The sequence below is a fragment of the Moschus berezovskii genome, chromosome 1 (assembly GCF_049115385.1).
Source record: "Moschus berezovskii isolate FMDL1 chromosome 1, NW_MosBer_1.0, whole genome shotgun sequence".
Lineage (NCBI taxonomy): Eukaryota > Metazoa > Chordata > Mammalia > Artiodactyla > Moschidae > Moschus > Moschus berezovskii.
This window is the reverse complement of record NC_142460.1, coordinates 140862361-140934449: the sequence shown is the minus strand read 5'-3', so window position 1 is coordinate 140934449 and position 72089 is coordinate 140862361. Positions and strand designations below refer to the sequence as shown.

The window sequence follows — 72089 nt, the reverse complement described above, 5'->3', positions numbered from 1 at the left end:
CATTAAAAGAGTTACTACTCATTGAAGGAATTAAGAAAATATGAATCATAGCAGAAACATTGATAAATAGCAATCAGAAATGACTGACAATAGGATTAGCAAAGATTTTTAAATAGTTTTTATCCATATACTCAGATACTTAAGGAAAAATATGGATATGGTGATGAGAGGATTTGGAGATATAAAAAAAGAACCAAATGGAAATTGTAGCAGTGAAACAATATGATATCTTAGATGAATAGTTCACTGGAGGGGCTTAAAAGATTGGACACTGATTAAAAGATCTATGAACTTAAAAGACATTGCAAAAGAAACTAAAGAAAGAAAAATCCAAAGTGGCTGCACCATTTTGCATTCTCAACATCACTCCAGTTTGTCAACATCTTCACCAACACTTATTATTTGACTTTTTGATTATAGCCATCCTAGTGGCTTGTGAAGTGGTATTTCATGGTGGTTTTACCTGAAATTTTGATCGCTAATGGTATTGAGCATATTGTCGTGTGCTTATTTGCTACTTGTATATCTTCCTTGAAGAAATGTCTGTGAGCTATAAGGGTTCTTCATATATTCTACACATTAAATGTTATCAGATATATGATTTGCAGATTTCTCATTTTGTGGGTTATCTTTTTACATTCTTAATTTTTTTCTTTTTTTTAGGCAACTTAAAATTTTATTGGCATATAGTTGATTTACAATGTTGTGTTAGTTTCAAGTGTACAGCAAAGTAAATTATATATTGCATTTCAGTGTATAGCAAAGTGAATCATTTATCCATTACATATATCACTCTTTTTTAGATTCTTTTCCCATATAGGTCATTTCAGAGTATTGAGAAGAGTTCCCTGTGCTACACTGTAGATCCTTATTAGTTTTCTATTTTGTATATAAAAATGTGTATATGTCAATCTCAATCTCCAAATTTATCCATCCCTGCTTCTCCTTTAGTGAACATAAATTTATTTTCTATGTCTGTGAGTCTGTTCCTGTCTTGTAAATAAGTTTTTTTGTACTAGGTTTTAGATTCCATGTTTAAGTGATATGATATTTATCTTTCTCTAGCTTATGTCAATCAGTATGACAGTCTCTAGGTCCATCCACGTTGCTGCCAATGGCATTATTTCATTCTTTTTATATTTTAATATTCCAGTGTATGTATGTACCACATCTTCTTTACCCATTTCTCCGTCAGTGGACATTTAGGTTGCTTCCATGTCCTGACTGTTATAAATAGCACTACAATGAACATTGGGATGCATATATCATTTCAAATCACAATTTTTCTGGATATATGCCTAGGAATGGAAGTGCTGTATCATATTGTAACTCTATGTTTATTTTTTTAAGGAACCTCCATACTGTTCTTCATAGTGGCTGTACCAGTTTACATTTCCACTAGCAAGTGAGGAGGGTTCCCTTTTATCCACACCCTCTCCAGCACTTGTTGCTTATAGATTTTTTGTTGTTGTTGGCTGCACTAGGCAGCTTGTGGGATCTTAATTCCCTGACCAGGGATCAAACCTGAGCCCTCAGCATTTAAAGCTTAGAGTCCTAACCCCTGACTTCCAGAGAATTCCTTGTTTGTAGATTTTCTTGATGGTGGCCATTCTGACCAGTGTGAGGTGATACCTCATTGCAGTTCTGGTTTGCATTTCTCTAATAATCAGTGATGTTGATAACCTTTTCATGTACTTTTTGATCTATATGTCTTTGGAGAAATGTCTATTCATTTTAAATTGGGTTTTTTTTTCATATTGAGCTAAATGAGATGTTTGTTTATTTTGGAGAATCCCTTGTTGGCCGCTTCATTTGCAAAAATTTTCTCCCATTCTTTGGGGTTGTCTTTTTGTTGTGTTTATGGTTTCCTTTGCTGTGCATAATCTTTTAAGTTTAATTAGGTTCCATTTGTTTATTTTTGTTTTTATTTTCATTACTCTAGGGGGTGGATCAAAACAGACTGTGCTGCAATTTACATCAGAGAGTGTTCTGCCTATGTTTTCCTCCAGGAGTTTTATAGTATTTGGCCTTACATTTAGATCTTTAATCCATCTTGAGTTTATTTTTGTGTGTAGTGTTAGGAAGTATTCTTGTAAGTGTTCACGTAAAAGTGTTCTTTTACATGTAGCTGTCCAGTTTTCCCAGCACCTCTTATTGAAGAGATGGTATTTTCTCCATTTTATATTCTTGCCTCCTTTGACATAGATTAGGTGTCATAAACAGGTGCTTAGATTTATCTCTGGACTTTGTATCCAGTTTCATTGATCTATATTTCTGTTTTTGTGTCAGTACCGTACTGTTTTGATTACTGAACCTTTGTAGTATAGACTGTAGTCAGGGACCCTGATTCCTCCAGCTTTGTTTTTTTCCCTCAAGGTTGCTTTGGCTCTTAATGATGTCCTTCAAAGCAGAAATTTTTTTTTTACTATTGGTGAAATCCAATTTTTCTTTTTTGTTGTTGTTACTTTTCCTATTGGCATCATATCTGAAAAGCCATTGCCTAATTCAAGGTCATCAAGATTTATGCCTATGTTTTCATATAAAATTTTATAGTTCTTACAATTAGGTCTTTGATCCATTTTGCATTAATTTTTGTAAATGGTTTAAGTTCATTTTTTGCATGTGGAGTTCCGTTGTCTCAACATTGTTTGTTAAAAAGACTTTTTTCCTCACTAAATTGTGTTGTCACCTTGTCAAAGGTCTGTTGATGATAAGTGTAAGGGTTTATATCTGTATTCTCATTTTTGTTTTTTTTTTGCCATGTCACACGGCTTGTGGTATCTTAGTTCCCTGACCATGGACCAAACCCATGCTCCAGCAGTGAAAGCGCCGCATGCTAACCGCTGGACAGCTAGGGAATTCCCTGGATTTTCAATTCTATTCTATTCTAGCCTTATGCCAGCTTGTCCTCATCCTCTATTGCTGATGATCTCTTTGCTTATATTTTCCATTTCTTCATATATCAGTTTAGTATTTTGTGTTTGCCTGGTAGTCTGTCCAATTCATTTATCTGTTTTGTTAGCATACAGTTGTTCATAGTATTCCCGTATAATCCTTTTCATTTCTGTAAATTTTGTAAATGTCTCTTTTGTTTCTCTTTTAGATAATTTGAATCTCTTTTCTTTTCCTGGGCCTGTTTGGCTAAAGACTTGCCAATTTTGTTGATTTTCTCAAGGAAACAAATTTCGGTTTATTGATTTTTTTTCCTATTGTTTTTCTATCTGCTGAAAACCAGTAATAAAGAGAAGAATCTTATAAAGCAGCCAGAGGAAAACAAGACTTGCTTGCTTTCAGTGGAAGACTTGTTTGCTTATAGAGGAAGAACACCTACTAATACAGAACCTAAGGATACTACACTTAAAATAGCTGCGTTGAATTTCTTTTAAAAATTTTGTTAAAAAAAAAAAAGCATGTTTCCTTTGAGTCTAAATACTGTCAGTTTGACCTTTGCATGAGACAGTACACTTACCCTGTCCCCAAATTCTCAGATAATACCATGTCCCAGAGTTCATGGTAGAGGTGATGGCTTTTCCTTCCAGCACAAAAGGAAAAAAACGAAGCAAAACATAGTGCGCTGAGGTCCCAGTGCAGAGTCTGCACTGATTATGACGCTTTTATGGAATTATTTTCCTCCTTCCTTTTAGCCTTAATCCAGTCATTATCAACCTCAACTGTGCTTTAGAATCAGCTGGGGAGTTTTTAAAAACCACTGAAGCCCATTTTTATCCTGCTGCTGTTGCTGTTTAGTTGCCAAGTCATATCCAATTCTTTGTGCCCCGTGGACCATAGCCCACCAGGCTCCTCTGTCCATGGGATTCTCCAGGCAAGAATACTGGAGTGGGCTGCCATTTCCTTCTCCAGGGGATCTTCCTCTTCCTGACCCAGGGATCAAACCCATGTCTCCTGCTTGGCAGTGTGTGTGTGTATGTGTGTAAATATATATGTATGTGTGTACTGTATATGTATGTATATATGCATGTTGTGTTTTTTTCACTGTTATGTGAAAATTTAAAAATATATTCTGAAGTGGTGAGAACAGTGATCTTTAAACTGGGTGTATGAAGACCCCTGGGGATGGAAGACTTCTCCAGGGATTCAGCTTTAGCTGAATATCCAGGGTAGAGTTGACATCCCAAGTATACTTTGTCCAGTTTCCCTGTCATACGAGGTGCAAAATTGAGGTGGTTCTTGGTCATGAAACAGATGCTGTTACACACACACAAATACACACACATATAAACACTGTTGGGAGAAAACATTTTCCTGTTACCTTACGTCCTAGTGGCTGGGGCCTGGGTGTTAATTGATAACTGCCAGTTTGAAGATCATGTCAAGGGGTTTGCAGTTCTTTGCTTTCAATAAAATTTTGAAAGGGTAAGTCATAAATGTCTACTAAAATTTTACTTTCAATTATCAAAATTTGTCATTTTAATCAACCATGTGCTACTAGTAATGTTAACTCAGTCAAAATGTTATTTTGAACACTTAGAGCCTTAAGATCATAGGAAGTTAAGTTTAAACATTTTTAAAGTAAATATATACTTTGGTAGTCAAGAAATAGGAGATGATCAGTAATAGATCTTTAAGCATAAAACTGTATCACAGTCCAATAAACATCTTTGAAAGAAGTAGAGCTGAAAATGTAAGTTCAAGGTGGGAGGTGGGAGGGAGGTTCAAGAGGGAGGGGACATATGTATACCTATGGTCGATTCATGTTGATGTATGGCAGAAAACAATATAAAGCAATTACCCTCTAATCAAATTTTTAAAAAACAGTGAAAGTTCAAAAAGGAAAAAAAGAATGTTGTTAATAAGAGTGAGTTCATATATTTTTTAATGGAAAATGACAGGTCATATTGTAGTGGCCTTTAGGTTCTATTGGATTCATTTCAGAAAGTAATGTTTACTTCAAAATGTCACGATTTACAGTATATTGAAAATTAGGTCCTTCACAATTGCTTAAACTTATGTTGAATCATTATAGATGTCAACTGAAAAATGTACAAGGGAGAACATGCATTAAAAACAATTTTTTTAAGGGCTGAAGAAGGGAAAGTGAAGATCACTGGTCTAGATTGCTTTGTTTCCTTCTGGAGGGCCAACTTGATAATCTATTACTAATTCCATGAATTCTCAGAAGAAAGCTGGGTTCATCCTTTGGTTTGGTCAGAGGGACTGTGGGAATGTGGGGCTCTGCACAAGCTTTGCAAGGTCCCTGCAAGAGATGAGGGTTCCCATCACTGAGCACAACTCACCCCAGGCTATGCACTGTACATTTATTCTAATGGCCCCCACAGCCGTGGCAAGTTGATTTTGTCTTTTTCAGTTTACATCTGAGAGAACCGAGGCTGATGGAGGTAAGTAGCCCAAAGGCACACAGCTAGTTGGTGGAGAGCTAGGATGTATCCTTGGGATGGTCTGTCGATGACTTCTACTTCAGCATACTGCCCTGTGGGCTCTAAGAGCAAAGAAGAGCACTCAGGTGAGGAACAGAGGGAAGAACATTGGAAGGAATCTGAAGACCTGGACTCACTTTCCAGACCTGGGCTCAACTTCCTGGCTAGTTGTGACATCATAAGAAGTCACCATCTTCCTATCTTAGTGTCACTGGAACTTTGCAGGATTATGTGAGATTTAAACTACAAGCAATACAGGAGTGTGTAGAAGCATTATTTCATACTGTCTCCTAGCTCTTACTTTGTTATAGAATTGACGGGAAACCATCATATCACCTTTTAGTCACACAGTGTTCATAAAACATCATTCAGTTTTGTGGGGTTGGGGACTGGGTTATGTTTTTCTGCCTCTGTTAAATCCTACAGTGAGTGTATTGTCAAAGCTTGAAAGTGTGTAGAAGTGTGGAGTATTCCTCCCTGATTTTGGCATTGGGAAAAGAACCCAGGTAGTGGATATTAGGAAAATATTTGCACATCTTTTTAGATAAATATTACCTGTGTGCATTCTAGATGTTGATCTAAAATGAACAGACTGCCAGATATTTCTCCAACTAAAATGGGAATATTTGGGATCAGCAAAGAATTATAAATTAGGGTCTGCAACCATTTTGGGCCATGTGCAGGTTTCCATCCAATACAAGGTAAAGAGAACCGTTTTACAGATGGGGAAATGATCCTGGGAGGGTATAGGAAATAAGAGAGTCCATGGCTTTTCAGTGGGTCTTTGCCAGGAAACAAGTCTTCTAGTTGGGCTCTGCTACCTTGTAGGATGTGAGAGCTGCCCTTTCTGGTCTCCCAATTTTATTCCACTGAGGTTTCTGTTTAATGTTTTGTACAGATGATCCATGAATTGAATGAACTTGGATAGAGAACATCTACATTGTTCATGTTGAGCTCTGAATCTGGTCTCTAGAATTATGTAAGAGTAGAGTTACAAAACAAGAATGCAGTGTGTATTAAAGGAATATCACTTGTTCCTTGAGAAAAGAAATTTCTAAGTTCCAACCTGGTTTCCCACTCTACTTTCAAGAATTCAGTTAAAGCTTTTGCTGACTCACAGAATTGTTGTTTCTCCCCAATAACTGCTTCAACTGTTTGCCTGCTTCTGGCTAGTCTTTTTTTTTTTTTTTTAAAGAACAATTTCATATATTAAAAACATAAAGAATAATCAATGAGGGTCCATAAACTTACCATCTTGCTTAAGCAATAGTCAAAGCCCCTGCAGTCCTCTCCCCACACATACACCTCCAGTGGCGAGCACCAGCCTGAAATTTGACATCTGTAATTCCCATGCCTTTCTTTATACTTTACCTGCATGGATATGTCTAACTAAATGATATAAATGGTTGCTTTTGCATGCTTTAAAACTTTATATAAATAGAATAATACTAAACATATCCATCTGCCCTCTTGATCTTTTCATTCAAAGTGAGTTTTAGAGGGTTGTTAATATTGATTTAGGTAGGTCTAGTTCATTCAGTTCACTGCTGTATGGAATTTCATTATATGGAATATGTCAGTTCAGGTTGCTTAACTAAGTGCCACAGACCGGATAGCTTACAAATACAATTTTATTTCTCATAGCTCTGGAAACTGGAAGTGTGAGATCAGGGTTCCTGCATGTTCACATTTTGATAAGAGCCCTTTTCCAGCTTACGGACTGATTTTCTCTTTGGAAGGAAGCCCCTCTACCCTCAGTGCCTGGAGTAAAACCTGTGACCCTCCACCCCTCTGCATGTTTCCGGAAATCACTGTGGCTTCTGTAAGTGCTTGGTCAAGGGTAGGGTTTGCTCGAGTCATCTCTGGCCGTCTCCTGCCAACCTGATGGGGTGGAAAATTCCTCAAAGGCCGCTGAGCACATTTCACTTACTCATCATCTGGACACAGTGACATTATGGGCATCATTTGAATTACCTGTGATTTCTGCAGTCAGCCTACTTAAGGATTACTAGTTGTCTTAGGCGGGGGAAATTCTGGGATTGTTCTGAGACGGGTCAGCTCACTCGCTCACCTTTGTGCCTCCCTCTTCTACCCTACATGGCATTTAGTTCCTGGGCTGGGACAGGTGATCTGCTTTTGGTGCTCCCTATAATTCTACCTCTGCACTTACCTCACTGATTTGTCATGGTCTCTTTTCCCCTGAGGATAGAGAAATGTGATTTTTAGCTTTGTATCGCTAGTGCATGGCACACAGTAGGCATGTAATAAATGCTTACTAAACAGGTGAACAAATGAATGACTGACCTCTAGATCTGGAATGAAAACCTTGTCTGTTAGCACATTCAATCTGAAGAGAGACAGTGTGTGCCAGGTGTTCTGATAGAAATTTGTAATCAGTGGCTTTTCACTCGAGAAAACCAGATTTTCCACACACTGGTAGATTGAACTACACTTAGGGCAGAGTCAATTTTAGTGTATTCTCAAGCTCCACCATTAAGCACAAATAGAGCAGTGAAGAGACACCCAGAATTTTGCTCCCTGGCCATGTCCATCCCAGGTAGAGACTTTATTCATTCAGCATTCATCAGGTGTAAATATGTTTTCACATAAACAAGAAAGAGGTTGAATTTTTCTCCTAGTGTATTGTCACTTTGCTTACTAGTTTCCCCATAAAAAATCTGTGTTATTTGGAAAATGACTCAATGGGGCATCATCTCTGAGGAGTGTGGATGGATGTTACATAGTCAATTTCATTTCCCAAGACAAGTGTGTAAAAAGTGGATGCAGATAGAGTCGTCCCCCTGCCCCCCACAGGACTGACTCCTCTATGCATTGGTCACTACGGGTGTGAAACAGAAATGCACACAGAAATGTGATTCTCTTCCTGGCTGTGGACACAAGTAAGTCTTTTTATCACCTGAGTTTGATTTCCCAGTTTGGCTCAAATCAAGGTTTTCCTAATTCTTGTATTTTACTATGTGTCATGCGGGAAAAACTGACACAGATACTCCCTCCAAGGAAAGGAAACATAATTTGAGGAGTTCCCACTAGCTCATTGGCCATCTTTTCATTATAGGTTGTCTTGGGCCAACTTTAACAAAGTCTTGGGCCAGCCTTTAACTTAGGCTTTGTTAAAGAGATGCATTTAAAATAAATTATTATGTATTTATATATTTGGCTGTCCTGCGTCTTAGTTGCAGCATATGGGATCTAGTTCCTTGATTAGGGATTGAACCTGGGTCCCCTGCTTTGGGAGCACAGAGTCTTAGCCACTGAACCACCAAGGAAGTCCCAAAGGGATGCATTTAGGAAATAATTTTACTCCTCATACTATTTTCTTATTACCTGAATTATATTCACCTATTTAAAAATCTTATTTCTATATTGACTATATTCTGAAAATATTTCTTATTTTGTTTCTGGAATAAGGTAGAGTATAAACAAAATATACCTACAAGATCTTTGTTGTCTCACAGGAAAATGAAACAATAGAGTGATAATGATAAATTACTTGGATTAAGTAAAATCTTAATTACCCTTTGGGTATTTTTAAAATCCCATGGACGGAGGAGCATGATGGGCTGCAGTCCACGGGATCGTTAAGAGTTGGACACGACTGAGCGACTTCACTTTCACTTTTCACTTTCATGCATTGGAGAAGGAAATGGCAACCCACTCCAGTGTTCTTGCCTGGAGAATCCAAGGGACGGGGGAGCCTGGTGGGCTGCCGTCTATGGGGTCGCACAGAGTCGGACACGACTGAAGTGACTTAGCAGCAGCAGCAGCTTTAAAAAAAGACTGTGCAGTTTCTATGTTTAAAAAAAATTATCATTAAAGTGTAATATTTGCTTCTTCAAAATATAACATTGGCATCTAAAATGTTACCAATTTTATTTAGATACATCTGTTGAAACAACTTAGACTCTGAAAGTTTTTGCTTTATTCATTCACTCATTTTTCATAAAGTGGTATTACATTTACCAGTGAAAATGGAAATACTAAAGTTTCATGAGATATTGGTTTCCAGTTCATTAAGAAATAGTGTGCGTTTAATTTTTTGACTTATTTTTTGGCTCTCTGTTTAATAGAGTTTAACTTTCTACAGCTTTTCTTGGGGAGTAGAAATCCAGTTTTCTTCCTCTTTCAGAATTCTTAATGGCAATGACTAAATTCGCTTGTTTGAGAGGGTTCCGTTTCTGTTTTCCAAAAACACACCCATATGCAAATACAGGAAAAGGACTGGAAAGAAAGCACAACATTAGAGATGGATATCTCCATCTAGTGAGACTGCTTTCAAAATCTTTATGCTTTAGTGGTGATCACTTTGTATAGAAACATCCAGTCACTATGCTGTGCACCTGGAACTAACATAGTCTTGCAGGGCAAGTATATGTCAATAAAACACATAAAATCTTTATACAGTTGACCCTTGAACAATAGGTGTTCTTGTCTCAGGTCCTCTTGTGCAGGGAATTTTTTCAGTAGCACCACCGCAAACTCCTCTGTTCCCAAGTGTGTCGAATCCACAGATGCAGAACTGCCAATCTAGAGAAACTGTGACTCCTGAGGCACACTGGATGCAGAGAAACTGAAGGTAGGCAGGGGTGACTAAAAATAATACTCTCCCTCTCTCCTTTTTTTTTTTTAAAGTATGTGGAGGGTTGGGGCCCCTTACTCCAGTTGTTCAGGGGTCAGCTATATTTTTCGGTAATCTTGCATCATTTCTACAGTGAGTTGATATGACTTTTTGTTTTTTTGCCCGCCGCTTGTGGCTTATGGAATCTTAAGTTTTCTGATCATGTATGGAATCCACGCTTTCAACAGTGAAAGTGCAGATTCCTAACCACTGGACTGCTACGAAATTCCCTGGTATGACTTTCATTAGCAGGAAAACCTAGCAGGGAAATGCACTCTGGAATATATTGCTCACTCACTATTAGAGCTGCATGGAGGCCAATACACTGGACGGGTCTCTTATGTTTCAATCCCCTAGGGCTTTGCTGACGCTGCTGCCAGCTTTACCTGAAGCAAAAAGTTTTCATTTCTTCTTTTTTAAAAAAATAATTTTTATTTATCTTATTATTTATTTTTGGCTGTGCTGGGTCTTCGCTGTTGCAGCCTGGCTTTCTCTAGTTGCTGTGAGCAGGAGTTATGGTGCATCCGTTTCTCACTGTGGTGGCATCTCCTGTTGCAGAGCACAGGTTCTAGCTCGCTGGGGCTTTAGTAGTTGTGGCTCTCCGGCTCTAGAGCATAGGCTCAGTAGTTGTGGCACATGGGTTTAGTTACTTCTGGGCATGTGGGATGGAACTCGTGTCTCCTGCACTGGCAGACAGATTCTCATCCACTGCATCACCAGGGAAGTCCAAAAGTTTTCTTTACTCATCTGTTACATCGATGTGCATATATGTATCTTCTCAAAGATGATAATTTTATCTGTTCAAAATTGTACACATAAAATGTAAAATATGCATAAGCAAAATAAAATGATAATCCTGAGATCAGGAATAAAAGAATACAAGGATTTGTAGTACTACTGTAAGCTTTTAAGTATATCCATAATTCCTTTGAAATTTACAAATGGGCAGACCTACACATTTAGAGTGTTTTCTTCTCCCTCAATTTATGCAGCATTACTATAAGACAACTTTATGGCTAAAAGAGTTTAATTTTTTTCTTATGTCAAACTGTAATTGATTTATAATATTTTATTATTTTCAGATGCAAAGTGATTTGGTTATATATAATCTATGCATTTATGTATATTCTTTTTAAAAATTGTTTCCATTATAGGTTATTACAAGATATTGACTATAGTTCTTTGTGAAAGTGGAAGAAAGTGAAGTCACTCAGTCATGTCCAACTCTTTGCAACCCCATGGACTGTAGCCTACCAAGCTCCTCTGTCCATGGGATTTTCCAGGCAAGAGTACTGGAGTGGGTTTGCCATTTCCTTTTCCAGAGGATCTTCCCAACCCAGGGATCGAACCTGGGTCTCCCACATTGTAGGCAGATGCTTTACCATCTGAGCCACCAAGGAAGTCAATAAATCCTTGTTGTTTAGCTATTTTATATATGGCAATGTGTATCTGTTAATCCCATACTCCTTATTTTCCCCTCCTTTCCCTTCTCCTTTGGTGATCATAAATTTATGTCTGTGAGTTTGTTTCTGGTTTGAAAATAAGTTGATTTGTACTATTTTTTCAGATTCCACTTATAAGTGATATCGTATGATATGTGTCTTTCTTTTATTTGCTTCACTTAGTATGATAATCTCTAGGTTCATCTATGTTGCTTGCTGCAATTGGCATTTATTTCATTCCTTTTTATAACTGAGTAATTCTATTATATATATATACCATATCTTCTAGGTTGCTTCCTTGTCTTGGCTATTGGAAATAGTGCTGCTGTGAACATTGAGGTGTGTGAACTTTTTGAATTAGAGTTTTCATCTTTTCCGGATATATGCCCAGGAGTGGGACTGCTTGATCATATGGTACTTCTATTTTTAGTTTTGTGTTTATTATTTTTTTTAAATCTCTATGCTGTTCTCCAGCATGAAGTGACTACACCAATTTACATTCCCACCAACAGTATAAGATGGTTCCCTTTTCTGCACACTCTCTCCAGCATTTATTATTTGTGACTGGAGTGGGGTGACACCTCATTGTAGTCTCAATTTGCATTTCTCTAACAATTAATGATGTTGAGAATCTTTTCATGTGTTTGTTGGCCATCTGTATATCTTCTTTGGCGAAATGTCTATTTAGGTTTTCTGCCCACTTTTTTTTGATTGGGTTGTTTGGTTTTTGATATTGAGTTGTATGAGCTGTTTGTATATTTTGGAAATTAAGCTCTTGTTAGTTGCATTGTTCAGTTCAGTTCAGTCGCTCAGTCGTGTCTGACTCTTTGTGACCCCATGAATCACAGCACGCCAGGCCTCCCTGTCCAGCAAATATTTTCTCCCAGTTAGTAGGTTGTCATTTTGTTTATGGTCTCCTAGAAAAGTTTAATTTTTTTGAAGAGGTTTTTATTCTGAAAAATGAGAAAAAAATACCCTATGAATTAACAGAGTAGATTATTTTAAAAAAACACCATGCTTATTTTAAACAGCCATGTGAAAAAACAGGCATTGATAAATAAAATCTATGGCATATCCCAATATACTTTGGGATGCAGATGTCCAAAGTAAAATTTATCACTGTTGTTTTTAACAACTGAAACCCTTAAATAACAACTGGCTTTAAAAAAGTTTTTATAGAAGTTAATTTACAATGTTGTGTTAGTTAATGGTGTATAGTAAAGTGATTTGGTTATACATATATGTTTTCTTTTTCATATTCTTTTCCATCATGGTTTATTACAGGATATTGAATAGTTCTCTATACTATACAGTGAGACCTTCTTGTTCATCTATTTTATATATAATACTTTGTATCTGCTAATCCCAAACTCCTAATTCATCCCTCCCCCACCCCCTTCACCCTTTGGTAATGTAAGTTTGTTAAAGGCAGCTTTAAAAAAAGAGGTGGTGAATGGATTAATACCAAGGCCAACCCTCAGTCTACCATAGCTCACCCACTTCCTGCGGCCCAGCACTCAGCCCTCCCTGGGACACCTCATCCTTCCACTCCTTCTGTGCCCTTCAGCCCTTCCCCATGCTTCCTCAGCAGCATCTTAGCAGGAAAACAATATGATTTCGTCCTCACACTAACTGATGAATAACTGGTGCCTAGATTTACTTCCTCTTGCTACACACACTTAACACCAAATCTGTTATTCACTATAAGGAATGGCCCCTCCAACGAGATTCCTCCCTCTCCCAAGAACAGAGAACTGAGAAGTCAGGGAAGTTCAGGAGAGGGCAGGCTGGGCATTCCAGTCTTTAGGGTTCTCCACCTAAAGACTCTCACCTCTGCTTTCTGCTCTTAAGTAATTTTATCACTGAGCAGAGGCTGCTGTGCTGTGCTGTGCTATCCCTGCGGATTCAGCAACATCCCTCCTCCCTCCCCTCAGAAGAGGAAAGACACGTGGTCCCATAATCCTTTGCCAGTGGGATCCCATGTAGTTCCCCAGGGAGAGGCACCTGCCTGAGGTGTGGGAGGTGGGAGAGGAGCAGTGGCCGTTGCTCACTTCTGGCAGGAGGGTGGCCTTTGGAGGATGGCAGCTGCTTGCCATTCCTGCATTGGAGTGTGAGTAACTCCTGCCACTCTCTCCCTTGGTGCTATTGGCTTTGTGGCTTCCTGAGATTCCCTCATTTTCCCAAACAGCAGGGCTGTTCCTTGACCTTCACTTTCCCAGCTTTTCAGGAGGTTGTGAAAGCACCTGCTCCCTCCCTGCTTTCTGTTTTCCTGATGGAACTCTGCCTGATAAATAAGGCCTTTGGTTGACTTCCTCATTCTCTGTTGTCCCCAAAGTCAGTGGTTTAGTTTTCCGACCAAGAGTGCAAACCAGAAATGACTCAGGATGTGCTCCAAATTTGTAATAAAACCCATTTCTTGGTATTTCCTAGTCATTGTATACACTTTTCTTGAGATCTCCCAGAACACAACAGAACAAATGAAAGCACCATCGTCATTCATTAAATGTTTTCATTTATCATAGCTGCTATTGTTGTTATTATATCTTGCTTCATACCAGAATTGTGACAAAGGGCAATTAGTTTTAGAGAAAGTGAAGAAAGGTAGGAAGGTTGCTTTAATTTTTCCCAAACCTGGCTGGAGGGAAAATTCACACATCCTTCCAGTTTATGAAACAGGCGTCGGATCTTTATTAAACTGGCCAGCAGAAGAAGGTCATCCTCGTTCAGGTGTCGGAGCGCTGGAATCTCCTCAGCATTTGGCAGCTTTTCAGCAAAGAGAAAGAGAAAGGAAGCTCAGGGGTCCGTGTGGAAATAGTGACTGCAGAAGCAGGAGGTGGGAGGAGGCGAGAGGCAACACTGGTTAGGGACTGGAGTCCCTTGTGAGTCTAATTATCTATAAACAGGGGCAGTGGTATTAATTCTGATCTGAACAGGAATGAGCTGAGATGCTCTGGAGATCTGAGAGACTAGAGCAGACCAGACCAAACAGAATTTGCATACTTTCTTTCAAATGCTTACAATGTATTCAAGTCATTATAACAGCATATACAATTACACCAGCATCTACTGAGGAGGGCACAGAAATGCTATAGTTATCCTGTCCCTGGGACACACCCAGTGTGGAGTGAGTGCTGGTCTGGAGGCTGGGAAGGCTGTGGGGAGCACCTGAGCTGGGCTTTCCAGAAGGCCCTGGGATGACCGACACGCCTCTTCTTCTCCTGGAATGTGCCCCCGCCTCCAGGAGGCTGCTGCACAGGAACATTCCCAGACCCTTCCCTGCCCTCTGTGCTGCCATGTCCTCTCAGCCTTGGGTGCTTCAGGCTGATGCGGTCTCCTCGAGCTGCAGGAAGGTCAAGGGTCCCAAGCCTTGCCTGGAATGTTTCCAAGGCTGAGCTTTAGGACCAGCCCAGGAGGGGCATGTAGCCTCAGTGGGGTGGGCTAAAGCAAGCCCATCTGCTACCTCCTGCAGGCAGAGTGACCACTTATTTACCTGCCAGAGATGTGAGATCACAGTATTCTTCTGCATTTTCACCCCTCCCCGTGTTGGAAGGAAGGGAGGGAGGAAGGAAGGAAGGAGGGGTGGGGGAAGGAGGTTGAGATAGCTGAGAAGTGAAGGGTGAATCACTATGTTTAGTTTTCCTTCAATCCCAAATCCCATAAAATGGGAAACATTTTCAGAGAGTAAATCAATAGGAAATAGGAAAGATTTTTATCAGCAGGAATAATCTTAAGGAATTCCGAAAATTGAGAAGCAGCTGGGACCATATCCACTGAGAGATAAATGATCAAATAAAAGCACTAGTCCAGAACACACATATTCTGAGCTCAAAGTGAATATTAGGATGGCATTTCAGGCAAAGAGCATTAAGAGGGAAACATATTGATGATGTTAAATTTTTTTTGTCAAAATAGAAACAAAAACCCTCAGTGATACTCTTGAGTCACATAATGGACACAAAGCTGAAGGGCCAATAGGTGAGCTGGCCCAGGGGTGAAAGGTGTAACTCACTATGAAGACAACACCTTGAATTTCCTAACCATAGAACTTCAAGACAGACAAAGCAAAACCTGATAGGAATTATAAAAAAAATGGACAAATTCACAGTTGTACTGGGATATCTCTCAGAAATAAACCAACAATATAAGAAGAAAAGGATATATAGAGAAGCATGATTAGAACAATTAAACGTACGGCGGCTCAGAGGTTAAAGCGTCTGCCTCCAATGCGGAAGACCCGGGTTCGATCCCTGGGTCGGGAAGATCCCCTGGAGAAGGAAACGGTAACCCACTCCAGTATTCTTGCCTGGAGCATCCCATGGACGGGGAAGCCTGGTAGGCTACAGTCCACGGGGTCGCAAAGAGTCGGACACGACTGAGCGACGGAACGGATACAATTTGTGCCAATAAACATTAAACTATTTGGGGGGTCAAATATACATGGAAAAGTCATAAATTATGTCATCAACTACAAAGAAAATATCCCTGCATTCTAAATAGGAAGAAAAAAATGCAAGCCATATTCCTTGACCATTTTAGAAGTTAATGAGGAAAGGTAGCAAAACCTTATGTGAAAGTTCAGTAACTACTGAGTTGAAGAAATCAAAATAGAAATCATAAACTATATAGAAGTGAAAGAAAACAAGAGCACTATATGAGTGCCACGGTAGGGGTAGGGTGGGGTGCTGGGAGTTTACACAGGGTGGTCAGGAAAGGACTCTGAGAGCAGAACCTGAGGGAAGTGCTAAGTGGGGTATAGGGCATTTTAGGTCGAGGGAACAGCAAGTGCAAAAGCCCTGTGGCAGTGATGTGCATGGTATTGTCCACAACAGCAAAAAGGTCATGGTGACTAGAGCAAAGTGTGTAGGAAAAGAGGACTACAGAGAAATATTTAATAAAGGAAGTCCAGATCATGTATAGTATTTTAGGTGTTTTATAGGATCTTGGCTTTTACTCTGAGTAACATTCTGTTCAGTTCAGTCGCTCAGTCGTGTCCGACTCTTTGCGACCCCATGAATTGCAGCACGCCAGGCCTCCCTGTCCATCACCAACTCCCGGAGTTTACCCAAACTCATGTCCATCGAGTCGGTGATTCCATCCAGCCATCTCACCCTCTGTTGGCCCCTTCTCCTCGCCCCAATCCCTCCCAGCATTAGGGTCTTTTCCAATGAGTCAAATCTTCGCATGAGGTGGCCAAAGTATTGCAATTTCAGCTTCAATATCAGTCCTTCCAATGAACACCCAGGACTGATCTCCTTTAGGATGGACTGGTTGGATCTCCTTGCAGTACAAGGGACTCTCAAGAGTCTTCTCCAACACCACAGTTCAAAAGCATCAATTCTTCGGCGATCAGCTTTCTTCACAGTCCAACTCTCACATCCATACATGACCACTGGAAAAACCATAGCCTTGACTAGATGGACCCTTGTTGGCAAAGTAATGTTAGGAGTCACTAGATAGACCATTTTCATTAGTCACTAACTATTTTTTGATTTTCTCTTTGATTTCTTCAGTGATCCAATGGTTGTTTAGTAGCATATTGTTTAGCTTCCATGTGTTTGTGTTTCTTACAGTTTTTTTCTTGTGGTTTATTTCTAATCTCATAGCTTTGTGATTGGAAAAGATGTTTGATATGATTTCAGTTTTCTTAAATTTACTGAGACTGACTTTGTGGCCCAGCATGTGGTCAATCCTAGAGAATGTTCCATGTGTACTTGTGAAGAATGTGTATTCTGCTGCTTTTGGATGGAATGCCCTATAAATATCAATTATGTTTTCAAAATATCACCCTTACTATCATGATAGAATTGACTTTGGGAAGAGTGGAAGCAGGGACACTCGGGAGGAGGCTATTGTAATAATTTAAACAAGATGGATTAAGTAGATACATGAGGCAGATGGGGTGACAGTAATGAAGGATCCAAGGAGTGTTGGAATCTGGTGACATGTTGGTGGTAGCGTTTAGAGGACTTGCAGATGAAAGATGTGGGGTTGCGAAACAGAGAAGAGGGGACCAACCCCAAAGTTTTGGGTCTGAGCAACTGAAAGAAAGGTGTTGCCATTTCCTGAGATGGAGAAGACTGAAGGTAGAACATGCTTTCCAATGTCATTTTGCTCTGTGAAGTCTCTAACCCCTTTAGATGCCAGATGGAGATGCAGGATTGGAATCAGAGATATGCAAGTTTAAAGTTCCTGGGAGATCCACCTGGAGATCAAAGGAGGGGTTATCAGCAAGCAGAAGGTATTTCAGGACAGAAAACTAATGAAATCACCTAGAGAGAAATCACCTAGAGACGAGGTGAGCCCAATGACAGGCCCTGGAGCCTTTCAGTATTTAAAAGAGGGGAGGTGAAGAAAATAGGCAAAGAAAAATGAGAAGGAGTAGCCCCTGAGGTAGGAGTAAAGCCAAGGCAGAGTAGCTCCTGGAAGCAAGAGAGGAAATGCTTCCGGGGGAGGGGGGCAAGAAACTATGTGTGCCCATTGCCACTGAGAGGGCATTAGATTTAACATACAGTAACCACAGTAAACGTGTAATACTATGCAACAACTGAATAGTCAAATTTACTTGGATATCTAGACATGAAAGATATTCCATTTAACTTGTGGAAAACAAAACCAAATAGAACAAGTCTAATAGTACAATCACTGTAGTCAGATGCAATTTTTATTTAAAAAAATGTATATGAATAATTTATAAATAGATAGAAAAGAGAAATACACACCAAAATTTCAATGTGATTACCTTTGGGAAGAGGATTAGAATAGAAGAAAGGATGGAAGGGAGGTATATTGTTTTTAACTCTTTTATGTCTATATTATTTGAATCTTCAAATATAACAGTGTATTCACATGTCACTTTTGCAATTTTAAAAAACTGAAAGGGTAATTATGAAGATGATGAGAAAAGCAAACATTTTTAACATCAAATTCTTTCTTTTGCACCAACTCTTCTTCTGATTAAAACTCATTTCAAAGGAGAGAGGCGAGGAGAAAGAGGCAGAACATTTTTGACATTTTTGGTAAGGATGCATTTACCATGAATGTATTGAGCCAAAAAGAGGCTATATTGTAGATTTCTAACCAAGGAAAAAACTTGGTTTACTGCCAGCTGACTGCAGTAGCTAGATCGACTGGAAGCAGCTTGAATATTGCTTAGCACAGTGTGGACCCTCGCTCTCTGTTGACTGAATCTGAAGTCTCCCTTTTGTTTGGTGTTTATGAAATATCCCTGCCTATGTGGAATCCTGAAGTCATATTTCCACTTACTTAAATGTATAGACATTTTAGAAACTGAAGATGTCTTTGAAGTTTGGAGCCCTCTCTTCTTTGAATAATTGATGAAACAAGGTCCTCAGAGTTTAGGATAATTATTCAAAGTCACATATTATGTATGTTTGTGTCCAACTCTTTGTGACCCCATGGACTGCAGCACACCAGGCTTCCCTGTCCTTCACCAACTCCTGGAGCTTGCTCAAACTCATGTCCATTGAGTCAGTGATGCCATCCAACCATTTCATCCTCTGTCGTCCCCTTCTCCTCCTGCCTTCAATCTTTCCCAGCATCAGGGTCTTTTCAAATGAGTCACTTCTTCCCATCAGGTGGCCAAAGTATTGGAGTTTCAGCTTCAACATCAGTCCTTCCAGTGAATATTAAGGGTTGACTTCCTTTAAGATTGACTGGTTTGATCTCATTGTACTCCAAGGGACTCTCAAGAGTCTTCTCCAGCAACCCAGTTTGAAAGCATTAGTTCTTCAGTGCTCACCCTCCTTTATGGTCCAGTTCTCACATCCATACACGACTACTGGAAAAACCATTGCTTTGACAAGAAGGACCTTTGTCAGCAAAGTAATGTCTCTGCTTTTTAATACGCTAAGTTGGTCACAGCTTTTCTTCCAAGGAACAAGTGTCTTTTAATTTCATGACTGCAGTCACCATTTGCAGTGATTTTGGAGCCCCCCAAAATAAAGTCTCTCACTGTTTCCATTGTTTCTCCATCTATTTGCCATGAAGTGATGGGACTGGATGCCATCTTAGTTTTCTGAATGTTGAGTTTTAAGCCAACTTTTTCACTATTCTCTTTCACTTTCATCAAGAGGTTCTTTAGTTCTTCTTCACTTTCTGCCATAAGGGTGGTGTCATCTGTGTATCTGAGGTTATTGATATTTCTCCTGGCAATCTTGATTCCAGCTTGTACTTCATCCAGTCCAGCATTTCACATGATGTATTCTGCATATAAGTTAAATAATCAGGGTGACAATATACAGCCTTGACATACTTCTTCCCTGATTTGGAACCAGTCTGTTGTTCCATGTCCAGTTCTAACTGTTGCTTCTTGACCTGCATACAGATTTCTCAGGAGGCAGGTAAGGTGGTCTGGTATGCCCATCTCACTAAGAATTTTCCACAGTTTATTGTGATCCACACAGTCAAAGACTTTGGCCACAGTCAATAAAGCAGAAGTAAATGTTTTTCTGGAACTCTCTTACTTTTTCGATGATCCAACGGATGTTGGCAATTTGATCTCTGGTTCCTCTGCCTTGTCTAAAATCCAGCTTGACTATCTGGAAGTCACTGTTCACATACTATTGAAGACTGGCTTGGACAGTTTTGAGCATTACTTTGCTAGCATGTGTTGAGTCATACAGCTCAGAAGGTAAAGCGTCTGCCAGCAATGCGGGAGACCTGGGTTCAATCCCTGGGTCAGGAAGACCCCCTGGAGAAGGAAATGGCAACCACTCCAGTATTCTTGCCTGGAAAATCCCATGGACGGAGGAGCCTGGTAGGCTACAGTCCATGGTGTCTCAGAGTCGGACACAACTGAGCAACTTCACACTTTGCTACCATGTGAGATGAGTGCAATTGTGCAGTAGTTTGAACATTCTTTGGCATTGCCCTTCTTTGGAATTGGAATGAAAACTGACCATTTTCCAGTTCTGTGGCCACTGCTGAATTTTCCAAATTTGCTGGCATACTGAGTGCAGCACTTTCACAGCATCATCTTTTAAGATTTGAAATAGCTCAACTGGAATTCCAAGACACCTCCACTAGCTTTGTTCGTAGTGATGCTTCAAGGCCCACTTGACTTTGCATTCCAGGATGTCTGGCTCGAGGTGCGTGATCACACCATCGTGGTTATCTGGGTCATGAAGATCTTTTTTGTATAGTTCTTCTGTGTATTCTTGCCACCTCTTCTTAATATCTTCTGCTTCTATTAGGTCCATACCATCTCTGTCCTGTATTGTGCCCATCTTTGCATGAAATGTTTCCTTTGTATCTCTAATTTTCTTGAAGAGATCTCTAGTCTTTCCCATTCTATTACTTTCCTCTATTTCTTTGCACTGATCGCTGAGGAAGGCTTTCTTTTCTCTCCTTGCTATTCTTTGGAACTCAGCATTCAAATGGGTATATCTTTCCTTTTCTCCTTTGCCTTTCATTTCTCTTCTTTTCTCAGCTATTTCTAAGGCCTCCTGAGACAACCATTTTGCCTTTTGGCATTTCTTTTTCTTGGGGATGGTCTTCATCACTGCCTCCTGTCCAATGTCATGAACCTCCGTCCATAATTCTTCAGGCACTCTGTCTATCAGATCTAATCCCTTGAATCTGTGTATATACATGTAATCCCTTTTATATACATGTAATATATTTATATACATGTAATTTTTATACATCTAATTCCTTGAATCTATACATACCATGCATATATACATATTTCAGCTTTACTGAGATATAATCGACAAATTCTATATCTTTACTGGGGCTTGCTTGGGAAGTTCCATGGACAGAGGCTTGGTGGGCTACATCCATAGGATTGCCAAAGAGTTGGACAGGACTTAGCGACTAAACAACAAACATCTCTATCGAGCTATCATTTATTAAGTAGTTGGTGCCAAGAAACATGCTAAGCACTTTATATTCTCATTGAATCGTCACAGCAATCAATAATATAATGGAGGAATCATCCCCATTTTATAGAGGAGGGCACTGAAGTTCAAGTTCACCAACTTAGCTAAGTGGTAGAGTTGAGGTTTGAAACTATGTCCTATAACCTGAAGTCTGTGTTCTTAACCATCGTGCAGCATTGCTGGTCACTGAGAGTGTTCTTTGGGCCATGTCCTGGGTGGTGTAGAGAAATCAGTAAGAAAGAGATTTTATCCTGCAGGAGCTCATCATCCAGTAGGAAAGGCAGCCACGAAGGCAAGTAAGGTGCATAGTTTAGTAGTTCAGCAAGCACACACACCGACAGAGATGAGTACATGGACAGCCTAAAGAAGGACATGGCTGACCTTGTTTGGACAGAGGGCAAGGAGGTCTGGGAAGTGTCTCTAAGGAAGCAGGGCTTGTGTTGGGTCCTGAACATGGTCAGAACCCAGGTCTCCTGACTCAGCCAAAGGCTTTCAGCTAGAACACAGAGAAAAACAACACAAAATACTAAAACCAAAACCTCAGAGCTGCACTACTCATAGAGTAGACACTCAGTCAATGTTATTTGGAATCAAGTTTGAACTAAAAAGGAATTTGAGGAAGAAGAAACAATAAGGCTGTCTCAATTCCATATGAATTCAATTCAATTCCATATAAAACTTTCACTGTTTTTTCCTTGAATTTCAGAATTCACAGTGGTGCACAGTAGATTACACATGAGTATAATCTGTCAATAATAACACTAACTAACGTTATTTTACTCTTATTATTCTAAATGCTTTAAAATGTTTATAAAAATGGACCTACCTTCACTTTGGTTCCGACACTGATTCTTGCCTGTTGGCCCATTGCTAGAAAAGTGATTGAAATCTTGTCTTGTTCTAAGATGCGAATTCCAACATAATGGTTCAAAGCCAGAAACACAGGTTTAAATGAAACAAAGGGTAAGGAAGTGACGGAACTTGACCAATTCCAAGCCCTTACTCTGTTGCCAGCTTGATCTGAATATTGACCACCCAAGATATTGATGTATATCCTGAGGAGAAAGGAAGTTAAAAATCATAAACAGGAACATTATAATTCAACCTTGAAATTAGCTCTGCCACTTGCTAACCAAAGAGAGTAGCAGTTTATATTAGCCAATAGCCTACAGCTTCCTTGATGGCTCAGCGGTAAAGAATCCACCTGCAATGCAGGGGACACAGGAGACATGAGTTCAATTCCTGGGTCAGGAAGATTCCCTGGAGTAGGAAATGGCAACCTACTCCCTATTCTTGCCTGGAAAATCCCATGGACAGAGGAGCCTGCTGGGTTATAGTCCATGGGGTCACAAAGAGTTGGACACAACTGCACACACACATAACGTGCACAATAGCATATGAATAGTGGAAAACCTCATATAATCATAGAAGCCATAATACTGTGACAGAATTCTATACTAATTTGAAGTACTGGGTGTAGTTTAAGACCTAGTGATAAACCAAAATGCATCCAGAGGTGGAACCAGGATGATAAAGGGATCTGGAAAATGATGTGCTGGGGAGGACTAAGAGGGAGCAGGGAAGATTTAGTCTGGACATGAAAAAACACAAGAAGGCAGGCTCTGCCTGGAAGACGGGCGAGGACTGGTGCTTAGACTTTTCCTGTGCCAGTACGGATATGAGTGAGTGTAAGTTCTAGGCAAGGCTGTACTGGCCTCAGTACTGAGACTTGTTTTCTAACAGCAACTAGGGGGCAAGGACTTCTAGGATATCAAGGCTGGTGTGGGTAGAAAGGGCTCAGGGAACATCTTTGAGATCACTGTGGTTGAGAAGAGCCCAGTATTGGAATAGAAGGGAGAACTGACACCAGCCAGGCTCCCCAGTCTCTTAGAGGCACTAATGCCACATTTTACTATATTACCAAAAGAAGCAGCCCTGTACCGTCTGAGATCTGGTGTCACTAGTGACTGCCAGTCTATTCCATGAGCTCCTCTGCACACTCTATCACATTCTTCCATCTCGGCTCACTATGCGTTTCTCAGGAGAGAGGATAGGTAGGGTTCTAGGTACTTAGAAAATTGGCTTAATTTGATAATAAATTATTTTTTTAAATTAGATGAATCAGCCATGAGGACCCCCTAGAGTAGGATAACTCATGTGTTATTTTCCCAATTTTGAGTAGCAGCAGTAATCTAATAACAAAAATACAAATGAGAAATTGAGGCGGTTATCTTATTGTTTCTGGGAAGGAGATTTAGTTTTATCATGCTATGTGGGCGAAGAAAACCTTTGGTTAAAATTATCTAGATAAATTGTTTATTAAATAAACTTTGAGTCCATGCCATTTACGTAGTATGTAGTGGCAAAGATTCAGGGTGTCCCTTCAAGGAACTTAAATCCTGCAGGAGAGGTGGGCTTGCTACACTAGAGGCTATGAGGGTGTTACGGAGCCATGTCAGGGGACCCAGAGTTCATTTGGTGGGTAGGAAGGGTTCATTGGTACAGAAAAGTCCTAGAAGCCAGTGAATATTTGGTGACAATTAATACTGTGCCTTACCAAATAAATGTAATACAGAATTGCTGCTGTTATTGTTCAGTTGTCAACTCGTGTCTGACTCTTTTGCCACTCCACAGACTAAGGCCTGCCAGGCTCCTCTGTCCATGGAGTTTTCCAGGCAAGAATACTGGAGTGGGTTGCCATTTCCTTCTCCAGGAGATCTTCTAGACCTAGGGATCAAACCCAGGTCTCCTGTATTGGCAGGCAGATTCTTTACCACTCAGCCACCAGGGAAGCCCCACAGAATTGCTACTGAACCCTGAAGGATAAGTAGAAATCCTCCAATATAATTGGGGATAATGGTTTGACTATTCATTTGAACTAAAAGTGCAATATTAATAGCTCCCTGTGTCCTAACTTTCTCAAGTACCGGCAGAGTGTTCAAATTTTTGTCAATTTATTGGCAGAGTTTCTCAAGATGAGATTGTTATACTTGTAAATAGTTTAAAGGCAGAGAATATCTCTTTCTGAAAAACTTAAAAAGTTGAAATTGTATTTGAAGTTAGAACCCAAATTTCACTTTCTCAGGCTAAATTAAATAATACAAGATCACAGAGCATATAAATAGTAGATCAAAGGCATCAGGACCTTAATCTCTAGAGATTTTGTTTGTATATTGTTGTTAAGAATTAATTTTTAAAGAATTATATAGTTGCTCATAGGAAAAGTGCTGTTCGTTGTGGCTATGGGGTGCCTTGTTGTTTATAGTCACTAAGTTGTATCTGACTCTTTTTGCGACCCCATGGACTGTAGTCCATCAGGCCCCTCTGTTCATGGGATTTCCCAGACAAGAATATGGGAAGAGTGGGTCGCCGTTTCCTTCTCCAATGGGATGCCTACTTTTAGGACTGTATCTCAAACAACAACAGAGTATGACAGCTGTCCGTTGCGAATTGTTTCCATTGATGAGGCCAGCATATAGGCTAAAGAGAGACTGCTGGGTTTATGTCTCATATCACTAGAGTGGCCATATAATTTATCTAGAGGGTTTTTTCCCTAATAGTAAAATTGTACAGCTATATTTTCTTGCTGTTTATAAAAAAAATATGATGAGCTTTGTTTTATGTAACTGCCTGGGATTTTGCCACTGCATATGGGATGACACAAATAAAAAAACTTCTCTGAATTGGACATTTCTATCCTACGACCACTAATTTAAATAAATCTTTTTAAATTCATTATTGTCTTTCTAGTTATAAGATGAATAAAATCTGGCGCTCTAATGTATAGCACAGTGACTTTCATTAACACTGCAGCTATGTAGTTGAAAGTTGCTAAGAGAGTGGATCTTAAATGTCTTAGAAAGAAATGGTAATTATGTGACATAATACAGTTGTTAGTTAGCTAATGCTACAGAGGTAATAATTTTCCACCATATAAGTGTATCAAATCAATAACCATTGTACACTTGTAACTTACCCAGTATATGTCAATTATATTTCAAAAAAGTTGAAAAAATAAAAGGAAAAATAAAAATTTCATGAAACTTGAGAAACAAAATGACTGCAGGAGGAATCTAGAAGCCTACCAGACATTTCCATTGGGATGATAGCAGGAACTTCTACCAGAAGAATCTAGCAACGCCAGGATTGCAGGTTTAGTGGGCATGTCTTCTTGGACTATACAAGTGAAACCATTTATCTTGTTGGGCACTCGGATGATGGCTAGGTTTCCAGATGGGTAACTGAGATCAGTTAAGGTCATTTGAGTTATTATAATGGTCTTTGACTAGCCTGAGAATAAATTTAATTTATGAGAGAGTCCTTTGAAGCTATAAAGCATTCTGAAAATGAATGGGAAGCACCATTAATTACTAAAAAATGTTATGCTTTCTGTGTGAATCAAAATATATTTATGAGACACAAAAATCCTCACCAAAAATACCAGCAAATGGAATCTAGCAAAATATAAAAAGGATTATACATATAATGACAAACTGGAGTCTATCCCAGGAATGTAAGTTTGGATTACCATCTAAAAATAAATTAATGGAAACATACTACATTGATAGAAAAAAGAGCAAAAATAGAGATGATCATTGCAATAGACACAGAAAAAGAATCTGACAAAATCCAATACTTTATTGTGATAAATGACTCAATGAACTAGGAATAGAAAGGAAACTCCTCAACCTAATAAGGCATGTCTAACAAAACCCCACAGTTAACGCCACACTTAATGATGGCAGACTAGGTGTTTTCCCCCTAAGATCAGGAAGCAAACAAAAATGTCCACTCTCCCCACTTCCATTCAACCTCATGCTGGAGGTTCCAATCAGGAAAATATTATGGAAGAAAAAGAAATGAAGGCATCTATACTGGAAATAGAAGAAGTAAACTATCTCTAATTGTAGATAACATGTCTTGTGTAAAAGGAAATTCTAAGGAATCTATAAAACAATGTCATAGAACTAACAAAAGAGTTCAGTAGGATTGTAAATTAAAAGGTCAATATATATGAAAAAAATTGTATTTCTAAGCAGTGAACATTTTGAAGATGAAATTAAGAAAATAATTCCATTTACAATAGCATCAAAGAATAAAATATACTGAGGATAATTCATGAACTGTTAATATTCAGTCTTATCTAAACTGATTGGAAGTCCAGCAGTGAAGTAAACACAAAATTGATTCTGAATCATTTTGAAAATCAGCCTTAGTCTTCAAAGGAGTGAAAAAGAATTAAAGCCAGGGCAGGAAATGACAAGTAATGATACAAGTTGGAAAGTTATTTAAAAAATTTTTGATATAATGAAAGAAAAACCTCTTTCTCATAGGGCTTGGGGAACTAAAACTTCCTTGCACTTCTTATGCCATTCATTTTTCTGGGTTCTTGATGGGGTTTGACTTAACATTTAGGCAACTATGGCTAATAATGACTTTCTCCTACAAAGGGAGGCCCTTAGTTCACCAAAAACTCCTCCTAATTTCATAGCTTTGTTTTCCTTTCCCAGAGATATTAAATGGCCTTTGTGTTAAAATAGCAAATGGCCTGGCCATCAGGCAGAAGTTCAAGTGATCAATAACTTAGTGTTCCATAAAATGGACATTGAATTTTTGTATTAAAAAACAACGTACTGCTCATGGATGTGTAAACTGGTACACATTTTAAATCTATTGAGCTTTTTTCTTACCCAGAATTTCTATCTCTAGGTATTTAATTCAAGGAAGTAAGTGATAAATATGCAGCAAAGTATGCACAAAGCTGTTCATTTAGCCATTGTATAAAACAGCCTCAAATTGTGAAACCACCTTTGATCATTAATAGCGGATAAAGGAATTATAGTTCCTCCCCATGATGGAATACCGTATGCATATAAAGATGGTATAGTATCTCTGTATTTATTGCACATTATATACTCATAATGTTTATGAGTATTTATTGTCTAATATTATTATGTAAAGGGAGCAAGTTATAAAAATATGAAGAACTTTTTAGAATTAATTTTTAAAGAATTATATAACTGCTCCTAGGAAAAAATAAGGAAAGATGTATAAACAGATGTTAATAGCTTTGCTCTGTGTGATACGATTTGATCATATCTTTCTCCTTCATATTTTTTTAAATCTCTTTTTTCTTTAGCTTTCTTTTTGTGAAGAAATAAGCTAATGAAAATAGTTGTTGAAAGAAAGGATACAATATTTGTGTTGTCCCATCTGGAAATGAAGTCAGAAACTTGCTCCCATGTTTGTAGTGCTTTTCAAAGAGCTCATTCGTCACGATCTACACACCACAGAAAACAAAAGGATGGTTATATGATGACAACAGACATCCTAGATAGTGATACAAACCATTTCTTAAATTTTTAGTCCTGCATCAGCAACAGGGGACAATCCTTATGAATCATTAAAGATTGTCCCTAACCCGTGCAGATAACTTAATAAAATCTTTCTGGCAGGAATCTGACATTACTTATCTGTTTAAATGGTCTGTGTTTTTTGTCTTTTTTAATTTATTTAAAAGTTTAAAAATTTTTATTCAGTAGGACAAGATAGAAGAGAGTACTTAGGCTTTAGTCAGCATTATATTTTAAGTAATTGTTCTCATCAAAACAGCAAACACTTAAAAAGAGCTTATCACATGGTAGGTATTTTTTTTTAATTGAAGTAGAGTTGATGTACAATATTATATAAGTTTCAACAGAGTGAGTCACAATTTTAAAGGTTATATTTCATTTATACTTATTATAAAATATGGGCTGTATTATCTGTGCTGTACAGTATTATCCTTGTAGCTTATTTATTTTATACATAGTTGTTTGTACCTCTTAACCTCCTATCCCTATCTTGCTCGTCCTCACTTCCCTCTCCCCACTGAAAAATACTGGTTTGTTGTCTGTGAGTCTGCTTTTCATTATATTCACTAGTTTATTTTCTTTTAGACTCTACATATTAGAGATACAATGCAGTATTTGTTCTGACTTATTTCACTTAGTGAAATACCCTCCATCCATGTTGCAACAAATGGCAAAACTTGATTCTTTTTTATGGCTGAGTACTATTCATTATCTATGTGTGTTAGTCATTCAGTTGTGTCCAACTGTTTGCAACCCTGTGGACTGTAGCCCACCAGGCTCCTCTGTCCTTGCAATTCTCCAGGCAAGAATAGAGGAGTGGGTTGCCATTCTGTTCCCCAGAGGATCTTCCCAACCCAGGGACTGAACCTGTGTCTCCTGTCTTTCAAGCAGATTCTTTACCATCTGAGCAGCCAGGGAAGGCCATTCATATGTATCTGTGTGTATGTGTTTATATTTTGCATCTTCTTTATCCATTCATCTGTTGATGGACACTTAGGTTGTTTCTATGTCTTGGCTATTGTACAATAAATAATGCTGCTATGAACATTGTGGTGCATGTCTCTTTGGGAATGAGCATTTTCATTTTTTCATGTATATGCTCAAGAGCGGAAGTGCTGAATCATATGGTAATTCTATTTTTAGTTTTTTGAGGAAACACCATATTGTTTTCTGTAGTGATTGCACCAATGTACATTCCCTCTAACAGTGTATAAAGATTCCTATTTCTCCACATCCTTGCCAACATTTGTTATTTGTGTTCTTTTGGATGACGCCATTCTTGACAGCTGTGAGGTGATATTGTGGTTTTAATTTGCATTTCCTTGATGATTAGTGATGTTGAGCATCTTTTAATGTGCCTGTTAGCCACCTTTATGTCTTCTTTAACAAAAAAGTCTGTTCAGGTCTTATGCCAGTTTTTCAATCAAGTTTATTTTTTATTTATCTACTTTTACTTCTGATGCTGGGAAAGGTTGGGGGCGGGAGGAGAAGGGGACGACGGAGAATGAGATGGCTGGATGGCATCACCGACTCTGTGGACATGAGTTTGAGTGTACTCCGGGAGTTGGTGATGGACAGGGAGGCCTGGCGTGCTGTAATTCATGGGGTCGCGGAGAGTCGGACACGACTGAGCGACTGAACTGAACTGAACTGACATTTACTTTATACACATATTGCTGTGAAAACAGAAGATAAAAAAAAAAACCAGCTCTAGCACAATGGAGATATCCTATATCCTGATGGTGGAGGTGATTATATAACTATCAAAATTAATGGAGCTGTATATATTAAAAAGGTGAGTTTCACTACAAATTATACTTCAATAAAATGATTTTACACTCTAGTATAAGCTGTAGCATCTGGTGTCTCTTCAAGGTTGCTCTTGAAATTCATTTGAGCAAAATACTAGTGAAATATGGGAAGATAAGAAAGAAATACTGAGAGATATTCTGTATTATACCTCTAAGCTTAACTATTTTATTATCTAGGTAATACTCAATAGGAAAATGAATTTGTACCCAACAGTGTTTCATAATGAACCAAAAATTCAGTTTAATTCTATTTCTTCCTAATCTTGAATTATAATAAAATGGATATAAGAATTCGTAGGGCTAAACAATGAAATAATCTAAATTTTCATTTAAATGTTGCCATTTATTTTGAAAGATAATATGTTTCTCATTTTCATGAAATATAAAATACATTCAGAGAAGCACTAAAATATGCTATTTTGTTAATGGATAGTTATAACATGAATAACCATGTTATCACCATCTGGGTCAAGAAATAGAACAGTACTAAAACTCTAGAAGTCCCCTGTGTACTAACCCAAAGTCAGTGTTCTATAATCTCTAAACAATATAATTTCTTTCCCATTTTGAATTTTATGTAAATGGAATCATATAATGGGAATTTTTTATATTTTCTTTTAATCAACATTACATTTGTAAGATTCATATGTGTCCCATTGTGTAGCCATAGTCCAATAGCTTCCATTTGTGTACAGTATTCTATTGTATGACTTCATCATTTATTTATCCACTGTATTTTTAATGGATATCTGGGTTGTTCTCAGTTTTTGGATTATAAATAATGATACTCTGAACACTCTTATGCATGTATGCTGGTACCCAGTTCCTCTCAGATCTTATATCCAGAGGAAGAATTGTTGAATTCCACTTTACAAAAGGATGTGTCTTTCACTTTACAAAAAACTGCCAAAGTGATTTTCAACCTGTTGTACCAATTTGCATTCCCACAACAGGCTAAATTGTAGTGACTGTTATTCTGCATCCTTTCTAACATTCAGTAGTATCAGACTTTACAATTTATTTATTTATTTATGTTTGCCAATATGATAGGTATTTACGTGCATGTGTGTGTGTGTGCTTAGTCACTCCGTCCTGTCTTGTCCAACTCTTTATGACCCCATGGACTGTAGCCCACAAGGCTCCTCTGCCAGTGTATACTGATCTCTAATTGTGGTTTCAGTTTTCTTCTCCCAGGTTACTAATGAGGTGGAGCATCTTTTCATATGTTTATTGACCATTTGGATTTTCTCCTTGGAGAAGTGGTCAAGTTTTTTAGTTCATTTTTTCCTATTATGTAGACTTTTTTTCATGTTGATTTATAAAAATTCTTTATACATTTAGGGTAAAAGCCCTTTGTATATCATATGTGCTATAAAATATCTACCTTCTTGGCTTTTCTTTTAAATTTTAATTTATCAATTCCTTTATGGATACTGCTTTTTAGAATTAGTAAATCTTTCCCTAACTTGAAATAATAAAGCTATTCACCTATTTAAAAAAAAAATCAGAGACGCGGGAGACGCCCGGCTCCGGTGCAACCGACCACGTGCAGAATCGTGGCTGAGATGAGCTACCCCGCGCCCAGGGTTAGGGCGGTGGCCGAGAGGAGCTGTACCACGTTCAGGAGGCAGTGGCTGCTTGGGCACCGGAGGGCTGAGAGGAGCTGATCTACTTTCAAAGCAGGAGGCGTGGCCTTGAGGAGATACCCCTCGTCCAAGGTAAGGTACAGCGGCTGCGCCTTGCTGGAGCAGATGGGAAGAGATACTCCACGACCAAGTGGAATATAAGAATCCAGTGTTCTGGGGAGGAAGGAACAAGATGGCGGAGGGATAAGATGGCAAGACCACTTTCTCCCCCACAAATTCATCAAAAGAACATTTGAACGCGGAGTAAAGTCCACAAAACAACTTCTGAATACTGGCAGAGGACATCAGGCTCCCAGAAAAGCAGCCCATTGTCTTCTAAAGGAGAGAGAAGAAATCCAGCTCCTCCCACCAGAACACCGTCACATGCTTCCCTAACCAGGGAACCCGGACAAGTCACCCGTCCAACCCCACACACAGCGAAGAAACTACGTAATAAAGAGAACTCCACAAACTGCAAGAAGAGGGAAAGGCCACCCCAAGCAAAGCAATATAAGCAAGATGAAGAGGCAGAGAAATACCCAGCAAGTAAAGGAACAAGATAATTGCCCACCAACACGAACAAAAGAAGAAGATATAGGGAATTTACCTGATAAAGAATTTAAAATTTTGATGGTGAAAATGATTCAAAATCTTGAAAGCAAAATGGAGTTACAGATAAATAACCTGGAGAAAAGGATTGAGAAGATGGAAGAAAGATTTAATAAGGACTTAGAAGAAATAAAAAAGAGTCAATATACAATGAATAATGCAATAGATGAGATCAGAAACACTCTGGAGGGAACAAACAGTAGAATAACAGAGGCAGAAGACAGGATAAGCGAACTAGAAGATAGAATTGTAGAAATAAATGAAACAGAGAGGAAAAAAGACAAACGAATTAAAAGAAATGAGGACAATATTAGAGTCCTCTGGGACAATGTTAAACGCTCCAACATTCGAATCATAGGAGTCCCAGAAGACGAAGACAAAAAGAAAGACCATGAGAGAATACTTGAGGAGATAATAGTTGAAAACTTCCCTAAAATGGGGAAAGAAATAATCACCCAAGTCCAAGAAACCCAGAGAGTCCCCAACAGGATAAACCCAAGGGGAAATACTCCAAGACACATATTAATCAAATTAACAGAAAGTGAAGAGGAACTCAAAAGCCTCTTGATGAAAGTGAAAGAGGAGAGTGAAAAGGTTGGCTTGAAGCTCAACATTCAGAAAACAAAGATCATGGCATCTGGTCCCATCACTTCATGGGAAATAGATGGAAAAACAGTGGAAACAGTGTCAGACTTTGTTTTTTTGGGCTCCAAAATCACTGCAGATGCTGATTGCAGCCATGAAATTAAAAGACGCTTGCTCCTTGGAAGGAAAGTTATGACCAACCTTGATAGTATATTAAAAAGCAGAGACATTACTTTGCCAACCAAGGTCCGTCTAGTCAAGGCAATGGTTTTTCCCGTGGTCATGTATGGATGTGAGAGCTGGACTGTGAAGAAAGCTGATCGCCGAAGAATCGATGCTTTTGAACTGTGGTGTTGGAGAAGACTCTTGAGAGTCCCTTATACTGCAAGGAGATCCAACCAGTCCATTCTAAAGGAGATCAATCCTGGATGTTCATTGGAGGGACTGATGCTAAAGCTGAAACTGCAATACTTTGGCCACCTCATGCGACGAGCTGACTCACTGGAAAAGACTCTGATGCTGGGAAAGGTTGGGGGCGGGAGGAGAAGGGGACGACCGAGAATGAGATGGCTGGATGGCATCACCGACTCTGTGGACATGAGTTTGAGTGAACTCCGGGAGTTGGTGATGGACAGGGAGGCCTGGCGTGCTGTGATTCATGGGGTCGCGGAGAGTCGGACACGACTGAGCGACTGAACTGAACTGAACTGACTGAACAAAGATCAAACACAAAGAACAAATATTAAAAGCAGCAAGGGAAAAGCAGCAAATAACGCATAAGGGGATTCCCATAAGGATAACAGCTGATCTTTCAACAGAAACTCTTCAGGCCAGAAGGGAGTGGCAAGACATACTTAAAGTGATGAAAGAAAATACCCTACAGCCCAGATTACTATACCCAGCAAGGATCTCATTCAAATATGAAGGAGAAATCAACAGCTTTACAGACAAGCAAAAGCTGAGGGAATTCAGCATCACTAAATCAGCTCTCCAACAAATGCTAAAGGATCTTCTATAGACAGGATACACAGAAAGAGTGTATAAACTTGAACCCAAAGCAATAAAGAAAATGGCTACGGGATCGTACTTATCAATAATTACCTTAAACGTAAATGGGTTGAAATTTTCAAAAAGGCTAGGAAACAATTCTCATAGCCATCAATAGTTCAGTGTTGAGAAACTGTAGTATTTGCTATTTGAAGTACTATTTGTAATTGGCATATTACGATGTAACATTGGTCTTCATTTCCATCTTAAAACGCCTAAAAATGCCTAACAGGTTTTTAGATTTGTGAATTTTAGTTGAAATGTATTTTACGATGTTACTAAACCTGCAGAAATATTGAAATATTTCAGAGAACTTAAAAAAATAAAATAAAATAAAAAATAAAAAATAAATCATTGTAGTTTTACATTTCACATTTAAGTCTTTAACCCACTGGCTGCTGCTGCTGCTGCTGCTAAGTCACTTCAGTCGTGTCCGACTCTGTGTGACCCCATAGACGGAAGCCCACCAGGCTCCCCCGTTCCTGGGACTCTCCAGGCAAGAACACTGGAGTGGGTTGCCATTTCCTTCTCCAATGTGTGAAAGTGAAAAGTGAAAGTGAAGTCGCTCAGTCGTGTCCGACCCTTAGCGACCCCATGGACTGCAGCCTACCAGGCTCCTCCATCCATGGGATTTTCTAGGCAAGAGTACTGGAGTGGCTTGCCATTGCCTTCTCCGTAACCCACTGGAAATGAAGTATTATTCCAACTTCATTTAAAAATATGGATATCTAACTGTCCCAGCACCAGGTGTTGACAAGATTTTCCTTTCTCCATTACCTTGCAGTGTCACTGCTGGCACATATCAGATGTCTGTGAGTGCATAAGTTTGATTCTGTATCATGGATTTTTTGTTTATCCTGCCCCCAAGCTACACCATCTTAATTACTATACTTTGTAATGTTGTTGTTGCTCAGTCGCTCAGTTGTGTCCGACTCTTTGTGACCCCATGGACTGCAGCATGCCGGACTTCCCTATCCATCACTAGCTCTCAGAGCTTGCTCAAACTCATGTCCATTGAGTTGGTGATGCCATCCAGCCATTTAATCCTCTGCTTCCCCCTTCTCCTCCTGCCCCCAGTCTTTCCCAGCATCAGGGTCTTTTACAGTGAGTTAGCTCTTTGCATCACGTGGCCAAAGTATTGGAGCTTTAGCTTCAGCTTCAGTCCTTTCAATGAGTATTCTGGGTTGATTTCCTTTAGGATTGACTGGTTTGATCTTCTTGCACTCCAAGGGAAGGCGCCACAGTTCAAAAGCATCAATTCTTTGGTGTTCAACCGTCATTATAGTCCAACTCTCATCTCTGTAGAGTGACTACTATAGGAAAGTGAAGTCGCTCAGTCATGTCTGACTCTTTGCGACACCATGGACTGTAGCCCACCACGTTCCTCCATCCATGGGAGTCTCCAGGCAAGAATACTGGAGTGGTTTGCCATTTCCTTCTCCAGGGGATCTTCCCGACTCAGGGATCAAATCCTGGTCTCCCGCATTGCAGGCTTTACCCTCTGAGCCACCAGGACCTTTGAGAATACGACCTTTGTGGGCAAAGTGATGTCTCTGCTTTTAATACACTGTCTAGGTTTGTCATAGCTTTTCTTCCAGGAGCAAGCGTCTTTTAATTTCATGGCTGCAGTGATTTTGGAGCCCAAGAAAATAAAGTCTGTCATTGTTTCCATGTTTCCCCATCTATTTGCCATGAAGTGATGGGATCAGATGCCTTGATCTTCGTTTTTTGAATGTTGAGTTTTAAGTCAGTTTTTTCACTCTCCTCTTTCACCTTCATCAAGAGGCTCTTTAGCTCCTTTTCGCTTTCTGCCATTAGGGTGGTGTCATCTGCATCTCTTAGGTTATTGATATTTCTCCCGGCAATCTTGATTCCAGCTTGGGCTTCATCCAGCCCAGCATTTTGCATGATGTATTCTGTATACAAGTTAAATGAACAGGCTGACAATATACAGCCTTGATGTGCTTCTATCTATTTAGTAATAGATCTCAGTACCTGATAGAGCATGTTCCCTTTCCTCCTATTCTTCTTCAGGAAAGTCTTGGCTCTTCCAAGTTTTTCATGCATGCTGTGCTAAGTGGCTTCAGTCGTGTCTTACTCTTTGTGACCCATGGACTGTAGCCTGCTAGACTCCTCTGTCCTTGGAATTCTCCAGGTAAGAATACTGGAGTGGGCTGCCATGCCCTCCTCCTCCAGGGAATCTTCCCAACCCAGGGATTGAACCAGTGTCTTTTACATCTTCTGTGTCTCTAATGTCTTCTGCATTGGCAGGCAGGTTCTTGACCACTGGTGCACCTGGGTTTTTTCTATTTCCATGTAGATCTTGTCATCAATTTTTCAAGACCTTCCTTTTCCCAACACGCACAAATCTACAATCTTCTTAGAATTGAATTATAGTTGCATTAGATTAATTTGGAAAGAATATCATCTTTAAAATATTTGATCTTCCAATCCAGGAACATTACGTCAAATTTGTTAAACAGGCTGTTCAAACATTTTATTGTATTACTGCTCTTTTTTTTTGGTCTAATAGTCTACCACTCAATTACTGAGAGAAGCAGGCTAAAGTATCTCATTATGATTATGGATTAAGTTTGTTTTTTCTTTTACTTCTGTGAAATTTTGCTTTATATTTTTTGAGGCTACGTTAATATGGAAAAATATTTTGTAACATTATACCTTCCTGGGGGACTAAACTTTCTGTCACTATAAAGTGGTCTTCTATCTCTAGAGATGGTCTTCAGTATTTTTATGATATATCATTTCTGTTTATTTATATTTAATCTTTATGTAACCTTATATTTTAGATATCTCTCTTGTAATCAGTATAGGGTTGGATTTTTTCCTTAAAAATCCTCTGATAGCTGGGAAGTTAAACACTCTGCTTCTGTTATTTTTCTGGCTGTCGTAGAAATTTTAGCAAGCAAATTTAATTTATCCAAATTTGAGATTAAGCTATTTATTTGTTTTCTCCCAAACCAAGAACTTTAAAAACACTAACTGCATTTAGCTTTCTTCCCAAATCATATACTAATTTTTAAAACATTTTTACTCTATACTGTTTCTTGAAACACCATATGTTATTATCATTATGATTGTTTTATCAGTCAATGTTCAGTTTTATACATATAGCATATAATGCTTCTTCTTCTCCTATGCAATTCTATGAGATTGTATAGAATCTCAGACTATGCAACTACACAAAAAATATTCTTTAGAATTTTTTTTAGTGAGAGGCTACTAGTGACAAACTCTGTTTTGCTAGACCATGTCTTTTGGGGCACATTTTCTTGAAAGATATTTTAACTGGGTGTAGGCTTCTAGATTGACCGTTATTTTCTTTTAGCACAGACTGAAGACATTCTGTTGGCTTCCATTGTCACTGTTGGAAGGTTATCTGATTTCTAACTGTTCTCTTTTAAATGTAAACAGAACTTCTTTTTCTCTGCTGACTCTTAGATTTTCTTTTTGTCTTTGTTGTTCTACAGTTTCACTGATGTGCCTAGAATTTTTTTTTTATGGGAAGACATTTATTTTAAATATAGCAGTGTGTACATGTCAATCCAAAACTCCCAATCTACCTAGGATTATTCTTTAATTCATCCTGCTTGGGGCTCATTCAGTTCAGTTTACTTCAGTTCAGTCACTCAGTCGTGTCCGACTCTTTGCGACCCCAAGAATCACAGCACGCCAGGCCTCCCTGTCCATCACCAACTCCCGGAATTCACCCAAACTCATGTCCATCAACTCATGGCTGGTGATGCCATCCAGCCATCTCATTCTCTATCGTCCCCGTCTCCTCCTGCCCCCAATTCCTCCCAACATCAGAGTCTTTTCCAGTGAGTCAACACTTCGCATGAGGTGGCCAAAGGATTGGAGTTTCAGTTTTAGCATCAGTCCTTCCAATGAACACCCAGGATTGATTTCCTCTAGAATGGACTGGTTGGATCTCCTTGCAGTCCAAGGGACTCTCAAGAGTCTTCTTGATTCTTAAATCTATGAATGGGTCTCTTATCAGTTTTGGAAAATAATTATCCATTATCTCTTCAAATACTGCCTCTGCCTGATTATCTTTTTCCTCTCTTTCTGAGATTTTGAACAAATACATTTTACACCCCTCATTCTACTTTCATATTACACAAACTTTTCTGTATTCTTTACCTTTTTTTGTAAAAGGTAAATTTCAGCTCAGTTCAGTTCAGTCACTCAGTTGTGTCCGACTCTTTGCGACCCCATGAATCATACCCCATGGTAAATTTTGATAGGTTTTTTTCAACCTTTCTTCCAGGTCATTAGTTTTCTCTTTAGTTGGATCTAATCTGCATTTAACTCTCATCTTTTTAAGTTTTGACTTTGCTGGTGGCTCAGATGGTAAAGCATCTGCCTACAATGCAGGAGACCCAGGTTCAATCACTGGGTTGGGAAGATCCTCTGGAGAAGGAAATGGCAACCCACTCCAGTACTCTTGCTTGGAAAATCCCATGGATGGAGAGTGTGGTAGGCTATAGTCCATGGGGTTGCAAAAAGTCGGACATGATTGAGCAACTTACCTTCACTTTTCAGTTTTTAATTTCAGTTGTATTTTTCATTTCTATAATATCTTTTTTTCAAACTTGTCATATCACTTTATAGTTTTCTGTTCCCTCCATATATCTTCAAGCTGACCTTTTGTTTTCATAAATATACTTAGATTACTTCAGACTTTTCTCATTGGATACTAGTCCTCTGAGTTTTCAGTTATGGTATTGTGTTTCGTTGTGTTTTTATTACTTTTCACTGTGTGTTGGTAATTGAACCTGAAAGGTAATTTGTAAAAGTAACTGGGCTGGATAAGTGACCTTCCTTCAGATAGGATTTGGATTTGATTTTGTTGCTGCTGCTGCTGCTACTAAGTCACTTCAGTCATGTCCAACTCTGTGTGACCCCATAGATGGAAGCCCACCAGGCTCCCCCGTTCCTGGGACTCTCCAGGCAAGAATACTGGAGTGGGTTGCCATTTCCTTCTCCAATGTATGAAAGTGAAAAGTGAAAGTGAAGTCGCTCAATCGTGTCCGACCCTTAGCGACCCCATGGACTGCAGCCTACCAGGCTCCTCCACCCATGGGATTCTCCAGGCAAGAGTACTGGAGTGGCTTGCCATTGCCTTCTTTGTTGATTTTGTTAGCACCTTTTAATTCTGAATCACCCAGGAGAGACAAAACTGGTCTCAGGAGTTTGATTTCTAGGGATCTATTCAGGGAAACTATATTCTTTAGTTGGATAAGGAAATGGCAACCCATTCCAGTGTTCTTGCCTGGAGAATCCCAGGCATGGGGGAGCCTGGTGGGCTGCTGTCTATGGGACTGCACAGAGTCGGACACGACTGAAGTGACTTAGCAGCAGCAGCAGCATACTCTTCAGTTGCTCTTTGCTTTCTGTCATTATTTGAGGTTGTTGATATTTCTCCCAGCCTTCCTGATTCCAGCTTGTGAGTCATCCAGCCCAGCATTTTGCATAATATACTCTGCATATTGAAGAAGAGAATGGCAACCCACTCCAGTATTCTTATCTGGAGAATCCCATGGACAGAGGAGCCTGGCATGTTACAGTCCACAGAATTCTCCAGCTCAGAATACTAGAGTGGGTAGCTGTTTCCTTCTCAAGGGGATCTTCCCAACCCAGGGATCGAACCCAGGTCTTCCACATTGCAGGTGGTTTCTTTACCAGCTGAGCTACCAGGGAAGCCCCAAAATACTGGAGTGGGCAGCCTATCCCTTCTCCAGCAGGTCTTCCTGACCCAGGAACCAAACTGCATTGGAGGCGGATTCTATACTTATATAAAAATAAATTTATACAAAAAGATATTCAAAGCAACATTATTTAGTAAAACAAAAGAACTTTTAATAATCTTTATTTCCAATTCCAGTAGAATGGTTAGATACTATATGAAAAGGCTCATAGATATTAAAATGATGTTAATGTAACCTATGGGCTTTCCTGGTGGCTCAGTGGTTAAAGAATTCCCCTGCCAATGTGGGAAATGCAAGTTTGATCCCTGAATTGGGAAGATCCTTTGGAAAAGGAAAGCAACCTACTCCAGTATTCTTGCCCGGGAAATCCCATGGACAGAGGAGCCTGGAGCGCTACAGTCCATGAGGTTGTGAAAGAATAGGACACAACTTAGTGACTAAACAACAGCAGTGTAAGCAATATAATATCATGGGAAAATTATTGAAAAGTAAGTTAAAAGTAGAAAAAATTACATATGTAATATAATTACAGGTCTGTTAACAAAAACCTATGCTTAAAAACTCTGGAACAGTGTTTTTAATAGCTGTCTAATAGAACAGCTGTCTAATAGAACTTTTATTGACCATAAAAGTTTTCTATAACTGCCTTGCAATATGGTTGCCATTAGTCACACACAGTTATTTAACACTTGAAATATAGCTAGTGTGACTGAAGAGTTAAACTTAAATTTTATTTTATTTTAACTCCTTTAAATTTGGATAGCCATGTGAAATATTTGTTACCACATTGGGCAGTGCAGATCTAGATAATATTGAAATATTAATCATGATTTTGGGGATGAGTCTGAGACTTCTGGTGATTTTCTACCATTGATTTTAGGTTTCTAAAGGATTCCAGATGCTCCTCACTATACAGTGATCTCATTTTAAAGTAAAAAGGCTTTCACCAAAATAACCCCTCATAAGACACATATAAGTGTAAGGTATTGTTATAAAGTCTGCATGCGTGCATACTAAGTCACGTTAGTCTTGTCTGACTCTTTGTGACCCTATGGACTGTAGCCCACCAGGCTCCTTTGTCCATTGAATTCTCTAGGCAAGAATACTGGAATGGGTTGCCACGCACTACTTCAGGGATCTTCCCAATGCAAGGATCGAACCTGTATCTCCTACAGTTCCTACATTTCAAGTGGGTTTTTTACCACCGAGCCACCAGGGAAGCCCATTATTCTAAAGTAGAAGTTAAAAGGTCAAGTTTGTACAAATTCTTTATGACTAATAGTTAAACGTGTCCTGTAACCAAGCTGCCATCTTCATCAAGACAGCTTTTATAATTTTAGGTAAAACTGGTTTTTAAAGAGTAGCAAATAAAAAAATTACAAGCTAATTACCTTTCCACATGCTATCCTAGAATCACAGCAAACAATGGATACATTTCTTTTGTCCAGTGGATAATCAGTTAGTTCTTCCTTAACTGACTTTACTTCTGGAATATCCACGGAGAGTTGATAAGAAATTGTTTTATAGTGTTTTACATCTAATGGGACAAGAACCACACAAAAATACATATATGTTTAAAACTTTCCAAAATCTCTCTTCTAAAACGAAATTTCAAACTCAATTACAAATGCACTGATTCATCAGACACTTTTTTCCATTGGACATTTTTTTTAATGAAAGAAGAATGAGGAATTTCATTAAATTAGGGGCCGTCTTTTGTTAGAAAAATGAGAACATTCTCGTTTCGTTGGAAGAACAAAAATGATGATTTTCATTACGTGGAATTTTTTGGCCGTAGGTTTAGTAGGAAACAATTGAATCCCAAGGAAATTTATACTAAGGGCTGAGTTGAAAAAAATCTTCTCAAAGTATCTTTTCAATAGCTCTGAGTTGCAGAGGAACCTGATGCTCAGAAATATTAAAAATAAAATTTAACCCCAGTTGTGCAGCCTATAAGGAGGAAAGCAAGAATATAACTCTGGAACTTCTGATTCTGAATCTGATGCCCCTTCATTTGTACTAGTACTGCAGCTATACTGGCTAGCTGACCAATGGGGCCCAACTATAAGAAAGGAATCTGATTTATTTTTGACAGACTTTCCATATCCTAGCTTGAAACAAAATAGAATGCATGTTTTACTGAAAGAGAGACAATGAACTCAAAAGCTCTTTCTAGCTCTCTGTAAAATGCTCTATGTGCTAAGTTGCTTCAGTCATGTCCAACTCTTTGCGACGCTATGGACTGTAGCCCACCAGGCTCCTCTGTCCATGGGTATTCTCCAGGCAAGAATACTGGAGTGGGTTTCCATTTCATCCTGCAGGGGATATTCTGAACGCAAGGATCGAACCCACATCTCTTATGTCTCCCGCACTGGCCGGCGGGTTCTTTACCATTAGTGCTACCTGGGAAGCTCCAAAGTGCTCTCTGGTGGTGGTGGTTTAGTCACTAAGTCCTGAACGACTCTTGAGACCCCACAGACAGTAGCCAGCCAGGCTCCTCAGTCCATGGGATTCTCTAGGCAAGAATACTAGAGTGGGTTGCCATTTTCTTCTTCAGGTGATCTTCCCGACCAAGGAATTGAACCTGGGTCTCCTGCATTGCAGGCAGATTCTTTACTGATTGAGCTATGAGGGAAGCCAGTCGAAGTCAGTGCTGCTAAATTATTTCAATCAATAACAGCAGTGAACTGAGGAATCAAAACTTCAAAAGCTAGGTGATGGAAAAGTGGGGTTTTCTGACTTTTAGCCATTTTGACTGAGGCATTGACCAAAATGAAAAATTTTTTAATATTATTTTTAAAACACATCAGTTTTTGCCCTTGGTCAAACACATGAGCTCTCTGATGTATAACTGATCTATAACATCAGCTTTGAGGAACTTACCTTCTTCAGAGAAAGTAGGCTGTTCTTTTGTTAATATTTCATAGTGTTTGGCCATTTGTCGCTCTTGTTTTCTACAAAATTAAAAACATGATGCACAAGTCTGAAATGTGTTCTAAGTTTAAAATGGTATACTACAGTGTGGTGGGAGAAGGAAGAGGTGGTGGTGAATAACTTATAGATGACTACAAAGCAGGACCCAGAGCCTAAATTCCAGGAGGATAATGGTCATTCATGACCAAGAAGGAAAGACCTGAGACATGGAATCAGCGGTTGTAGCCTTTCAATCTGAGTCAGCAGGCCCTGAGAAAGGGGAATACCTGCCATCAGGCCTTCATTCGACTGCAGCCACTCCAACCACTCCCTATGGTGAACCTAGAGGAAACTGAGAATGCAGGATTAGAGGCCCCAGTTAGCTAAGGGCTATAAGAAATCCAAGCCAGCCGCTTGGCTTTTCCCGCCCCCACCCCGACAAACCTCATATGTATTTCATTGGATAAAGCCTTCTCTAACTGCGAGATGCCCCGTGACCTGCAACCAGAGGATTATACATTCTGAAAAAGACATTATTCAAAGGACTATCTCCAGCCTGGACAGAAGGACCGTTATTGGATGACACAGATTTACATCAAGATAAAGATGATGTGCAGAGAAAAACCTATGCCCCCAAAGAGATTACAGCCACTCCTCCAAACAGATCCAGCAGGAATAACCACAAAGAGTCACCCCAGAGCCCCTTAATAGAACAGGGAGAGAACTCCATGACCCCACCAAGGTAGGGTCTACAAGTCCCGTGTAAGCATTAAAGAAGTTACAGAAGACTGACCATCTGTCCCTCATCACCCCACTCAAGATTTCTTTGGGTTCATGTCTCAAGGAAAATTTGAAGTAGGAGACAGATGGGTCTCTGGACTGAACAGCTGGCGATTTTCAAACAGAGCAAAACTGAAGTTTGTCCTCAGCCAGTCAAGAATGACATGTATTTCCCTTCTTCCATTGATATGGAGGAAATAAACTGACAGGGGAATTTGTAGCAGTGAAAAGGAAAAAAGAGGAATGAGTTTTTCCTTTTCACTTCTCTGAGAGCAAAGAAGATAAAGAGAACAGTGAGCAGGCCTGAACATTCTTAGTTTATTTTACTTTCAGTTCAGTTCAGTCGCTCAGTCGTGTCCGACTCTCTGCGACCCCATGAATCACAGCACGCCAGGCCTAACTGCTCCTAATTCTGCACATCGGTAAGTTTGCTTTTCTACCTCCTAACTCTGCAGGAGCTACACTTCACTTGCTGCTGCTGCTGCTGCTAAGTTGCTTCAGTCGTGTCTGACTCTGTGCGACCCCATAGACGGAAGCCCACCAGGCTCCTCCGTCCCTGGGATTCTCCAGGCAAGAACACTGGAGTGGGTTGCCATTGCCTTCTCCAATGCATGAAAGTGAAAAGTGAAAGTCTCTGTGCTAAATACATCCCCTATCCAGTGTTTACCTTTACAACAGCCTTTCCCTTGTAGTTACATGTCAGAAAGAAGGCCTCAGAGCATCCAAACTGCCAGATGCAGTTACTGGGTTCTGACGCCAGTTTATGACTGTCTTTGAAACAAAGCAAAAGGAAGAAATCTAGATCCTATCATGTTAGTTTCCTCATCACCAACTCCTGACTGCGAGCACTTGCCTTAGGGGCACAGTTCTTGAGACAGGAGCGTAAGGTGTTCCCCTCTCTGCCAGTTGAGAATAAAAGCCACCATTCTATTTCTTTCAAAAAAAGAAGTATACTATAATTTTTACTGTTTACATGCCATTCCTTATTCTTTGTATCTCTTATTACTTATGAACCCAGTCATTTAATCAGCGCATGTTTGTTTCTACTGAACTTAGTGGACAAATTTCTCTAATATATTAATAGGAATTCCCAATTGCCCTGAGAATTTGGGATGGGTAAATTTTCTACTCTAAAAGCCAGTGAGCTCACTGAGTTTCTGACACCTTTTGACTCTCATAACGTCCACCAGGAACTGCACAAGGTTTGCTTTAGCCAATTTTTGTTTCTTCACTGGGAATGCATCTACAAAATTATCTGCTTTGAAAGAATGAGGTTTGTTTTACAAAAGGCTTTCTAGGGCTTCCCTGGTGGTCCAGTGGTTGAGAATCCACTTGCTAATGCAGGGAACGTGAGTTCGATCCCTGGTCTGGGAAGATCCCACGTGCCACTAATCCCTCAGACCACAGCTACAGAGCCCACAGGACACAATTACTGAAGTGCTTGCACCCTAGAGCCCACACTATGCAACAAGAGAAGCCACCACAAGCAGAAGCCCAGGCAGCATAACAAGAGGGAAGCACCCGCTTGCTACAACTAGAGAAAGCCTGTGTGTAGCAACGAAGATCCAGTGCAGGTGAAAATAAATAAATAAATCTTTTTTAAAAAAGCCTTTCTAATGAAGTGGGCCTATCTGAGTTCCAATAGCAAAGGCTCACTGTTACCTCCGCAAAGCTTTTTCTTTGGCTTTGAGTCTGTCAACTTCACTGCCGTGGGCGGCATGAGGGTTAATACTGATTAATTCAGCTTTAGAGCTCTGGATTTTTTGGTTTTCTTCACGGATGTAGTCGACCAGATTTTGGAAATAACTACAACAGGGGATCTGAAAAACAAAGATGTTATTTTCTTTTCCTCAGCCCTAGATGAAGGTAATTACAGGAGGGGAAAAAAATAAAACCCAAAATGGCTAATGGGGTTTTGGATAACAATCTATCATATATTCTGGGGGTGGGGGGACTAACAGCTTTACTGAGGTATAATTCCCATATCAGACAATTCACCCATTTAAAGTGCCCAATTCAATAATTTTTAGTATATTCACAGAAGTGTGCAGTGATCACAACAATCAATTTTAGAACATGAAACCTGTACCCAGTAACAGTTACTCCTTCCCCTCCTCCCTACATGGCTGCCACTAATCTATCTGCTGTCTCTGTAGATTTGCCTGTTCTGTATGTTAATATAAATGGAATGTGGTGCTTTGTAACTGGCTTTTTTCACCTAGCATAATATTTTCATTTATGTTGAAGCATGTTTAAATGCTTCATGTCTTTTTATGGCTGCATAAGATTCCATAGTATGGGAGGAGGAACAAGATGGTGGAGGAGAAGGTGGACATGGAGTACATCTCTCTCCATGGATACATCAGGAATACACCTTCAGACACAGAAGTGCATGCAGAACACCAGCTAAGAGCTGACAGAAGTACCTGACCAGCAGAAAAGAATATACAGAACCATGCAAAACTCAGTAGGACGAAGGAACTGGGGGGAAAACAGGAGTGTTAGTAGGACTGGACCTGCCCTTGGCAGGTGGGGGAACTGAAGCAGGGGTCCAATCCCCACAGCGGGGCAATTGTCTGAGTCAGAGGAGAAATATAAAGGCTGAAAGTGAAACAGCTAATCGGTGGCAGCCTAAATGGAATGAGAATCAGACAGTCCTTGCTGCAGCCATATGTACCCCAGATAGGGACACAGGTCCCCTAGAAGGTGCAACAGCTGGGAGCTGGAGTTTAGGGATTGTGGAGCAATCCCAGGGCAAGGGCTGCTGTTGACTGCAGAGAGACGGATTGAAGGGATGTGAAGGAGGAGATTGTGATGGGAAATGCCTGTGGAGGAAAGCTGGGCAGCCATGGAAGCAAGGCAATACTGCTGAGTAATGTGTATGGCATGGAGCCATTACCATAGCCTCTCTCTCCCCACATGCCAGCATCGGCAGCTGAAAATAGAGAGGCTAGCCCATCAAACGCCTCACCACTGAACTACAGAGTAGGACTCCAGCCAGGGGGGCCCCCACTATGTGCCTGACATGCCTAACAATAGAGAAGGACCCCAGGCAAGGGAACCCTCTAAGTGCCTGAACAGGCAGAGCTACAGAGAAAGACTGCCCCAAGAGACCTTCTGATTGCCAGCTATAAGAGGCTTGAAAAAAGACCCTGTTAGGGCGGGAGGAGAAGGGGACGACGGAGAATGAGATGGCTGGATGGCATCACCGACTCTGTGGACATGAGTTTGAGTGTACTCCGGGAGTTGGTGATGGACAGGGAGGCCTGGCGTGCTGTGATTCATGGGGTCGCGGAGAGTCGGACACGACTGAGCGACTGAACTGAACTGAACTGAACTGAGGGCTGTAACTCCTGCAGTAGAGGCAGTCCATGTCCCTGCACACTTGGCGCTGCCAGGGTCCCTGCAAACCAAGAAGATGCACCACTTTCATGCTCAACCCTCACTGGGGCAGAGCTGTCACAGGCAAAAAAGTCTTGCATCTATGCATGCAGGGTCGCTTTGGTCATGTCCAATTCTGTGCAACCTTGTGGACTGTGGCCTGCCAGGTTTCTCTGTCAGGGGGGTTCTCCAGGTGAGAATACTAGAGTGTATTGGCCAATACTGGTTGCCATACCCTTCTAGAGCACTATATTTCCTGCTGCCCTAACCACCAACTCCTCTGAGTACCTGGTGCTGCCAGAAGCCCTGTGACCCAAGCAGCTGCACCACCTCCACACCTGCCCCTCACTGGGGCAGACCCAAATCCTCCAGGGCAGTCTCAGGTGCAAATCCCCGTGGACAACCCACACATTTGGAGATAAAAGCACAGTTGAAACCCAGAGGCAGTGTGGCTAAGGAAGAAGACCCAAAACCTTCCCACCAACTGTACAAACTGCAGATTAAATCCACATGATCAACTAGGCAGACTCTGTGTCTATGGAATATATAAAAGGACACTGAGCGCTCCCACAAAAGAAAACACACTAGTTCTGATAGCTGTGGACACTGGAGGCAAGAACACACAGGAGTAGGACCAGATTAGAATCTGAGCTGCCCCCACAGCAGGTCCAGTGACCAGCACAGTGTTGGAGGGCATCCTAGGGAGATGAAGTAAAGTATACTGTGACTTCCAGTGAGGGAAAGAACTCTAACAGCAGTAACTCAAGAAAAATATTTATTATTCTTAAGTTTTGACTTGTTTTACAGATTATTTTGGATTCTTTTTTTTTCTCCCCCCTTCTGTTGCAGTTGTCAATTTTATTGGCGCTATGAAATCTAATTAAGCTTTTTTTTTCTCATCACATTTTTTATTGTTGTTATAAACCTCTGCCTTTTCGTGGGCTTTTGCTGTTCTGGGGAGTTTTCCTTTTTTTTCCTTTTCTCTTTTTTAATTTTAATTTTCTTAAGACTGTTATTATTTTTCCTACATTTATTCCTTTGTTTGCTTTTCCCACTGTTCTTTTCCCCTTGCAGTTAATCTTTAATATATATAAATTTTTTTTATCTACCTCTGTTTATCTTTGCATATCTATTCTTTTTTTCTTTCCTTTACTCTCAACATATTTGTTAGTTTTGTTTTCATTGCTTTATTCCCAACTTGGCACCTTGATTTAGTTGTGTTTTCCAGTTTGTGCTTTAGTTTTGCGGTTAACTGGTAGATATAATTCTTGGTTTCCTTTGTTCACCAGATCAATCTACTGTATTTTATTTTTGTTGGACTGTTTTGATTTTGCTTATGGGTGTATATTCCATTATTTTAATTATTATTTGCCTGATTTTGTAACTGCCATTTGTCTGGGGTTCATCTTTGGTTTGTCATTTTTGGGTATTTGTTTTAATCTCACTTAATACCATAACAAACCTCTTGTGGAATCTTCGTTCCTGACCAGAAATCAAGTCCTGAGCCTTTGGAGAGGGAGCACTGACTCCAAGATCCTAGACTACCAGAGAACTAACCCTAGGGAGTATCAAATAGTGAAAACTCACACAAAGGAAACCACTTGAATACAAGACCTGGCATCACCCAACCACCAGTAGCACCCTGTTCAGGACAACTCATCTAAACAACAAACAAAACAAAAATTCATCAGCAGACAGGAATAGCACCTCACTCAGCCTTACCCATCACAGGGAAAAACAAAGAAACAAACAAAAAACTCAGCACAAATCTCACCCTATACGAAGCTTACACAGGCCACTGGACCAACCTTAGGAGGGAAGAAACCAAAAGGAAGAAAGAATTCAACCTTGAAGCCTGGGAAAAGGAGACCCCAAACACAATAAGTTAAAAAAAAAATGAAAAGGCAGAGAAATACTACACAAATGAAGGAACAAACTAGAAACACAGGAGTCCAAATAAATGAAGAGGAAATAGGCAAACTACCCGAAAAACAATTCAGAATAATGGTAAGTAATATGATTAAAAACCTTGAAAACAAAATGGAGAATCAATTAACAATGATCTAGAAGAATAAAAGAATAAACACACAGAGACAAACAACATAATTAGTGAAGTTAAAAATACTCTAGAAGGAATCAATAGAATATCTGAAGCAGAAGAACAAATCAGAGAGCTGGAAGATAAAATGGTGGAAATAACTTCTGAAGAGCCGAATAAAGTAAAAATAATGAAAAGAGCTGAGGACAGTCTCAGAGACCTCTAGGACCATATCAAATGCCCCAACATTCAAATTATAGGGGTCCCAGAAGAAGAAGAGAAAAAGAAAGAGAAAAAGAAAAATTTTAAAAAGATTATAGTTGAAAATTTCTCCAACTGGAAAAGGAAATAGTCAATCAAGTCCAAGAGGCACAAAGAGTCCCAAACAGAATAAACCCAAGGAGAAACATGCCAAGACACATACTAATCAAACTAACAAAGACTAAACACAAAGAAAGAATATTAAAAGCAGCAAGGGAGAAGCAACAAGTAACATACAAGGGAAACCCCATACATTTAACAGTTGATCTTTCAGCAGAAACTCTGCAGGCCAGAAGGGAATAGCAGGATATATTTAAAATACTGAAAGGGAAAAATCTACAACCAAGATTACTTTACCTGGCAAGGATCTCATTAAAAATTGATGGAGAAATCAAAAGCTTTTCAGACAAGCAAAAGTTAAGAGAATTCAGGATCACCAAACCAGCTTTACAACAAGTGTTAAAGGGACTTATATAGTCAAGAAATACAAGAGAAGAAAAAATATCTACAAAATCAACCCCAAACAATTAAGAAAATGGGAATAGGGACATACACATCAATAATTACTTTAAATGTAAATGGATTAAATGCTCCAACCAAAAGACACAGACTGGCTGAATGGATAATAAAACAAGACCCATATATATGCTGTCTACAAGAAACCCACTTCAGACCTCAAGACTCATATAGACTGAAAGTGAGAGGATGGAAAAATATATTCCATGCAAATGGGAAGCAAAAGAAAGCTGGAGTAGCAACCCTCATATCAGACAAAATAGATTTTAAAATAAAGAAGATTACAAGAGATAAGGAAAGTTACTACATAATGATCAAGGGATCAATCCAAGAGGAAGACATAACAATTGTAAATATCTATGCACCCAACATAGGAGCACCTCAATACATAAGACAGACACTAACAGACATAAAAGAAGAAATTGACAGTAACACAATAATAGTAGGAGACTTTAACACCCCACTCACACCAATGGACAGATCATCAATGCAGAAAATTAATAAGGAAACAAGTCTTAAATAATACATTAGATGAGCTGGATCTCATTGATATCTTCAGGACATTCCATCCAAATGCAGAAGAATACACCTTCTCAAGTGCACATGGAACATTCTCCAGGATAGACGACATCTTGGGTTACAAATCAAACCTCAGTAAATTTAAGAAGACTGAAATTGTATCATGCATCTTCTCTGACCACAGTGCTATGAGACTGGATATCAATTACAAGAAAAAGATTGTAAAAAACCAAACACATGGAGATTAAACAATACATTTCTAAATAACTAACAGAAGAAATCAAAAGGGAAATAAAAAAATTCTAGAAACAAATGACAGTGAAAACTTAATAACTCAAAACCTATGGGATGTAGCAAAAGCAGTTCTAAGAGGGAAGTTTATACCAATACAATCCTACTTTAAGAAACAAGAAAAACATCGAATAGGCAACCTAACTTTCCACCTAAAACAACTGGAAAAAGAAGAACAAAAATTCCCAAAATTAGTAGAAGAAAAGAAATCATAAATATCAGAGCAGAAATAAGTGAAAAAGAAATGAAAGAAACAATAGTAAAGATTAATAAAACTAAAAGGTGGTTGGTTCTTTGAGAAGATAAACAAAATTGACAAACCTTTAGCCAGACTCATCAAGAAAAAAAGAGAGAAGAATCAAATCAACAAAATTAGAAATGAAAAAGGAGAGGTTACAACAGACAGAAATACAAATGCAGAAATGCAAAGGATTGTAAGAGACTATTATGAACAACTATATGGCAATACAATGGATAACCTGGAAGAAATGGACAGATGCTTAGCAAAGTTCAATCTTCCAAGACTGAACAAGGAAGAAACAGAAATTATGAAAAACCAAATTACAAGCACTGCAACTGAAGCTGTGATAAAAAATCTCCCAAAAAACAAAAGCCCAGGACCAGATGGCTTCACAGGAGAATTCTATCAAACATTTAAAGAGCTAGTGCTATCCTTCTAAAACTCTTTCAAAAATTGCAGAGGAGGGAACACTTCCAAACTCATTCTATGGGGCCACCATCACTCTGATACCAAAACCAGACAAAGACAACACAAAAAAAGAAAACTACAGGCCAATATCCCTAGTGAGCATAGATGCAAAAATCCTCAACAAATTTTTAGCAAACAGAATTCAGCAACACATCAAAAAGCTCATACACCATGATCAAGTTGGGTTTATTCCATGGATGCAAGGATTCTTCAATACAAGCAAATCAATCAATGTGATACATGATATTAACAAATCAAAACCATATGATAATCTCAGTAGATGCAGAAAAAGCCTTTGACAAAATTCAGCACCCATTTATAATGAAAATTCTTCAAATAATGGGCATAGAAGGAACCTACTTCAACATAAAAGGCCATATATGATAAGCCTACAGCAAACATTATTCTCAATGGTGAAAAACTGAAACCATTACCCCTAAGATCAGGACAAGACAAGGGTATGCATTTTCACCACTATTATTCAACATAGTTCTGGAAGTCCTAGCTACAGCAATCAGAAAAGAAAAAGAAATAAAAGGAATCCAGATTGGAAAATAAGTAAAACTCTCACTGTTTGCAGATGACATGATGCTGTACATAGAAAACCCTAAAGATAGTATCAGGAAATTGCTAGAGCTAATCAGTGAATTTAGCAAAGTTTCAGGATACAAAATCAATACACAGAAGTCACTTGCATTTCTATATACTAACAATGAAAAATCAGAGAGAAATTAAGGAATCAGTCCCATTCACCATTGCAACAAAAAGAATTAAATATCTCGGAATAAACTTACTAAGGAGACAAAAGAACTGTACACAGAAAATTATAAGACACTGATGAAAGAAAGCAAAGATGACAAAAACAGATGGAGAGATATTCCATGTTCCTGGGTAGGAAGAATCAATATTGTGAAAATCACTATACTACCAAACACAATCTACAGATTCAATGTGATCCCTATCAAATTTCCAATTTCATTTTTAACAGAACTAGAGCAAAAATGTTCACAATTCATATGGAAACACAAAAGACCCTGAATAGCCAAAGCAGTCTTGAGAAAGAAGCGTGGAGCTAGAGGAATCAACCTTCCTGACTTCAGATTATACTACAAAGCTACAGTCATCAATACAGTATGATACTGGCACAAAACAGTAATATAGACCAATGGAACAAGACAGAAAGCCCAGGAAAAAACCTATGCACCTATGCATATCTTATTTTTGACAAAGGAGGCAAGAATATACAATGGGGCAAAGACAGCCTCTTCAATAAATGGTGCTGGGGAAACTGGACAGCTACATGCAAAAGAATAAAATTAGAACACTTCCTAACACCATATACAAAGATTAAACTCAAAATGGATTAAAGACCTAAACATAAGACCAGAAACTATAAAACTCTTAGAGGAAAACATAGGCAGAACACTCGATGTCATAAATCAAAGCAAGATCCTCTATAACCCACCTCCTAGAGTAACGGAAATGAAAACAAAAGTAAACAAGTGGAACTTGACTAAACTTAAAAGCTTTTGCACAGCAAAGGAAAGTATAAGCAAGGTGAAAAGACAACCCTCAGAATGGGAGAAAAGGATAGCAATGAAACAACTGACAAAGGATTAATTTCCAAAATATACAAGCAGCTCATACAACTCAATAACCGAAAAAAAAAAATAACCCAATCAAAAACTGGGAAAAAGACCTAACCAGACATTTCTCCAAAGAAGACACACAGATGGCTAACAAACACATGAAAAGATGCTCAACATCGCTCATTATTAAAGAAATGCAAATCAAAACTACAATGAGATATCATCTCACACTGGTCAGAATGACTCTCACCAAAAAGTCTGCAAACAATAAATGCTGGGGAGGGTGTGGAGAAAAGCAAACTCTCTTGCACTGTTGGTGGGAATGTAAACTGATACAACCACTATGGAAGGCAGTATGGAGATTCCTTAAAAACTAGGAATAAAACCACCATATGACCCAGCAATCCCACTCCTAGGCATATACCCTAAGGAAAACAAAATTGAAAGAGACAGATGCATCCAATTGTTCATTGCAGCACTATTTACCATAGCTAGAACAAGGAAGCAACCTAGATGTCCATCGACAGAGAATGGATAAAGAAGTTTTGATACATATACACAATGGAATATTATTCGGCCATAAGAAGGAACATCTTTGAGTCAGTTCTAATGAGGTGGATGAACCTAGAGCCTATTATACAGAGTGAAGTAAGTCAGAAAGAGAAAGACAAATATTGTATTCTAACATATACATATGCAATCTAGATCTAGAAAAATGGTACTGAAGAATTTATTTACAGGGCAGCAATGGAGAAACAGACATAGAGAATAGACTTATGGACGCAAGGAGAAGGGAGGAGAGGGTAAGATGCATGGAAAGAGTAACATGGAAACTTACATTCCCATATGTAAAATAGAGAGCCAACGGGAATTTGCTGTATGGCTCAGGACACTCAAACAGGGGCTCTATATCAATCTAGAGGGGTGGGATGGGAAGGGAGATGGGAGGGAGGTTCAAAAGGGAGGGGATATATATACACCTATGGCTTATTCATGTTGAGGTTTGACAGAAAACAACAAAATTCTGTAAAGCAAATATCCTTCAATTAAAAAATATATAAATTTTAAAAATAAAATTAATGATCTGAAAAAAAAAGATTCCATAGTCTGGATGCTCCACATTTCTTTACACTATCTTGATGAGCAACTGGGTTGTTTTCACTTTCTAGCTATTATGAATTATGCTGCTGTGAACATTTATATGTGTTTCTGGGTGGACATATGTTGTTAGTTTAAATACGTATATACCTAAGAATGGAATTATTTGCTGGGTTATATGGTATCTGTATGTTTAACTTTTTGAGGAACTACTGTTTAGACTTGTCCAAGGTGGCTGCATCATCTTTATATTCCCCTTCAGCAATGTTTGAGAATTCCAGTTTCCCTACACCCTTGCCAACAGTTGTAATTATCTGTCTTTTGGGTTATAGCCATTCGAGGGGTGTGAAATGGTATCCCATTGTGGTGATGATTTGCATTGCCCCAAGAGCTAACACATAACCCTTTTAAGAATGGCAATTCATGGAATTCCCTGGCAATCTAGTGGTTAGAATTCCAGGTTTTCACTGCTGGGGGCCCAGGTTCAATCCCTGTTCAGGGAACTAGGGTCCTACAAGCCATGCAGTGTGGCAAAAAAAAAAAAGCTGGGGGGCGATGTAGTGGGAAGATGCAGAAGAACATGCTGTTATGTTTAAAGTAATGTCTAAAAATAACACTATTTTCTTGGTAAACCTGCTCTAGAACTTACATGTTCTGGCAGTTCAGAGCTGCTGTAATCAGAGGAAACATCCACATTGGAGAGAAATGTTCTTAGGTCGCTCCCACAGAATTCACACTTGGGTGATACCTCCTCCTCTTCTTCCTTCAGAGAGGAGAGAAAAAATGAAGATATGCCCACATGGAGGCCCAGAGCCTCTCAGAGCAGGAGAAGCCAGAGCCCTGGGCAGGGCCAGTGAATCTACACTTCAAAGAGTGTGGCTGGAAAAGAGAGCTGGCCAATCAGCTGCCGCCACCCCGAACCTAGACCAGTGTCAAGGCCCGTCTCAGAAGACCTGAAAGGTCTGCCTGGGATTCAGGTGAAACCAGCCCTGCCCCGGGACCAGTGCAGGGACAGCTCTGTGGAAGGCAGCCCCCAAGGCCTTCCTCAAGCTCAGGGCCATCTCTGGGTGTCAGGGGAAGAAAGCTCAATACAAGCTCTTGTGCTTCAGAAAAAGGAAGATGCTGTGTTTGCAATGCAAGAGACCTGGTTCAATCCCTGGGTCGGCAATATCCGCTGTAGAAAGGAATGGCCACCCACTCCAGTATTCTTGCCTGGAGAATTCCATGGACAAAGGAACCTGGTGGGCTATAGTCCACGGGGTTGCAAAGAGTTGGACATGACTGAGCAATTAACACTTACGTTTGAAGAAAGAATTTCTTTCTTCAAGAAAGAATTTACATTATGTGATGTATTTAATGTGTCACCATGCATTAGAATTGCTTAGTTCAACGTGCTGCACAAAATAACAGTGAACACCAACCACGTTGTTGCATCCACAGGGCATTCCTGTCAACTCCTGCACACATATCTGTGCTGCCCTGCCTCACTTGTTGGTAATCTTATTTTCAGCAAATAAGGCTGTACCTTTAGTGTGCCCCAGAAGAAATAATCAAGGAGGTTCCAGTCTGGGGAGTGTGCAGCTCTCTGCACAAGTCCAAGTTTTGGAATAAACTTATGGCCAGTCAGTCCCATACCTCTTTGGCCAAGCAAGGTGGTGTGCATCCTTTCAGAATGACTAAGGTGACCTCTCCCTTGTCCGTTGAAAGCAGACATTAATTGGTCACTTAACACTATTAAATACAGCTAACGCTCACTGTGCTTCCAGACTTATGGCCATTGTAATAGGTTGAACTGTGTTCCCCCAAAGGCTATGTTTATCCTAAACCCTCGTACCTGTGAATGTGGCCTGACTTAGAATGGGGTCTCTGAAGATGTAATGAATTAAGAGGAGGTCATTCAGTTCAGTTCAGTTCAGTGGCTCAGTCGTGTCTGACTCTTTGCGATCCCATAAATTACAGCACGCCAGGCCTCCCTGTCCATCACCAACTCCCGGAGTTCACTCAAACTCATGTCCATTGAGTCGGTGATGCCATCCAGCCATCTCATTCTCTGTTGTCCCCTTCTCCTCCTGCCCCCAATCCCTCCCAGCATCAGAGTCTTTTCTAGTGAGTCAACTCTTCGTGTGAGGTGGCCAAAGTATTGGAGTTTCAGCTTTATCATCAGTCCTTCCAATGAACACCCAGGACTGATCTCCTTTAGAATGGTGGGCAATAAGGCAATATGATTGTTATCCTTGGAGAAGTGGGACATTTGGACACAGACACACGCTGTGACAGCCACGGCAGAGACTACAGTGATGTGGCCGCAAGCCAAGGAATGCCAATGATTGATGCCATCACCAGAAGCACGGAAGGGTCAAGAAGGGACTCTCCCAGGATGGACTTGTTGACACCTTGATTTTGGACTTTTAGTCTTCAGAACTGTGAGACAATACTTTTCGGTTGCCATAAGCCACCTAGTTTCTGGCATTTTGTTACAGAAGACCTAGAAAATAAACACAGCCACCCTAAGTGCTATTCCAAGTAAGTGAGCTCTTAGTCTACTTTTTTTTTTTAAAGTAAGTTCACTGTTTGGACTTCCCTGGCAGTCCACCCAGTTGTTAAGACTTTGCCTTCTAATGCAGGGAGTGTGGATTTCAGCCCTGGTTGGGGAACTAAGATCCCACATGCCTCTTGGCCAAAAAACCAAAACATAAAACAGAAACAATTCTGTAACAAATTCAATAACAACTTTAAAAATGGTCCACATTAAAAAAAAAATCTTAAAAAATGTATGTTCAGTATCTTCTGTGCGAATCATCATGTGCCTTTTTACATCATTTATGATAGAAATAAAAAAAAATGTAAATGAAAATTACCTTGAACTTAATGCCTAAATTGGAACTCTCTTGTTTGAATGTCAGAATAGATGGTGGCCCGATGTTGGGTAATGTTCTCAGAGAGGGCTCAAAGAATGTTATGAAGTCTTCCTTAAACTAAATTTTAAAAAGAGAGAAAGAAAAAAATGGAAGATTGAATAAGTGATTTTTACCATGAGTATGGTGTACTAGTTGGGTTGATAAACATCTCTTACCTCCAGCTCACATAAAATCCTTAGTTTTGTTTCCTCTGGGTTAATTATCCATTTTGCTGAAGAAAAAAGAGAGATTTAGAAAGAAAGTTTAAAACTTTTATGCAGTGTAGTTTGAAAACCATTTTCTGTAAAGTCCTAGCCCATCACACACACACACACACACACACACACACACACACAGAGTCTAAATGCCCTGAAACCCTACCTTCACCACCTTCTTGCATATATTCTTTTTTTTATTGGAATAAAACTGCTTTACAATGTTGTGTTAGATTCTGCTGTATTCTTAGGGGAGCTCTTTTCTAAAGGGGTTGGACGCCATCCAAGTTAAGGCAGGCTCCCTAAGGGCAGTTTATCTTTGTTGGAAGGGGGGTTGATACCAAACATCCAATTACCTCTTAACTTAGATGCTAGATTTTCAGGTTCATCCTCCTTCTTTACAGAGGGCACTTCCTTCTCTGAAAAAAGAGTGTACATTTGTCAATCAGTCCTGATAAAGGAGGAAAGAAGTCTCATAGAAAAGAAAATATGCCTCTTAGGAAAATAAGTGCCCTTATTGTGTTTATCTTTCAATGTTTTTCCTTTTCCCAAATAACATTTTATCAACAGTAAGTAACAAACAGAGGAGGCGCACCACTAATGAAACACATTAAAAAATGTTTCCTGGGGCTTCCCAGGTGGCACTAGTGGTAAAGAACCCGCCTGCCAATGCAGGAGACATAAAAAATGTTTCCTTGCTGCTTTTGAGTCTCAGAATACTATATGAATGCATATTTTACTTGATTATAATCATGGTTTGCAGATCCTTTTGTGTTCTGCCTTTTAAGCATACCATTCTGTCTAATTTATGACCATCATTCTGCAAAAGATTCTTCAGTGAAAGGAGTGCTGGGCTGGGGTCGAGGAGTAGTTCCCCATTCAAAACAGTGAACTAAACCACCAGGATAATTCCCTCTGCAGATTCCAGAGCAATACTGGGAATGGGAAAGACAGTCATCAACACACAAGCCACTTGGAGTAAATGTCTAGAAGGTTAAGCAAATGAGACTGGAATGCTGAAAAACCAATCAGAACAATCCACAATGGGACAGAGGTAAAGGGGGAGGGTTTTCCAGAACAGCCAGAGCTGGTGCTCGAGAAAGAGACGGGTGACAGAGGATGAGACCCTTCCTCTGTGGTGGTTGTGGTTTAGTTGCTAAGTCGTGTCTGACTCTTGTGACCGCATGGACTGTAGCCTGCCAGGCTCCTCTGTCCATGGAATTCTCCAGGCAAGAATACTGGAGTGGGTTGCCATTTGCTTCTCCAACTTCCTATGTGGAGGATCTGAATAATTTTATATTTTTTAAGTGGGCTATTTTTTAAAGTCTTCATTGAATTTGTCACAGAATTACTTCTGTTGTTTATGTTCTGCTTTTTTGATAGTGAGGCATGTGGGGTCTTAACTCCCTGACTAGGGATCAAACCCATACCCCCTGCATTGGAAGGTGAAGTTTTAGCCCCTGGACTTCCAGGGAAGCCCCTGAAAAATTTAAAAAATAAGTTTTAGGCATTTTGCCCAACAGAAATGCCAGCACAGATATTAAAAAAAAAAAAGAGTGAACAAAGGTTTTCATTAAGGTATTTTTTGTTATAGGGAAAAGGTCAAAACACCAAATCAAACCAAATCAAATGACCTTGAAACATCTAACAATCAGATGTATTACATAAGTCACAGTAACTGTAGGTATGTAATGCTATGCAGTCATTTCAAGAAAGTAGATCAGTTGTTCCTGACATAGGAAGGTAAAAAAACTTTTTAATTAAAAAAAGATAAAACTGCTGTTAATCACAGGAAGTATAATTGCCTAGTAGACTTTTAACTGACAAACTATTAGAATTAGAAAGTTCAGCAAGAGAATCAGATACAAGATTAATACAATCAATAATTTTCCTCAGTTCAGTTCAGTTGGTCAGTCGTGTCCAACTCTTTGAGATCCCATGGACTGCAGCACGCCAGGCCTCCCTGTCCATCACCAGCTCCCGGAGTTTACTCAAACTCATGTTCATTGAGTCAATGATGCCATCCAACCATCTCATCCTCTGTCGTCCCCTTCTCCTCCCACCTTCAATCTTTCCCAGCATCAGGGTCTTTTCAAATGAGTCTATACATGGACAATTACCAATTAGAAAATATAATAGAAAAAAAAATCCAATTGTTATATCAATAAAAGACAACTGCAAAACACCTCAGAACAAATTAATTAGAGCTGCAAATAAGTTCTCTATTAAAAGGAACTATAAAAGAAGATATGAAAAAAGTTGAAAATGTACATTAGGCTCCTGTTGTTAAAGTAATCAAACAAGGAAACTATTCAATGAGGTGGCTCTAATAATGCCTTGGTAGCCAACTGTTAACAAAAGGGAAACCTAACCCAGAGTCAAGGTTAATGCCTCAAGGTTAAAAACAGCTAACTGCAAACAGCCAACTGGGCTTTCCCAAACAATGCAACCTTAAGCAATAGCCAATCATATAACTTCCTTGGTTTGCTCCTTTGACTTCTCTATAAAAACCTCTCCAGAGCTCTCCTCTGTGGAGTGCTCCTAACCATATCCGGTTTGGCGCTGGCCAATTCCAATCCATATCTGCTCAAATAAACTCTAAAAAAATGGAAAATGTCTCAGTTTATTTTTTAATGCTGCAAAGCAAGATCAAAGAGTCAGCTTGTCAAATTCCGCTGAAAAACCTCATCCCAATTACTTGGACTATATAGATTAATTTGGGAATAATTAACAAGTTTTCTAATAGTAGGTTTAATATTATATTAACATATGATATTAATTCTACATCTGATTTTTATGTTAGATCGTGTCTCTCCTCTGGGCAGGCCCTCCAGTGACTTTGGACTTCATTCTCATTGAATAAGATCTGGTCCTCACCATCTCTCTGATCTTATTACCTAGTATTCACTTCCTCCTCACTCCACTGCAGCCACTCTGACTGCCTCTGTCGTTTTAGAGAGAAGCGCTTGCTCTTCCCTATGCCTGGAACACTCTTTCCCCAGAGATCATCATCACTCTCACACTTCCTCGAGGTCTGTACTCAAATACTTCAGTTTCTCAGTGAAGATTTCCCTGAACATCCTGTGTAAACTTTCACCCATCTGTCCAGCATTTCCCACCCCTCTGCCTGCTTTATTTTTCTTCTTAGCACGTACATCATCTAAGCCATTGTGCATTTACTTGCTTTGTGTATTATTTATGTCACTACACCTTCACCTCCATCTCCCACACTTTAATAGAAGTCCACTGAGACAGGGGTTTGTCTGCTTTATTCATTGCTGTGACGCTAGAATAGGGAACTGACCTATGACAGGTACTTGGTATGTGCTTGGTAAACGTCTGATGAACATATGATCCAACATACAACAAATAATAAAGTTTAAAGGAAAGGCTATTCATAATGATGACTTCTGAGGAATATACTGGGTAAGTAAAAAACTTAATGCTCCCATTATATTTTTGTTAATGGTTTGATGTTTAAAAAACAGCATGCATATGTTACTCTATAATAAAAACTAGAGATATGTATCAAAATATGATGGCAGACTATCTCTTGATGTGAACACACGTGCTACCATTTACTAAAGACTCAGTGCCAAGGATTTTCAAAGTTGAATATCATTTTGATCTTCATAATGGTCCTATGAGACAAGGATTATTATGGCCAATAGAGGAAGAAGGAGAGTCAATGAGGTTAACTGACTTGCCTAGTTGTCAGAGTGTTAGTTTGTGTTGGTGCTGGAGTTTAATTCTACCTCCCCTGGTCGCCTATCCCCATGCTTTTTCCAGCATGTGATCCCACCTCCCAGCAAAAGCTTCAGAACCAAACTACTCACTGGGCTTCTCCATGGCAGCCAATTCTTGAAGCCAACTTTCTTCTGTTTGTATTGATACGGGAACTTTTGGATGCAGACTGTGATAGGTAGCCCTGAAATTTAGACAAAATGCTTGTTTTCAGTATACCTAGAGAGTTAGCAGTTCTTTTAAATCACATTTAACAATCAAATAACAAATGTCCCTAGAAGACCCTGATTTCCTTTTTCTTGGAAATATTTTCTTCCATTCTTATGTCTTCAGTAAAGTCAGGCACATTGTGTTAGTGTCTTATCTGTTCTTTGCAAAGTACTCCTTTCTAAATCTTAGAGGCTCCCAATACTGTATTATTTATCCCCTCTATCTGTGCATGTGTGTCATTATTGTTGGCGTTGGCAATGATGCTATGTGTGTTTAAACATTTATTTCAATTTAAATTAGAACATACTGTTTGTTTTAAAATAGCTGTAAAATAATCCAGTCTTTTTAAAGGGCTGAAGTTAAATGCATTGTAATTAAGCATTCTGAATTCATCCCACAAGTATTGTGGAGCTTAATCAGTCATTTAACATTGACATAACGGGAAGCAGGAATTTACTGACTAGCTAAAATGACTGTTACTGGTAACAAGTAAATAGTAACTACTGCTTTTCAAGTTCCTTTGCCTTTTTGAATTTCAGGGGGTTTTTTTGTTTGTTTTGCTGTAATTTTCTGGCTCTTCTAAAAATATCAAACAAAATTTCCCAAATTAGTCAACTTTAGAACTGTTACTTTTTCACCTTTCTCAGTTCTCTTATGTCTCCACCTTCCTTTTTTGAAGCTTTGTTTCTGGTACATTGTGTGTTTTAATTTTGAAATGACTATACTGTAATGGCTGGAGAACTGCTCTGTTGAAGCCACTCCATCTGGGGGAGTCCTGTTTGTCTAACTTCCCAGGGAAACAAGTTATGAGACCAAGAGTAAAGGAACACTGAATAAATTTTAAGACAGGCAAGAACTCAGAAATTTGACTATCCATGAGATCAATACAAAATAATTACCTGAGGAATTTTCTCCAGCAAAAAGAAGAGGAATAAAAAGAAAAAAAGCAAAATGGAAATCAAGAAAGTATGGTCATTAGCCCAGTTCAGAAAAATTGAAGATAACTAAAAACAACCAAGAGTTCAGAAGTTCTCCTTTTAGGAGAAAAGTTTTATGGACATAGGATTTCATTTTCTTGTACATGCATGAAGTCACAGTATTGGTTTCTTAGCAAGAAATTATGAGTATTGATTTTCAACTTTTAGAATCAACTTGTACCCAAAGCACTAAGAACTAATAATATTACAAAACACACAATCACAATAAAACTTAGTAAAGTAAAATGACTTTATATGACTATATTATCTATTTTAATAAAATCTGTTAAATAATTTGTTGTTTATTGGGAAAGGAAAGGGTAAGAGGAGAGAAGGAAGTATAAGTTCATTAAAGTGCTAATTTTTTAAAAGTTAATAGTCACTAAAATTGATAAATCAAGAAGTAGAGATTTAAATACTTTAAAGTCCTAAAGGTTAGAAAAATTAAAAATCATATAACTACTGAAAATGGAGAGGAGGGAAGTGGTGTGAGTTACATTCCTCAGCTTTCATAATGGGAGGTCAGTAGCTATGTTAAAAATTAATAAATCAAGTAATGAAAATCTGCTATTTAAATTTTACTGGAAACAAAACAAACTGTTAATAGTATGTTAACTCTGGTGAGTGGAAGAGGGAACAGAGAGGGGTACAGAAATCTACAGGTAGATAATAAGCCAGAGATGGGCAAGGACCCTGTCTCTATCTGCTCCAAAGTGTGTAACAGTGTAGATTAAAAATTTAAAAATATATATATTAGTTGCAAATGCCCTGCATGATCTTACTCTACCTTCCTGACATGTTCATCCCCAAAGTAAACATCATTTTCCAAAAATAATAAGATGAAAACTGAAAACAATTTCTTACCTATCTAAAGTCATTTCAGACATGTCTTTCCTAAATGTCTGAAATATTTTAGGAAAACCTGTTGAACAAAACACGAAACAATTTAGCCGTTCCATTTGAATCCATGGTTCTCAAAAGGTCAATTTTGTCCCCTAGGAAGCATTTAGCGATATCTAAAGACATTTTGCGGAGAAGGCAATGGCAGCCCATCCAGTACTTTTGCCTGGAAAATCCCATGGACGGAGGAGCCTGGTAGGCTGCAGTCCATGGGGTAGCGAAGAGTCGGACACGACTGAGTGACTTCACTTTCACTTTTCACTTTCATGCATTGGAGAAGGAAATGGCAACCCACTCCACTGTTCTTGCCTGGAGAATCCCAGGGACAGGGGAGCCTAGTGGGCTGCCGTCTAGGGGGTCGCACAGAGTCGGACACGACTGAAGCGACTTAGCAGCAGCAGCAAAGACATTTTGACAATTTTTGATTGTCACAAAGCCTCATAGGGGCTAACTGGCAGAGTCAGATGTAGACAGGGATGCTGTTAAACATACCATAATGCCGAGTACAGTCCCTCCTCCTGCCCTCAACACATTCAACCCCAGCAAAGAATGATCCAGACCAAAATGTCAATACTGGGGGATGGACGAAATCTACTCTAAGTAACTGCTCTGCCTCCAAGTGGCTGGAGTGGTTCCAGTAGAGGAAGTTAGGCACAAATGTGAACTGTTTATTTTTGGGGGCGGGTGGGACGCAGGGCTGTTTCAATAGCAGAGCATCCTTAAAGCACTACTCCTTCCTCTTCCTCGTGGCATGAGGGAAAGAGAGCGAGGCGGGAGGACAGTGAATATGAGAGAGAGGACACGATCACCGAATGCACTCGGACGCGTTATAAAGCGAGCACTCGGTGCAGTACCGCCTGTTTCCTGTTTTAGGAGGATGCGTCCCCTTCATTCTAAACTGTGAACCATCACAGCCGCTCAGCCAAGATTTCAGTGTCTTTGATAGGAGGGACTGAGACAGGGGTGGATGGGAAGTGGTGAGTGTATCTGGAAACTGACGCCCCATAGACGAAGGTTCTAGAGTAGCTGGACCAGCTCTCCCCTAGGGATCCGGAAGCCTTAGAGGAAAGGGCTCGGGGCTGGGGGCGAAGGGGAGCGGGCGGTACTTTTTTGGGAGACGATCCTGGAGGGGCCGCTCTCGCTGGACAGAGACGTCTGGCTCAACCACGACAGGCTCGGCGTCCTGAGCGTCAGCGTTGGGCTCAGGCTGGGGCTGACGACGCTGGCTAAGCGGGGGCGAGGCCAGCCTTCCTCATTGGCATCTCCGAAGTCCCAAAACTTCCAGAAGTACTCCTCGCTGAACCTCCCAAAGGCCTCCAGCTCCTTCTCCAGGTCCGCCGCCGCCTGCTGCTCCTCTTCCTCCTCCTCCTCTTCCTCCTCCACCTCCACCACCTCCACCACCTCCACCACCTCCTCTTCTTCCTCCTCCTCCTCTTCCTCCACGGCCACCTCCTGCTCCTCCTCCTCTTCCTCCTCCTCCTGGCCCTGCTCCTTCTCTGGCTTTCCGAAGCTGCGTCGCGAGTGCATGTTGGCTGTGGCGGGCGGGAAGCAGGATCCCCGCTAGCACAAAGGACGCCGGCGGGTCCAGGCCCGGGGAGGGGAGGGGGGCGCGCCGCCTTCTGTGCGTCCGTCTCCCTGGGCAACCGCCCGCAGTTAGGCCCGCGAGCCTGGAGATTAAAGGCGCAGGACACCTCGCCCGGGAGGACTGGTGCTGCGGGGAGAGGGGCCGACGGGGAGGGTGGCCAGGACCCCTTCAGGTTCCTTTGGCATCTGCGTTCTGGACTCCAGCGGGAAATTCTAGCGGCCTGCTGCGAACTGATCCTCCTTTCTAATTTCTCAGCTCATTTGGAGCCAGTCTTTAAAAATTTTTTTAATTAAAAAAAAGAAAGGAGGTATAGTTGACTTAAAGTATTGTATTAATTTCTAGTAGACAATACGATTCGATATTTTTGTAGAACATACTCCATTTTAATTTTTTATAAAATATTGGGAAGCTAGTTTTTGGAGCTGGGGAAGGAGAGTGGCTACTAGCGATGGACACCCATAAGGCCACTTGGTATTGCTGATGCCAGGGTTTGGTTTTGGAGTGGACAGGTGCTTGTTGGAACTTATGATAAAACTTTATTTACAAAAGCTGGCACCGGTCCACCGTGGTAGTTTGCTGGTTTGATTTTTTAAAAACACTGCCTTAAATGTGGGCTTCCCAGATGGTGCTAGTGGTAAAGAACCTCCTGCCAATGCAAGAGACATAGGAGAATTTACATCCCTGGGTGGGGAAGATCCCTTGAAGGAGGTCATGGCAACCCTCTCCAGTATTCTTGTCTGGAGAATCCCATGGACAGAGGAACCTAACAGGCTACACTATATAGGGACACAGAGTCACACACGACTGAAACGACTTAGCATGCACACCTTAAATATTGTTTATCTTGATTAGTGAGATTTTTGATGCCACTTATATTTTGCCACTGAGGTGAGTGCCTTGCTGTAGTCTGGGGCCTGATTAATACTTGTTCTATCCATCCATACAGGGGGTGGACAAGGCCTGAGGTATTTGGCCACCAAGGCATCTCCTGTGGCTTTGTTTTCAGCTCATTATACTTTTTACCACCGGGCTGGAAACCAGCTCAGGTTTGGTTGCTCATTGCTCCAAAGTTAGTGCTCAACAAGCAAGGGTTGGTGGAAAAAGAAAGGTGCTTTGCTTGGGAAGCTGGCAATGTGGGGAGGTGGTGAACTAATGTCCCCCAAACCATCTCCCAATGAGCAGATCAGGGGGCAAGAGCTTTAGAGGAAAGCTTTAAGGATGTGCAGACAGGGGCTGTGCAGAGCAGCACAGTCAGCTCTTGACCACCATCTTGAAACTGGTCATGCTGTGGTTTGGTCTTGATTGTTTTAAGCATAAAAATTCTCAGTTTCAGGATGGTTTGTTGCCATTTTCTTGAAGCCAGCTCCTGGAATTGTGCTACCCATAGATGCAGTACTGCTCAGGGTGCAGCAGCTTATATCGTGGTTACAGTCTGGTCGTTATGCTGTTTAGCTTTTTCCCTTTGGTTGTGGTTATAGTGTCTGCAAAATAACTCAGGAGTGTGTCTGAGATACCGTTATCTATGTCCTTCAGGGAGGAACTAAAGATTCTGTGACTGCCCTATGGGTGATTTCCTGCTTAAATTGTTACCAATTCTCTAGGCCTAATTGCTATTTTTGTCACTACATGTCTACATCCTTTCAGTCATTCTTGAGCCAGGCTTTTGTGACACAGGGGAGGCTCCTAGGAGACTAAAGCCATTTTCTACAAACAAGAAATAGGGCACATGGAAGGGCTTTTGTACATGGGAGAATCCCAGAGGATCCTGCTTGGTTTTGTTAGGGGAAGCACTGACTGAAACTGCCAACCCTGGCCAGGCACCATAGTAACTATTTGCATGAGTTGTTTTATGACAGGAGGTCCTGGTAAGGAACATGGAACTAATAAGCCACTACTAACCAGGAGAGCTCAGAAAAGGTCAAAAAGTGACACCACGTGTCCAGCTACGTCTCAGAATCCTTCTCACTGGCATCCATCTTGGCTGAACAAGGCGTGCACCACCAGGAAGATTCTGAGTCAGAATGATTGGCTAAAGACAACCCAGAAACTAATCCCATCACCATGAAACCCAAGACTGGCAGAGCATTTCTCCTGGGTTCCCTTACCCTGCTGCCCTCTGCCTGGCTGCCCTTTCCCAATAAAATCTCTTGCTTTGTCAGCACATGTGTCTCCTTGGACAATTCATTTCTGAGTGTTAGATAAGAGCCCACTTTCAGGCCCTGGAAGGGGCCCCCTTCCTGTGACAGTTTCACATTTACTAAAATTTGTGTAAAATATATTTGTACACATAAAGTGTACAGAATAATATAATGGACATCTGTTTACCTACTGCTCAGACTGCAAGTTATAACTTCACCAGTACAGTTCAACTTCTTTTTAAAAGCCTATTAAGACTGACAAGGGTTCCTGGTGGGAGAGTTTGTGTTCTTACTGTTTAACTTCACCTCTAATAAAAAGCCAACTGAGACTCTATGTGGCTGAGGACATTTAGGTGTTGTGAAAAGGGTCTGGATTGACCCTTATATTAAATAACCAGGGTTTGTCTTAGAGTCCCCTTCTGTGTTCTCTGCTAAATAACCTTTTATCTTTCAACCTCAGTTTCCCTGGGAGTATATTGGGAATAATAATATTTACCCCTAAGGTGTATGTGGCTTCCCTGGTGGCTCAAATGGTAAAGAATCTGCCTGCAATGCAGGAGACCTGGATTCAATCCCTGGGTCAGGAAGATGCCCTGGAGAAGAGAATGGCTACCTGCTCCAGTATTCTTGCCTGGGAAGTCCCATGGACAGAGGAGACTTTTGGGCTACAATCCATGGGGTCACAAAGGGTCAGACACCACTGAGCAACTAAGAAAGATGTATGTGAAGACAATAACTGTGAAATGATTGCCTACAACTGTAAGGACATTTCAGCCAAAGTACCAGGAATACATATATAGTTAAATAAGTTGGGTTTATTACTGTTACAGCAAGATGTTTTAGTAAGAGGATGTCAGAAAGAATCTAATACAGGATTTCGTGTTTGATTAGATGATTTGCGAGAGGTCTAAGGAAATGGGCTTTTACTCTGAAGTGGATATTGTCAGAAAGTGAAGTATTCTGCAACAAAGACCTGTTGTATAGCACAGGGAAATACACTCAATATTTTGCAATAACCTATAAAGGAAAAGAATAAGAATATTTGGAAGGACTAATATTTGCTAAAGCTGAAACTGCAATACTTTGGCCACCTCATGCGATGAGTTGACTCACTGGAAAAGACTCTGATGCTGGGAAAGGTTGGGGGCGGGAGGAGAAGGGGACGACAGAGAATGAGATGGCTGGACGGCATCACTGACTCTGTGGACATGAGTTTGAGTGAACTCCAGGAGTTGGTGATGGACAGGGAGACCTGGCGTGCTGTGATTCGTGGGGTCGCGGAGAGTTGGATACGACTGAGCGACTGAAATGAACTGAACTGAACTGACACTTGAAGCTAACACACATTATAAATCAACTAAACTTCAATTGAAAAAAGAAAGTATTCTGCGATAGGGTATTTTGTGGTGGTATAGTGACCTTATTTTTCTCTATGTTTAGACAAAATTATGAAGTGGCTTTGGTTTCATTTTGTCATAGTGACAGCATAAGCTTGTGTCTTACTTTGTTTGGGTTGCCATTAACAAATTATCATAAACTGAGTGGCTTGTAAACAACAGAAATTTATTTCTCACAGTTCTGGAAGTTCGGAAGTCCAAGATAAAGGGGTGGCAGATTTGGTATCTGGTGAGAGTCTACTTGGGCTTCCCAGGTGGCGCTAGTGGTAATACAGGAGACATAAGAGATGGGTTAGATCTCTGTGTTGGGAAGATCCCCTGGAGGAGGGCATGGCCGCCCACTCCAGTATTCTTGCCTGGAAAATCCCACGGACAGACGAGCCTGGGGGGCTACAGTTCATGGGGTTGCACAGACTCTGACCCAACTGAAGCGACTTAGCACGCACATGCATGAGATCCCACTTCTGGGTCATAGACCTCTGTCTTTTGTATCTGTCTTCACATGCCAGAGATCAAATCGCCAACATCTGATGGATCATTGAAAAAGCAAGAGAGTTCCAGAAAAACATCTATTTCTGCTTTATTGACTATGCTAAAGCCTTTGACTATGTGGATCACAATAAACTGTGGAAAATTCTGAAAGAGATGGAATACCAGGCCACCTGACCTGCCTCTTGAGAAACCTGTATGCAGGTCAGGAAGCAACAGTTAGAACTGGACATGGAACAACAGACTGGTTTGAAATAGGAAAAGGAGTACGTCAAGGCTGTATATTGTCAGCATGCTTATTTAACTTATATGCAGAGTACATCATGAGAAACGCTGAGCTGGATGAAGCCCAAGCTGGAAACAAGATTGCTGGGAAAAATATCAATAACCTTAGATATGCAGGTGACACCACCCTTATGGCAGAAAGTGAAGAAGAACTAAAGAGCCTCTTGATGAAGGTGAAGAGGAGAGTGAAAAATTTGGCTTAAAGCTCAACATTCAGAAAACTAAGATCATGGCATCTGGTCCCATCACTTCATGGGAAATAGATGGGAAAACAGTGGAAACAGTGTCAGACTTTATTTTTCTGGGCTCCAACATCACTGCAGATGGTGATTGCAGCCATGAAATTAAAAGACGCTTACTCCTTGGCAGGAAAGTTATGACCAACCTAGACAGCATATTGAAAAGCAGAGACATTACTTTGTCAACAAAGGTCTGTCTAGTCAAGGCTATGGTTTTTCCAGTGGTCATGTATGGATGTGAGAGTTGGACTGTGAAGAAAGCTGAGTGCCGAAGAATTGATGCTTTTGAACTGTGGTGCTGGAGAAGACTCTTGAGAGTCCCTTGGACTGCAAGGAGATCCAACCAGTCCATTCTAAAGGAGATCAGTCCTGGGTGTTCATTGGAAGGACTGATGTTAAAGCTGAAGCTCCAATCCTTTGGCCACCTCATGCGAAGTGTTGACTCACTGGAAAAGAGTCTGATGCTGGGAGGGATTGGGGGCAGGAGGATAAGGGGACGACAGAGAATGAGATGGTTGGATGGCATCACCGACTCGATGGACATGGGTTTGAGTGAACTCCGGGAGTTGGTGATGGACAGGGAGGCTTGGCGTGCTGTGATTCATGGGGTCGCAAAGAGTCGGACACGACTGAGCGACTGAACTGAACTGACCTGAATCCCATTCATGAGGGCTCTGTCCTTATTACCTAATCATTACCCAAAGGCCCCACCTCCAAGTACGATCACGTTGGAAATTAGGTTTCAACAGATGAATTTTAAGGGGACACCAACATTTTAGTTTGTAGCCCCTTGTTTGAGGTTGTTATTCTTTAAGAATCTTTCTATCCAACAGGAGGACTACATGGCCTGGCAGTGAGCACCAGACTAGCTTGCAATAATATGGAGGTCTGCTGCTACTGCTACTGCTAAGTCACTTCAGTCGTGTCCGACTCTGTGTGACCCCATAGACGGAAGCCCACCAGGCTCCCTCATCCCTGGGATTCTCCAGGCAAGAACACTGGAGTGGGTTGCCATTTCCTTCTCCAATGTGTGAAAGTGAAAAGTGAAAGTGAAGTCGCTCAGTCGTGTCCGACCCTTAGCGACCCCATGGACTGCAGCCTACCAGGCTCCTCCATCCGTGGGATTTTCTAGGCAAGAGTACTGGAGTGGCTTGCCATTGCCTTCTCCAAATGGAGGTCTAGCTGTGAATATCTGGTTAGTTCCCAGCAGGGACTTTCAGCCTTGAGTCTTCCATCCCAGGGCTTTCAAGGGAGCAGAAAGTGAGAAGTTAAATGTCTAGAATCACTAAGCCATATCTAATTTATTTATTTACTTTAAAAATATATAATTTGGTACAATTTCTTAATTTTTTGGCCACTCCATGCAGCATGTGACATCTTAGTTTCCTGACTGGGGATCAAACCCATGCTCCCTGCAGTGGAGGCTCAGAGTCCTAACCAGTGGACCACCAGGGAAGTCCCTGAGCATTATTTTATAATTGTCAGATCAAACTAATATTTACTAAGGACTATGAGCCAGCTCTCTATTGCGTTGGCCAGGCACTGAGTAGGAAACCTGTGGTCCCTGCCCTCCCTACTTGCCAGCAGTACCTGAGCATGGGGCAAGAGTTCAGTGAGCTCTCAGGCACAGGAGCAGAGCAAGGCAGGAGAGAGGCACAAAACTGACGTGCACTTCAGGAATCAGAGAGCTGATACACAGACTATTGTTGGAAGAAGTGCTCTTATAGGCTACTGAAGCAGTCAACACAGATTAGAGGACATTTCCAGGGCTCTGGAAGGAAGGGGGAAATGTGAGTGTTTGGAGAGGAGAGTGAAAAGCATTCAAAAGCATCTCAGGGTACCTAGGGTAGGGAAGAGGGCTAGCAATGGGAAGTGTGGGTGGAGAGTCAAGGTACAGTTAATATAAATGGATTAAGAAAACAGCCCAACACTTTTCTGGTCAATGAAAGCATTTTGATGCCAGAAGGGAACCTAGAAGTCAAGAAATTCAGCCGGCTATTTCTCCTTAGGGACATGACCTGTCTGAGGAGAGCCAAGTTTGTTTGTTTCCAGGGTCCTCAGAGAGTAGAATGGGAGTCAGGATGTGGATTGAAGTTGGAAGAAAGCCCCCACCAAGGGTAAAAGTGCTTCTTCTGAGCTACCTGCCTGTAGCAAGGTTCTGTGGCTGGTATAGCATTTTCTCAATTGCATAGAAATGTAATTTTTAAAAAGCATCCCTTATTTACAACTTTCGTTAAGGCCTTTTTAAAAATCTTCAAAACCTTCTTGGACCTACTCACTGCACAAAGAACGATTTCTTACTTCCTCACAATGGAATCACTCTTTTGTTTTGGCCATTCAGAGGCCAGATGATTCTGGGTCTTTCAGCATACTGGAATGGGTTGCCATTCCCTTCTCCAGGGGATCTTCCCAAACCAGGGGTGGAACCTAGGTCTCCTTCATTGAAGGCAGATTCTTTACTGCCTGAGCTACCAGGGAAGCCCTTTTAGTGTTCTCCCCTCCTCTATTCCCCGTGGCTCACTGGAGTTGGGGGGCTTGGGATTTGAGAACCAGGCACCGCCCTACCTGCTTTGTGACTTGGAGCTTAATGGGCTTCAGCTCCCTTATCTGAGATTCCCGATCAGTATACTTGACATGCTATTTTGAGATAAAGTTTATTTTTGTTTTTGTTATGTTATATATATTCAGTTCAGTTCAGTTCAGTTGCTCAGTCGTGTCTGACTCTTTGCGACCCCATGAATCACAGCACGCCAGGCCTCCCTGTCCATCACCAACTCCCGGAGTTCACTCAAACTCATGTCCACAGAGTCGGTGATGCCATCCAGCCATCTCATTCTCTGTCATCCCCTTCTCCTCCCGCCCCCAATCTTGCCCAGTATCAGAGTCTTTTCCAGTGAGTCAACTCGTCGCATGAGGTGGCCAAAGTATTGCAGTTTCAGCTTTAGCATCAGTCCCTCCAATGAACACCCAGGATTGATCTCCTTTAGAACGGACTGGTTGGATCTCTTTGCAGTACAAGGGACTCTCAAGAGTCTTCTCCAACACCACAGTTCAAAAGCATCAATTCTTCGGCGATCAGCTTTCTTCACAGTCCAACTCTCACATCCATACATGACCACAGGAAAAACCATAGCCTTGACTAGACAGACCTTGGTTGGCAAAGTAATGTCTCTGCTTTTTAATATACTATCAAGGTTGGTCATAACTTTCCTTCCAAGGAGTAAGCGTCTTTTAATTTCATGGCTGCAATCAGCATCTGCAGTGATTTTGGAGCCCAAAAAAATAAAGTCTGACACTGTTTCCACTGTTTTTCCATCTATTTCCCATGAAGTGATGGGACCAGATGCCATGATCTTTGTTTTCTGAATGTTGAGCTTCAAGCCAACCTTTTCACTCTCCTCTTTCACTTTCATCAAGAGGCTTTTGAGTTCCTCTTCATTTTCTGCCATAAGGGTGGTGTCATCTGCATATCTGAGGTTATTGATATTTCTCCCAGCAATCTTGATTCCAGCTTGTGCTTTTTCCAGCCCAGCGTTCCTCATGATGTACTCTGCATATAAGTTAAATAAACAAGGTGACAATACACAGCCTTGACGTACTCATTTTCCTATTTGGAAACAGTCTGTTGTTCCATGTACAGTTCTGACTGTTGCTTCCTGACCTGCATACAGGTTTCTCAAGAGGCAGGTCAGGTGGTCTGGTATTCCCATCTCTTTCAGAATGTTCCACAGTTTATTGTGATCCACACAGTCAAAGGCTTTGGCATAGTCAATGAAGCAGAAATAG

At 40.2% G+C, this 72089-nt stretch overlaps 1 protein-coding gene across 2 annotated transcripts; it reads right to left on the bottom strand.

The window, feature by feature from the left end:
- Positions 1-12295: 12295 nt before the first annotated feature.
- Positions 12296-65624, bottom strand: ERICH6 (glutamate rich 6). Of its 2 annotated transcripts, XM_055411746.2 has the most exons (15): positions 63277-65624; positions 62135-62192; positions 60176-60267; positions 56696-56758; positions 56301-56356; positions 56086-56202; positions 53877-53990; positions 44488-44645; positions 42016-42086; positions 40524-40669; positions 27568-27653; positions 25459-25614; positions 22200-22428; positions 14106-14237; positions 12296-12427 (listed from the first exon to the last, which is right to left on the bottom strand). In XM_055411746.2, exons 1-15 carry the CDS (start codon positions 63695-63697, stop codon positions 12392-12394), a joined length of 1935 nt encoding a protein of 644 aa, XP_055267721.2. In that variant the 5' UTR covers positions 63698-65624; the 3' UTR covers positions 12296-12391. The 2 variants fall into 2 exon arrangements, with proteins under 2 accessions (XP_055267721.2, XP_055267712.2); XM_055411737.2 differs by lacking the exon at positions 12296-12427 and having other exon boundaries at positions 13974-14237.
- Positions 65625-72089: the final 6465 nt, after the last annotated feature.

Bases quoted from the DNA above. Each gene is read 5' to 3' on its own strand.
- ERICH6 (XM_055411737.2), bottom strand. From the start codon at position 63,697: ATGCACTCGCGACGCAGCTTCGGAAAGCCAGAGAAGGAGCAGGGCCAG. The intron at 53,991-56,085 runs GTAATTTTCATT...TCCTCTCTGAAG, and splicing joins ATTTAGGCATTAAGTTCAAG to GAAGAAGAGGAGGAGGTATC. The intron at 40,670-42,015 runs GTAAGTTCCTCA...TTGTCCCATTAG, and splicing joins GCCTACTTTCTCTGAAGAAG to ATGTAAAACACTATAAAACA.